The sequence below is a fragment of the Mytilus trossulus genome, chromosome 14, assembly GCF_036588685.1.
Source record: "Mytilus trossulus isolate FHL-02 chromosome 14, PNRI_Mtr1.1.1.hap1, whole genome shotgun sequence".
Lineage (NCBI taxonomy): Eukaryota > Metazoa > Mollusca > Bivalvia > Mytilida > Mytilidae > Mytilus > Mytilus trossulus.
The window spans coordinates 73,856,017-73,928,105 of NC_086386.1; the positions used below are offsets into that span (position 1 = coordinate 73,856,017).

The window sequence follows — 72,089 nt, forward strand, 5'->3', positions numbered from 1 at the left end:
AGGCTCTAAAGAGCCTGTGTCGCTCACCTTGGTCTATGTGAATCTTATACAAAGGAAGCAGATGGATTCATGACAAAATTGTGTTTTGTTGATGGTGATGAGTTTGTACATCTTACTTTACTGAACAGTCTTGCTGCTTACAATTATCAATATCTATAATGAACTTGGCCCGGTAGTTTCAGTGGTAAATGTTAGTAAAAATTTACAAATTTTATGAAAATTGTTTTAAATTGACTATAAAGGGACCCAATTGACCATTTTGGTCAGGTTGACTTATTTGTAAATCTTACTTTGCTGGACATTATTGCTGTTTACAGTTTATCTCTATCTATAATAATATTCAAGATAATAACCAAAAACAGCAAAATTTCCCTAAAATTACCAATTCAGGGGCAGCAACCCAACAACGAGTTGTCCGATTCATCTGAAAATTTCAGGGCAGATATATCTTGACCTGATAAACAATTTCAACCCATGTCAGATTTGCTCTAAATGCTTTGGTTTTTGAGTTATAAGCCAAAAACTGCATTTTACCCCTATGTTCTATTTTTGGCCATGGTGGCCATCTTGTTTGGTTTTGCGGGTCACGCCACACATTTTTTAAACTAGATATCCCAATAATTATTGTGGCCAAGTTTGGTTTAATTTGGCCCAGTGGTTTCAGAGGAGAAGATTTTTGTAAAAGTTAACGACGACGGACGACAACGACGACGGACGACGGACGACGGATGCCAAGTGATGAGAAAAGCTCACTTGGCCCTTCGGCCCAGATGAGCTAAAAAGGTATAGTTCATCTTGTGCATGTCAAGTTATATGACATTTTTTTTCTTTACTTTAGATGATATATGTACACTTTTAGAAAATTAGTTAATTTGGTATACAAAAACACTTAATGACTGTGTTGTTCAGTTTAATAAAACAACTAATGACTGGTTGTGCGGGTAATCGCTTTGCCTCGTGCAATAGTTGGTATCTCAGGGACAACAAACTTGCTATTACCCTCACACCCAGTCAATAGGTGTATACAGTTTGTCAGCCTAAAATCTATTATTGACAAATATGTAACATAAGTTGTTGGTATGCCCTTTAGTGTAAAGACTGTTTAGAGGCAGAACACGAGAGTTAAAAAAAGGTCAAAGACATAACATGAAATGCGAAAATTTATAATAAGCATATGTCATACTATAACAATACTTACATGATTTGGCCTCTGTAAAAGGTTATAAGAGATAATAAATGATTTTATAATTTAACGAATTAACTTCATACTAAGAAAGAAGACAGATTAATCTATGATTTTAATATAAAAAACATTATCAGAAATTAACACTCGGTTTCAAATAATTTTTGGTTTTCTTTGTATTTTAATACAACTTTACATAATTGTAGTAACACACAATCACATTTAATGTTATTTTTCCATAAGAATTAATTGACCGTACACTTTTGTTTACCGAAACAACTTTCTGAATTTTTAACTGCTAGTTGATAGTTATATTATATTTCTGATACATTACAAAATGAAAATATGTAAATATTATCTGATATTCCGCTGTCTATAAACAATAACCTTTAATCTGAAGCAGTCTTAGTTCCTATCACAACGGACATATTATATAAAAGTGAAACCCAGATTGACATGATGTGTTGTTACTGTTTTCAGACGAGCAGATACCCTACGTCACTATTCAGTTTATATAAATATACCAGTAATCCAGAACCAAAAGTAAGAATTAGAAATAGTAAAATGGACAGAAATATTGAACATGAAGATTTCGTTGAGTATTCTATTTTTTACCTGGCAAATCATGATAAAACTTAATAATAATATTAGGACTGCAAAACTCATTAAAGATACCAGACATACTTCGTCAATTTGTTACGCATGCACAGTGGAACTCAAATAACAAGTAAAATGACTTATTTTAACACAAAGTTGAAAAGCATAAACAGAAAAAAAGAAGAACCATTTAGTTATATGACCACAAGGCTGTCCTCGAACTGTACTTATTGTAGAATTGTAATAAAATCACCTTTCTTGTTATATATAGATAAAGCAACTCGTGGTGATTCAAACAATACCAACCACAATATGCAAAATGTATCAACTCAAATGAGATCACTCAAAAGCATTTATTTGTGACAAATAATTTTGATGAATCAAATAATGACATTGTCTTTTGTTCCTTTGTACGTTGAAACTTGTACCTGAGTGTGATAAAGATTTAGACATATAGAAACCTATCTTTAATAGTCGCACATCATCCAACATATTTAAGTGAAAGGTACTTATTAATGTATAACAAACACCACCTTAGCAACAATTTTTTTTTTTTTTATTTCAAGCAGGGGGTTAAAATCACATCATGTATACAACATATACTCGTACATTTTAATGGTAGGCTGTAACACTTATAAGCCAAAGAACACCCTTGGTTCCGCTCTTTTGAATCGTGTTATAATTAGTTATTACTCAACTAGGTATCCCGTGGATTGTTGTCCAATTGTCAATCATACCGCATTGTTTGATCTTTATATCAAGTACTCTCGTCGTCTGTTTTTTTTTTCTTTTTTTCTTTGTTAATCGAAATTTGATGCAGTTAAGCTTCATGTGTTATGCCTTTCTTAAATTTGGTAGTTCTATGCTTCTGTAATTGTCCAGGTTTTCATCTTGACCTAATTTGTCGTGTATGGCCCAATAAGATGATTACATGATCGGGTTGTTTATCTTTTATATTTGTTCACAAAAATGTTAACAAATCACTGGACCAATCAATGATATTGATGGAATGATTAGAACTTTCTATTTGACTTGTTTATTGATTCAAAATGATCATAATCTACGGTGCGAAATTTAAATTTCTACGGTGTTCTAGAAGTTTCAGTAGTAATCATATATACAGACACAAAAGTTACTCAGACATTGATATATTGTTGTTCTTAGAAGTTCTTTAGGGTTGTTGGATTGACACTTTTAATTTATGAACAACATCATTCTACTTTGTGACCTAATCTTAAATAATATTCGGTTTGGATTTCAAAACAGTTAGGAGAAAAATCAGAACAAAGAATAGACTAGAATAGGATTATCAGACATTTGACTGTAATAGATAATCTAATAGATAATCTAGATGGCATTTCAATTTGAATAATATTTCTAATAAAATTGTACAATAAATCTGGTTACTAAATTTATTGTTATGATATAAACCTAATGCAGAAGTCATTGTTTTTATCCTAAAAAAATGTGACTGCATAGGTAATCGGAGGATAAATAAAAAACGGAATTATAAGGCAAAGCAATGGAATCACACACAGTCAAAATACAGCCAATAGCGCGGAAGACATAACTATCAACATGATAAAATAAACTGGTCCTTACATGTTAACCCTTTCCTCCATAATGACGCCTTTTGACGCCACCCCTTTACTCCATAATGACGCCTTTTGACGCCTGTGTAGTACCTCAGTTGAAACATTTCGACTACAAAGTGTCTGCAGTTGACTTAATAAAGTTTGTATCCAATATGAAAAGGAATATCATAGGAATATCTGACTTAAATTTATTTGATGAAATAGTTGTTTTTCACAATGCTTTAGTACTTCAAATCATAAGTTCAGCATTTTATCAAAAAAATCCTATGCGAATCAAGTATGCAAAAAAAAAATTCAATGGAGGAAAGGATTAAAACCAGGTGAATTGATTGATATTTCTTTAATAGATTAAGAGCTTTATTTTGTATTCCTGCCATGTAACTCATTAAAATACAGATGACAAAAAGTAACAAAAACAAAACATTGATGTGTTAGAATGTGATGTATGGCCTTATTTAACGTTATATGTTAAAAGTCTTAAAAGCTTAAACAAAAATACAATATGTCCTCTCAGATTTTCATAAACTGACAACTATAGTCATACTCGTATAGAAAGAAATTAAGAAAAATAAACAAATACAATCACTACGCTCATACATTAGTAGAATAGAAACAAGTCTTAGAGTTGAATCCTTTTCTATGATAATAAAATTATAAATTCTAAAATTTGTACTAGAGGATGTCAGTTAGACAAACACACACAGATTATTGTAGAATTATATATATGCACATCCTAGCGCTTCTGTTTCGCTGGCATTCTCTGAACCAAAAATAAAATCAAACAATGTCATTGTTTAAATAATATACTGGTATTAAATTTTTTCATATTTTTCTATTTTTGCTCCATTTATATATTATACACTGTATATATATATATATATATACATCTAAATAGGAGATTAAGGGCATAGGTAGGGATGATTTCTCGTTCAATGACAGAAGTGTTTTTTCTTGTCAGGGAATGAGGAATCACAAAATACCAGTATGTCTTTGGCAATTTATTTGGAAAAAAATGATGCAACTTACCATTATGGAAAAGGAAAAACTACAATCAATCCTTTCTTACGGATTCTTTATTTGCTACACCAATCGAGACGTCCTTACATTGGTAGCAGATAATAGCACATGTCTTCCCAGTGGGCACTCAACGTTGAGACAACGTTGAAATTTGGTTGAAATATGGTCGTGACGTTGATCGACCTAAATTCAACGTTGATCTAACGTCATGGTATTCAACGTTGACTTCACAACGTTGTTTCAACGTTGAATTTACGTCGGTAAAATCAACGTTTAAACAACAACGTTAATTCAACGTTGGGTTAACGTCAGTTAATCGCGACAGAAAAATATTATTGTCAGAATTGAAGGGTACAGATATTTTGGATGAGCAGATCGAACAAGGAGCAATGCTGCAGTATTATAAACGATTGAATAATAAGTGTCTAATCTAGAATTTATAATACTTATAAGGGGGTCCACTGACTGCCATAAGCGTGAGGGGGTTTCCTCCTGTCATGCTTCCATGATCTATATATAATCAATCATTTTTTCCCACAAAAAAGGGGGTAGGCCGAATTGTTTATGCATGAAAAGGAGTTTTGGACAAGAACATGTGGTCAGGAGACATCACTAATAACAAAAAAATGATTGTTTATACATGGAAAGGAGTTTTGGTATAGAACAAGTGTTCAGGAGACATCACTAATAACAAATCGGCTTTTTCAAATAAATTTGGTTTTGTGTTTATTTTAAAAAAAATCAATTCTATCCAATTTTTAAGAAGATCTAATTTTGGTTTGATAATTCTCTATATTTTGGGAGATCTCAAAACCTGTTCACGCTATTTTATGTATATCTGTATAAATATGATATATTCCTAGTTTATATTTTTAAAATCAAATCGATTTTTTTAATTGCTTATATTCAATTAAATAAATAGGTGAAATTATTTGGTATATTTATTTAAATATTTTTACCGACTGATATTAAATATATAAACTTAAAATATCATCGATGTACAATGTAATCATAATAATAGAGAAGTTTTTGAATTTTCGCGGTTTTCAACTGGAGTTCCAAATATTTACATTTGGATGCGCACGCAAGCACGCGCACCTCCTTTTAACATCCGTTTAGAAAAATTTGAAAGTCATCCTCGAGAAATTATCGCACCAGACTGATAAACAAATATTGAACAACTGCGTCTAAGGAATATAAAGAAGATAGAAGACTTTTCTGTATAAACCTCGATATTAGCGTAAGTCTATTTTACAGTTTAATTAACGAAGAATCATAATATAAACAAACACATTCAAATTATTTATCAGATTATCTGCATGTTTACCTTCACAGAAATTATGACAAGGTCTTATCTTACTGTATCTGATTCAGTTTCATGTCAAAACAGTTTAATGATTTGATTGCATATATCCTCTAATTAGCAAACTAACATAAAACATATCTAGCCATGCACGGAGTCAGTAATATCAGAAAAAGGGGGAGGGGTGCCAGCAACTCGATATGGTGTGTCTGACACACATAGAAATGGTCTGCTCTTAAACACTGATTTTTCGTAAAATATCTCTCATCTTTGATAGTTTTATCTCTATATGAACATTATGGTTATTGCAAAACACAGATCTGGTTTATAGGATTCATGCTTTGTCTTGTTATTGATGCAAGCTGGTACAATTGTTTCAAATGAACATGTTGTTTTCTATGATATAAAATAATTGTTTTATAATTGGTGGAATTTGATAACATTTCAGGCTTGTAAAAGTACACAACTTTATTTATGTAATTCAAATTTATGTTATTTCTTTTCCATGCTTTCAGATGCTGTTCTAGTCTGCCACAAAGAGACACCAGAATCCAAAATATACGAGCAGTGATCAGGACATTTGAAGTGTGCCACACAGAAAGCAGAAGGAGTTTCTAGGCCAAAAGAATAAATCATTAAAACAAAATAAATTTTTCATTTTAAAAACTTCTTTTTTTTTAAAATTTCTACAGTTAATTTAGTGCCAGTAAAAAAGGCAGGGAAATTTAGAAATACGTTATTTGGTGCATCTTTTTTTTCCGGTTTACTCAATTGTATCGGGTGTATAGATAATGATTGAATGAGTAAACAGCTGGGTGATGGTATGGTTTGCCTTCAAGATAAATTTAAAAAAACATACGGTATACCCTCAAAAAGTCAAATTTCAGATCAACAAGTAGCAATAAAAAAGAAAAAAAGACAATAAAAAAGAAGTAAATACATGAAATTTCGGATTACAAAAACTTAAAATGAGAACATTTTATTTTGATGGTCCTGCTATGTATTCACATAAAACAAAGGAGGCTTTTGTGTCACTGTGTCAAATTTGCTGCATTTACATGATTTTGTATAAGTTGGAAAACTTGATCAACCAGAATCAAACCAGTGTGCTGTAGTAAGTTTTTCTTTTTTCCATTGCTTTGAGAAATTGATGCTAGAAAAGTAAGCTTTGTTAATATTGATATATTTGGTTTCGAATAAAATTTTGATATTGTAACGGTCTCTTGTCTTCGTTTCTGATTGTTATTGTCTACTATTCTCTTTTGGAGTCTCTTGTTGAGAAAGGAACTGTTGATGGACACTAACTTGAAAGTGGCTTTTTCATTTCATAATTCAGGTATCTTGTTATTGTATTTGAACACGTGTCAATAAGGATTAATGTACACCCAAAAACCATCACTTCAACTAACCTACAAATGACCAAACTACAACCTAGCTCGACCTGATTTCAACCTAAACCAGACCTGATTTCAACCTAACTCGACCTGATTTCAATCTAAACCCGACCTGATTTCAACGTCACTGGACCCGATTTCAACATGTTATCAACGTCAATACAACGTTGAAACTGAAACGTTGATTCAACGTCAGAATTTCAACGTCATTACAACTTTCAAAACTAACCCAAGTTTCAACGTTGTAACAACGTTAAAGACTGACTTTGGATCAACGTTGATACAACGTTTTGTGCCTGCTGGGTTGTTACCGGTTTCTAAATATACTTTTTTTTATAAACATGTATATAAGTATATCACAGACGACACAAAGGTGAACAACCATATAAATTTTCTGAACAATTTTATGACACCTATCAATTAATAATGTACATTTCATTAGGGATTATCAATTGCTTTTGTTTTTTTTTTCCATTTTCATAGTACATGTACAGATGGGTGCACTCCTAACCTGTACAGCAAGTTAACTTGATAACCAGTCATTTGGACTGGTCAAAGTTAACCTGTGACCAAATATAGGACTGTTCTGACCAGTCCTAGGACCAAAATCTAGTTAACTTGAAAAGCGGACTTGGTCCTAGGACTGTTTTTATGTCTGCCAAAAAGTTAACTTGGAAACAGGTCCGCTATTTTTATAAGTTAACTTCGAACCAGTCCTGTCATAAGTTAACATAAGTTAACTTCGGAACCAGTCCTGTCATAAAGTTAACATAAGTTAACTTGGAAACCGGTTCTGCCACAAAGTTAACTTCTGCTTGGACAAATCCGATTAAAACCAGACCTGTTCCCAAGTTAACTTTTGACTGGTCTGCACAACACTAAGTTAACTTGTAACCAGGACCGCTCTTCGTTCATTTAAAAAAAAATAATATCTTTGTTTCGTAGTATAAACTTCGAAAATAAAGTAATTTGAAAATTAATACTTCCGTTTTATGACCAGGATTAAATACAAATATTTGAAAATAAGTACGCACAGAACGTAACACAAATTTATCTGTGATCTGACAATCTATCTATTATAAAAACGATCTTGGTTACAATGATAACAGGCACTGAATATATATATATATTCCGAGATCAAATTCAATCATATTATGTATATTTTTGAAAAGAATTATATTTGATGTTAAGTGTATACGTCCTTGTTAGTTATACATCCTTGAACTATGCAGCCACAATCAGCAATAGTTTAATTCATTTAAATAATGACTACAATTTTTTGTTCGCCTATTAAAAGTAAGGGTGCCAGCATGTCCTCTTTTTACTCAAAAATACTAATACGTAACAAAATTTCAGTAGTTTTGATGCCTCCAGTTTACTTGTACAACAAAATATTTGACCGAATCCACCAAAACTGACCATATATGCACTTTAATTTGTAAATCTATATACCCGCAAAGTAAATCAGCCATATTTTTTATGTCAGGATTCAATGTATAATATAGTCATGACAATGGACAGCAAAATTGCAATATAATAACAAAAAATTTTGGTTCGCATAAATTTAGGATACCAGCATGTCCTCATTTAATTCAAAATATTGATACGTAACAAAATTTCAGTAGTTTTGATACCTCCAGTTGACTTGTATAACAAAATTATTTGCCCGCATTACCAAAACTGACCATATGTGAACTTTAAATTGTAAATATATATACCAGCATAGTAAATCAGCCTTATTTTTAATGTCAGGATTCAATGTATAATACCATCATCACAATGGACAGCAATATTGCAATATAATAACAACAAATTTTTGTTCGCCTAAATTAAGCGTGCCAGCATGTCCTCTTTTTACTTAAAATACTGATACGTAACAAAATTTCAGTAGTTTTGATACCTCCAGTTGACTTGTACAACAAAATTATTTGACCGCATCCACCAAAACTGACCATATATGCACTTTAATTTGTAAATCTATATACCCACAAAGTAAATCAGCCATATTTTTTATGTCAGGATTCAATGTATAATACAATCATGACAATGGACAGCAAAATTGCAATATAATAACAAAAAAATTTGGTTCGCATAAATTTAGGATACCAGCATGTCCTCATATAATTCAAAATATTGATACGTAACAAAATTTCAGTAGTTTTGATACCTCTAGTTGACTTGTACAACAAAATTATTTGACCGCATTACCAAAACTGACCATATGTGAAATTTAAATTGTAAATCTATATACCAGCATAGTAAATCAGCCTTGTTTTTAATGTCAGGATTCAATGTATAATACCATCATGACAATGGACAGCAATATTGCAATATTATAACAACAAATTTTTGTTCGCCTATATTAAGGGTGCCAGCATGTCCTCTTTTTACTTAAAATACTGATACGTAACAAAGTTTCAGTAGTTTTGATGCCTCCAGTTGACTTGTACAACAAAATTATTTGACCGCATCCACCAAAACTGACCATTTATGCACTTTAATTTGTAAATCTATATACCCGCATAGTAAATCAGCCATATTTTTTATGTCAGGATTCAATGTATAATACAATCATGACAATGGACAGCAATATTGCAATATAATAACAACACATTTTTGTTTGCCTAAAGTAAGGGTGCCAGCATGTCCTCTTTTTACTCAAAAATACTAATACGTAACAAAATTTCAGTGGTTTTGATACCTCCAGTTGACTTGTATAACAAAATTATTTGCCTGCATTACCAAAACTGACCATATGTGAACTTTAAATTGTAAATATATATACCAGCATAGTAAATCAGCCTTATTTTTAATGTCAGGATTCAATGTATAATACAATCATGACAATGGACAGCAATATTGCAATATAATAACAACAAATTTTTGTTCGCCTAAATTAAGCGTGCCAGCATGTCCTCTTTTTACTTAAAATACTGATACGTAACAAAATTTCAGTAGTTTTGATACCTCCAGTTGACTTGTACAACAAAATTATTTGACCGCATCCACCAAAACTGACCATATATGCACTTTAATTTGTAAATCTATATACCCGCAAAGTAAATCAGCCATATTTTTTATGTCAGGATTCAATGTATAATATAGTCATGACAATGGACAGCAAAATTGCAATATAATAACAAAAAATTTTGGTTCGCATAAATTTAGGATACCAGCATGTCCTCATTTAATTCAAAATATTGATACGTAACAAAATTTCAGTAGTTTTGATACCTCCAGTTGACTTGTATAACAAAATTATTTGCCCGCATTACCAAAACTGACCATATGTGAACTTTAAATTGTAAATATATATACCAGCATAGTAAATCAGCCTTATTTTTAATGTCAGGATTCAATGTATAATACCATCATCACAATGGACAGCAATATTGCAATATAATAACAACAAATTTTTGTTCGCCTAAATTAAGCGTGCCAGCATGTCCTCTTTTTACTTAAAATACTGATACGTAACAAAATTTCAGTAGTTTTGATACCTCCAGTTGACTTGTACAACAAAATTATTTGACCGCATCCACCAAAACTGACCATATATGCACTTTAATTTGTAAATCTATATACCCACAAAGTAAATCAGCCATATTTTTTATGTCAGGATTCAATGTATAATACAATCATGACAATGGACAGCAAAATTGCAATATAATAACAAAAAAATTTGGTTCGCATAAATTTAGGATACCAGCATGTCCTCATATAATTCAAAATATTGATACGTAACAAAATTTCAGTAGTTTTGATACCTCTAGTTGACTTGTACAACAAAATTATTTGACCGCATTACCAAAACTGACCATATGTGAAATTTAAATTGTAAATCTATATACCAGCATAGTAAATCAGCCTTGTTTTTAATGTCAGGATTCAATGTATAATACCATCATGACAATGGACAGCAATATTGCAATATTATAACAACAAATTTTTGTTCGCCTATATTAAGGGTGCCAGCATGTCCTCTTTTTACTTAAAATACTGATACGTAACAAAGTTTCAGTAGTTTTGATGCCTCCAGTTGACTTGTACAACAAAATTATTTGACCGCATCCACCAAAACTGACCATTTATGCACTTTAATTTGTAAATCTATATACCCGCATAGTAAATCAGCCATATTTTTTATGTCAGGATTCAATGTATAATACAATCATGACAATGGACAGCAATATTGCAATATAATAACAACACATTTTTGTTTGCCTAAAGTAAGGGTGCCAGCATGTCCTCTTTTTACTCAAAAATACTAATACGTAACAAAATTTCAGTGGTTTTGATACCTCCAGTTGACTTGTATAACAAAATTATTTGCCCGCATTACCAAAACTGACCATATGTGAACTTTAAATTGTAAATATATATACCAGCATAGTAAATCAGCCTTATTTTTAATGTCAGGATTCAATGTATAATACAATCATGACAATGGACAGCAATATTGCAATATAATAACAACAAATTTTTGTTCGCCTAAATTAAGCGTGCCAGCATGTCCTCTTTTTACTTAAAATACTGATACGTAACAAAATTTCAGTAGTTTTGATACCTCCAGTTGACTTGTACAACAAAATTATTTGACCGCATCCACCAAAACTGACCATATATGCACTTTAATTTGTAAATCTATATACCCACAAAGTAAATCAGCCATATTTTTTATGACAGGATTCAATGTATAATACAATCATGACAATGGACAGCAAAATTGCAATATAATAACAAAAAAATTTGGTTCGCATAAATTTAGGATACCAGCATGTCATCATATAATTCAAAATATTGATACGTAACAAAATTTCAGTAGTTTTGATACCTCTAGTTGACTTGTACAACAAAATTATTTGACCGCATTACCAAAACTGACCATATGTGAACTTTAAATTGTAAATCTATATACATGTACCAGCATAGTAAATCAGCCTTGTTTTTAATGTCAGGATTCAATGTATAATACAATCATGACAATGGACAGCAATATTGCAATATTATAACAACAAATTTTTGTTCGCCTAAATTAAGGGTGCCAGCATGTCCTCTTTTTACTTAAAATACTGATACGTAACAAAGTTTCAGTAGTTTTGATGCCTCCAGTTGACTTGTACAACAAAATTATTTGACCGCATCCACCAAAACTGACCATTTATGCACTTTAATTTGTAAATCTATATACCCGCATAGTAAATCAGCCATATTTTTTATGTCAGGATTCAATGTATAATACAATCATGACAATGGACAGCAATATTGCAATATAATAACAACACATTTTTGTTTGCCTAAAGTAAGGGTGCCAGCATGTCCTCTTTTACTTAAAATACTGATACGTAACAAAACTTCAGTAGTTTTGATGCTTCCAGTTGACTTGTACAACAAAATTATTTGACCGCATCCACCAAAACTGACCATATATGCACTTTAATTTGTAAATCTATATACCCGCATAGTAAATCAGCCATATTTTTATGTCAGGATTCAATGTATAATACAATCATGACAATGGACAGCAATATTGCAATATAATAACAACGAATTGTTGTTCGCATAAATTTAGGATACCAGCATGTCCTCATTTTATTCAAAATATTGATACGTAACAAAATTTCAGTAGTTTTGATACCTCCAGTTCTTGAACAACAAAATTATTTGACCACATCCACCAAAACTGACCATACATGCACTTTAATTTGTAAATCTATATACACCATGACGTACCCGCATAGTATTAATCAGCCATATTTTTTATGTCAAGAATCAATGTATAATATAATCATGACAATGGATAGCAATATTGCAATATAATAACAAAAAAATTTGGTTCGCATAAATTTAGGATACCAGCATGTCCTCATATAATTCAAAATATTGATACGTAACAAAATTTCAGTAGTTTTGATACCTCTAGTTGACTTGTACAACAAAATTATTTGACCGCATTACCAAAACTGACCATATGTGAACTTTAAATTGTAAATCTATATACATGTACCAGCATAGTAAATCAGCCTTGTTTTTAATGTCAGGATTCAATGTATAATACAATCATGACAATGGACAGCAATATTGCAATATTATAACAACAAATTTTTGTTCGCCTAAATTAAGGGTGCCAGCATGTCCTCTTTTTACTTAAAATACTGATACGTAACAAAGTTTCAGTAGTTTTGATGCCTCCAGTTGACTTGTACAACAAAATTATTTGACCGCATCCACCAAAACTGACCATTTATGCACTTTAATTTGTAAATCTATATACCCGCATAGTAAATCAGCCATATTTTTTATGTCAGGATTCAATGTATAATACAATCATGACAATGGACAGCAATATTGCAATATAATAACAACACATTTTTGTTTGCCTAAAGTAAGGGTGCCAGCATGTCCTCTTTTACTTAAAATACTGATACGTAACAAAACTTCAGTAGTTTTGATGCTTCCAGTTGACTTGTACAACAAAATTATTTGACCGCATCCACCAAAACTGACCATATATGCACTTTAATTTGTAAATCTATATACCCGCATAGTAAATCAGCCATATTTTTATGTCAGGATTCAATGTATAATACAATCATGACAATGGACAGCAATATTGCAATATAATAACAACGAATTGTTGTTCGCATAAATTTAGGATACCAGCATGTCCTCATTTTATTCAAAATATTGATACGTAACAAAATTTCAGTAGTTTTGATACCTCCAGTTCTTGAACAACAAAATTATTTGACCACATCCACCAAAACTGACCATATGTGCACTTTAATTTGTAAATCTATATACACCATGACGTACCCGCATAGTATTAATCAGCCATATTTTTTATGTCAAGAATCAATGTATAATATAATCATGACAATGGATAGCAATATTGCAATTTAATAACAACAAATTTTTGTTCGCATAAATTTAGGGTACCAGCGTTTCCTCCTTTTATTCAAAATATTGATACGTAACAAAATTTCAGTAGTTTAAATACCTCACGCTGACTTGGAAAACAAAACTATTTGACCAAAACTGATCATATGAGCACTTTTATTTGCAAATCTATATACCCGCATAGTAAATCAGCCATCTTTTTTATGTCAGCAATGACAAATCTGACGAATTTGACGAGATTGTTGATAGTTTTACCACACCGTATGCTTACGGACACTGTACAATTTCTGTTAGAATATTCTGCGGTAAATAGAATAGTAAATCCAATGCAAACAAGTTGAATATCAATGAAATATCCATGCAAGTATAAATTTATGCATAAAGTAAAATTTAGGAAGGGACAGGTAAACAACGGGAACGAAGTAACGTAGACAATGTTGCCGATATCCCGTGATATAAGAATATTGTTCCGATGCGTTGGATAACCTTTCTATCCGCCTTCTAATAAAAAAACTCTGTGTGATCGTATAGCCATTTTTTATTTATATAAGAATACATGTACATCAAATAAAAGAGAGCATTTGTATAATATCTAGTAGAGTCTAACGAGTAAATAATAAATGATATCTGTGCAAAAAACAATGCGAATGTTGTTTACATGAAAGCTCAAGTCTGATATGAAAACTCTTATAACGATAATCTGTCATAAGCAGACCTGTCCTCATGTCTGGTTAGGAGCAGACCTGTCCACAGGTCTGGTCTGAGGCAGACCTGTCCTCAGGCCTCGCCAAAAGCAGACTTGTCCACAGGTCTGGTCTGGGGCAGACCTGTCCTCAGGACTGGTCAAAAGCAGACTTGTCCACAGGTCTGGTCTGGAGCAGACTTGTCGATAGGTCTGCAGCAGTCCTAAAAAAGCAGACCGTAGGTCTTGTCCACCAACGACGAAGTTAACTTGCTTGACTGCTTAAAAATTCTCAAGTTAACTTAGAAAGCAGTCAACAAGTTAACTCTAAGTTAACTTTTGTCAAGGTTAGGACCGCACCCATCTGTACCTTCTGATATGTTTTTTTTTTTTTTTTTTTTTTTTTTTTATTTTGTCTCTCAACATATATATATTTTCTAGTAATTCAGCAACCATGTTGATCAAAGTTTCATAAGATTACTCGCCAAAACGTAATACTAAAAATAAATTAAAGACTGAAAGTATAATTATATACATAATATCTTAAATTATGTTATATGAATTTAAAAGGTACAATCACAAAAATACTGAACTCAGAGGAAAATCAATTTGTAAAGTCCATAATCACATGGCAATATCAAAAAACAAAACGCATCAAAAACGAATGGACAAGAACTGTCATATTCCTGACTTGGTACAGGCATTTTCAAATGTTGAAAATGGTAGATTAAACCTGGTTCTATAGCGCTAACCCTCTCACATTAATAACAGTCTCATCAAATTCCGCTATATTTGCATGATGCGTTAAATAAGCAGTCACAATTAATAAAATAGTCAAAATATGGGTACATCAGTCATCATCGTATAACAATTAAACAGGACACAAAATCATCTACTATCTACGAACACATGGATTGATTTGAGTGTCTGACGTCAGAAAAATTATATACGTCACATACATTTGTCGTTCAATGTGCATACAATAGTTACAGGATTATAAACAATTTTAAAATTTACATAGGCAATGTACGCATACAGGGTTAAAAATCAAAATTATGTAAGAATAAATTACAGAAATAGACCGAGATTCAAACTAGTCCAAAAGTTATACATAGGATTTATGAGAATCCAAAACTTTTAAAAGGAACAATTTAACAGGACACAAAAATATCTACTGTCTAAGAACACATGGATTGATTTGAGTGTCTGACGTCAGAAAAATTATATACGTCACATAAATTTGTCGTTCAATGTGCATACAAACAGTTTTAAAATTTTCATAGGCAATGTACGCATACAGGGTTAAAAAATTAAAAGTATGTAAGAATAAATTACAGAAATAGACGAGATTCAAACTAGTCCAAAAGTTATACATAGAATTTATGAGAATCCAAAAATTGTTAATTCCACTACGCAATTGATTGATTTTGAAGTTTGTGGTTCAACGTATATAGTAATTCATAATAGAAATATATCATAATGACATATTATAGACAAATATCATACTGACGGGATCTTTTAAAGTACAGAGTCACGTTATAAGCACGAAAGAAATACAAAGAGTCACATATACAAAATAAATCACCAAAAAATGAAAGCCAATACAAACACATTGACGAGATGTATAAGTACCGAGCCACGTCAAACGGATATCACATTAAACGATTCAACAGTAAAAGTAATCTTAATAAAAGAACAAAAACAAATCAGAGAACAATAAAACATGTTGTTAAGATGATACACAACATCAAGGCGCAATTACTACATAAGTAATTTAGCCGCCTTCCAAAACCAATAACATCAACTGATGGCCTCGTTTTTAAAAATGATTGCAAGCTAAATATGGGCAGGACTTTTAAAAATAGTTTTAATAACTGTTATTATAGCGAATCTATTAAAGATCAAATCATAGCTATGATTTCGGCAAAACTCAGAGGAGTGGAACCTAATGTATACATGATTTGTAACTCATCACAATAGACTCACAAACTAAAACTCAACTAAAAATATTAAAATGTGTTTAGGAACCAAACGTATATACATGTTATTTTCACGATATTTTCAAAGTTTAGCGCTTAATTTCTGCCAAAATCAGCAGAGCGGAACCAAACGTTAATCAGTCTGTAGCTTACCATATTAGATTCACAACGAACAAGGGTTAAACTACATGTAGCCTTTTCAATAGTCGTCTGGTGCGAAAAGGACGATAACTCAATTTTAAAATTCAATATTTTAGGAGACGGTCAATTTCCGGAATTGCATGCTTTATCATGACGATTTTTTCTTTGGCCATCGACGACAGAACTATTGCTGAATTATTTGACAATAAGGTATATTTAACAAGGCAGTATTATCAATGTATTATATTGGTATCAATATATGTTAGTAATATTGGCAAGGACAATTCAACGCTTCCCCTAAAACCATGATTTTGTAAAATATCCCTTATCGGCATCTCCGAGCGTCAAACCAGATCAATATCCTGATGATCTTCAATACATAATTCTGCTTGTTATTAATTGCTACATATTACCGGTTTTTTTAATCAATGCTTGTTTACATTATCAACAAATGTGAGTTACATTCTGGGGCGAGTTGTCGTTCGTAGTGTATAGTTTGTTCCTAACCGTTGTTTGTTTCCGGTACAGGTTGGCAGTTGTTTATCAACAATAAAGTTGTTGCAACTCAAACACATGTTATCTGCAGTGTGTTTGTGGTTTTTTTTTCTTTATTTCTAATAAGTAATTGTTTTTAAAAGTAAAATGTTTTTAAATAGATTTGGAAGACAGGATTGTCATGTAATTGTAATTTCCCTTGTTTAAAAATAGAAATTGCCTACGTTCTGCCAAATTCAGCGGAGCGGAACCGAACGTGAACTCAATTTGTATCTCATAATATTAGGTTCATATACTAAAGACCAACCATCTGTAAATGCGTTTAGAAAAAATCCGTACATAGTTCGTTGTGAAATGATGGAATGATGGAATGACGAACAAGGATAAAACTACATGATCCTAATGTTCTCAGTAGTACATGCATCGATTCATTTGTGATTATAACATGAACAGTATTATAGATGAAAACTGTATTCCTTTCGGAATCTAAAAAATATGGTCCAAAACATCATGTGAAAATAATGCTTTTTCAGACATAGTTACAAGTAGATGAACTCAGATATAATTATGCAACGAAAATGTAAATAAAAATGTATACTTACTCAAACATGTCAAAAAGTCTACAATAAATAGAAAACGTTGATACTTAATCTATAGAACAGTTACCATGATCGGTATAAAATGTATAAGATTATGCTAATACAACAAAATGAAATGATATGGAAAAATGTAATGTAAGTTGGAAAAAAAAGATATAGGGATAAGAACGTCAAATAATCTTTGAAATACTAAATGAAACAAAATTTCCTAGCACGCTTCAAGGAAAAACGTTTATTAATGATAATCATTAAATATTTTAAAGAAAAAAATGTCTGTAATAAATCAGTGACTAGATAATGTTTAATATCTTGAATACAGATATATAACTGGTTGACCTTTTACAATTGTTGTGATTAAATGAGTGTAGTACTTTGGACCTGTTATACAAATCTAGTTACTCCCATCAATATTGAGGTTTGAATCATTTCCTTATAAACCTGTGAACCTTTAACAGGTTGAAATTCGATATTTTCGATACAACTCACAATTGGATGTTGTTAAACATACGATTCAACTTACAAATAAACAAATGTATTATTCAATAATGACGTGAAATGTGAAATTCTGATATTAACGACAACAGATGACGAAAACAAAAAGAAGTGACAATACAAATAGATGAAAAAGATATGATACCACAGCTTAACGAATATCCTCAGTCTTACTGAACCGTATTCCAAACATAAGTTCAAAAAGTAAAAGTAAAAGTCATTACATTAATTGCTTGATAAACGAATTAGGTATAGAAAATTCACTTGGAAACCCAACATATACCCTCACGACACTTACCAAAGAGGAAATCCTGGATAATCATAGGTCTGTTCTTTGTTCCTTTGGTATTTCAACCAAAGATGAAGAACTGGATCTTCCATCACTGTATTGGATACCTAAACTACATAAGTGTCCTTACAAACAACGGTATATTGCTGGTTCTTCCAAGTCCTCTACGAAACCCCATTCTAAATTATTAACATCCATTTTATTAGCAATCAAAGACGGGCTTCAAAGTTATTGTGAAACTGCCTATTCTAGAGGTGGCGTGAATCAAAGATCTTTTAGAGTAAATACAATCTAACTCTCTTTCATATTGTAACAGTATTAAAACATTTGACTTTTCTACTCTTTACACAAGTATTCCACATTCCAAACTAAAAGACAAATTAAAAGAGTTGGTATTACTTTGCTTCATAAAAAAGAATGGCCAACGTAGATACAAGTATCTTGTCTTAGGGAAGGATAAATCATACTTTGTAAAGAATCATTCTGATTCAAACAAAAAATTATCTGAAACCGATATTATCAAGATGCTTGATTTCTTGATTGACAACATATTTGTTACGTTCGGAGGACCATGTGGAGCAGGATCTGCTTACCCTTCCGGAGCACCTGAGATCACCCCTAGTTTTTGGTGGGGTTCGTGTTGTTTATTCCTTAGTTTTCTATGTTGTGTCATGTGTACTATTGTTTTTCTGTTTGTCTTTTTCATTTTTAGCCATGGCGTTGTCAGTTTGTTTTAGATTTACGAGTTTGACTGTCCCTTTGGTATCTTTCGTCCCTTTTTTCAACTCTAGTCAATCAAATCATATGGCTAAATCAAGGGTACGTTATTCCTATGAGTTGCACCACATGACTTTGGCCCTTTTAATTTAATTACTTCCTTGAGTTTAAGATTGAAATTATAAATTATATCAAATTTGCGGATAATATAGTCCTTTTCCGCCATGGATCTAAAACTAATGTGTTTTTGAAAACTTTCTTTGGCGGATATTTACAAAAATGTTGTGTATTTCTAAGGTAAAATGCTGAAAATTTGACTTTTTATAAATTATGAAGGTTGAAATCATCATGTTTTTAAAAGAATTTCGCCGAAAACTTATGCAGGTAGGTTAAAAGTTATCTAACTTTAAAATCCAACCTACAAGGTATTTCCCTATATGCAGACAAATCATGAACAATATCTTCTTGTATCTTGATCTCTGTTCTAAACCTTGTGTTTCTACGATTTGTAGCTATTTTAATTAGCAATTATAAATTGATTACGCTTCCGATTTTCAAACTAAAAGAGCCATAAGTTTTCAAAGTAGTATATGTTCTTTTGAACACGAACAGAACCCTAAAAACCTGTACAATTCACCAGTATGCGGACAACTTGTTGATACAGCATATAAATTGACATATTGGCAATTTTAATTAAGAGTCATATATAATCCTATTGTAATGGCTGCCTTCATGATAAGACAAAATGGCCGCTATGCAAATTAACAAAATACCCTAAATTTTATAATATCTTCCGCCTTCTAAAGTTAGTAGTTTAGTTGGTTATAACAGAGGATGCATTGTATAATATGAAAATCTGAGGACTCATTTATTTTGTTTATCATCCAATCAATGTGTGGTTTAAGATATGTAGGACCAACGGGGTTTTGTTAAGCAAACGTTTTAAGTTGACGAAAAGATAAGAAGCCACAAACACAACATTCAATTTAGAAATTCCATCCAATCAAACCGTTCAAAAAGTAAACAACAATTAATGAAATTAATGAATAAAAAAAAATCCGCTTTGAAACTGCGAACAGCACGCAACTAGTTTCCTCAGTCTACACGAAGAAATATAAGGGATATTCGAATGTCACGTTTTGAAAATAATTGAGAAATTAATAAAGATTCTTTTTTCTATATCTTTTTCTTCTTAATCGATTGACAGGCATTATACATATTCATTTATGGTTGCACACAATAAAGCTAGCCAGAGAAATAATCACAAGCAAGCAAATGAGAGAAAAAAAACAATACGATTTGACATTACAGAATAAATTATATAAGTAGTACATGTTCACGGAGTACAGATAATTGTGATAACAGTACATGCATATCGATACATCAATACGTAATATCATTAAATGACTTTAACATAAGACACACATTAATTTTTTTGGGGCAAATATGCTATATAAGGTCAAATTGTCTTTTATTGAAAATTAAATCCCTCTATATGAGGCTTTTTATCTTGCGTCTTTGATATGTTCTTTGCCAGTAAAATGACTATCATAGATTATAGTTTTCATACTGGACAAAAGTAACAATATCCATATTCATTGGAATATCAATATGTGATGCTTCATAAATTCAAACCGTCAAATGGAACCAGATAGATTTCTACTAAAATATGACAAATCACCCACAGTAGGTGTTCTATAATTTCCGGTTCTTCCTTGCACTGTAAAGGTTCATTCTTAAAAGTCAATATTAGTAGATAAAACCCAGTCAATCATACGGTATTGAAATTAACAGAGTTTTCTTTGTTTTTGAAATTTTAATAACACAACTGTGTATTGTTTTTGCAATTTCAAACATTTTATCTTAAGATTGTGATCATCTGCAATTTCAACTGAAGTTTACCTTGGTTTAAAAATGTATTATACATGACTTTTGAACCTTTGTTTGTTAAATTTCTTTTCGTTGGGACTTGCTGTTTTTCCCCTGTGATACTATTTATAAGTTCAAAGTTGGTTAGTGAGAGTAGTTGTATAACAAGTTCTTGTTTTGGTTATACATATAGATGGGTAAAATATGCTCGTGAAATACTTTGGCGGTTTAAAAGGTGGAGTCCCGTTATATTATATAAAGAAAATTTACGGGTGTCATTTATCGAAAGTGCTCGCCGCTCACAGTAACTACGACAGTTTTTGCAGTTTATGGTGTCATAAGAATGTGTACATATATATGATTATGAATTTTTCAGTCCATTTAAATGTATTGGACAAATGTGTTTGTATTTATAATATGTTAGTTTACAATGTTATTAAACATTGCTTACTAGAAAAGAAAAACGAAGTTACTGCGAGCAACTAAACCTTTATCTAGAGTTTTGTTTTATTTATTATACCAAGGATTTAGTAAAGAAATGTTTTAAATTCGGACGAGCATGGCGAGGAAGAATTTAAACTTGTAAAACATGGCTATTGTTATCTTCTTATCTTCTGTGTTTGTTGCATTTTAGTGTTTCTGTTGTGTCGTTGTTCTCCTCTTATATATAAAAAAAAGGAGATCTGGTATGATTGTCAATGAGACAACTCTCCACAACAGAACAAAATAACTATACAATAATAATTAATGTCAAAGTGTGGTAGTATCTAGATAAACAATTTGATATCTAGCTATGTCGTTATTTCTCTTAATCAAACTGTAAACCAAATATATCGTATAAATTTAGTTGAACCAAATGAACTGGATGATTAATTATCTATACCATAACACACGAAAACAGAAAAAAAAATAAGATTTACAACTACAAACAATAAAACACTAGACAAAATCCGAGGAGAATAATAAATGTTACATCAAAACTCAATGCATGAATTTCGGATAGAAAAGTACCGTGACACGTCTTATAGCAATGCGAATTCACACTCAGCAAATCAGTCACAATCGGGTATAAGTCACGTTCGGTAATTAAAAAATGAAGAAAATATGAATATGAAAAAGAAAAACTGCTAGTATTTTTCCTCTTTCAGTGCTGATTCCTTTAGATTGTAAACTTTTTAGTGATATTTCAATCCCAAAAAAATAGAATATTTCACATTTACCAAATATTACGATTCCCATCATTGTCTTAGTCATGCTGCCTACCGTCTTTGCTTTCATTTATGTATTCATCCAAAATATGTGACAAGGAGTTAATTTACCACCAAGATAACTATATAAATTCTACAGTACCGTATACAGATTATCTTGCATGGTCATTGGGTTGTTATTATGTGGGAACTTTTCATGAAACACCTTTGTTACGTGTCCTCTTTAAGATTGCGTACTAGAGGAAAGGACAAATGTTTCTAGTAAAACCTTTTATAAGTTGTACATGTTGTATAACAATTGTTTCTTTTATACAGGTGCACCACAGTTCGTTAACACCAGGGAAGAGTTCCCCATTATACATTAAGCAGGTCAAGGTTTCAGACTGTGTCAAGTATCATTGAACACTCATGAACTCAATGTTAAATCATTGACCATTTGTGTTGTGTCAGGTTATTAAGTACTTTTAATGATATGATGCTGATACTTACATAGGTTTTTCTCTGAAAAAAATCAATATAATTATAAGATAAAAAAGCACAATATTGTGAAATTGTAAAACATAAAGAACACCAATAAATAAATATGCTACAGTTTTTGCCACTAATATATATCAAATAGGAATAAAATTGATTGTAATACTACAGTATACGGTACAGTAAATGATAAATTATGTCTTGGATCTATGATCGATCCTTTGTGTGTGCACTTTCTATTTACAAAATAATAAGATATGCCGCTGAAAAATTTAACCTTTTAAAGCTCGATAATAATTGAATAGGTCGGTAAATTTATCAGAAATATATGATAAGGTCAATAAAGTCAATATCTTTAAAATATATTTATTGGTGTTCCTGGCTGTGTTTTCTCAACTATAAGATATGATGAATACATTTGTGTTTGCCACTCAAATATTTCAGTATGTACTGCTGTTAATAATCTTTCGTGTACAAGTGAAAATGTTAATGCAAGATTTTCTTTGCGTTCATCAGATAATAATTGTCATACCACGTCAGAGAACAATTATGAAAAAAATATTTCAGTACAGTTTTTTGGAACAGTATTCCTGTAGAAATCAAATTGATAGAAACGAAAGAACAGTTCAAACAAAGTTGATATAATTTCTTGTTTCTAAACTAAAAAAAGTCATCATCAGATAAAAATTATCTTCTTTTATATATTTGTCTTGTTTATCTGACATTCACAAAATATGTTCATTTAACGATTCTGTATGTTTTTAGCCATTTGTTTTTTGCATAAAAAGGTGTATGTGTGTAAACGTAGATATAATATTATTGTTTAATTTTGAGTAACAGAGGGTATCAGGGGAGATTATTAATGTTCTTACTGATTTTACCCTCTTCAGATAAAGTATTTATTATTCTTATATTATATCACACTTCTGTATCCATTTAATATGACTTTTGCAGTATATTTTTCGTTAATAAATTTGAATAGGAGTACTTACTCAGAAGTTATTTCTGTCCTAAAATGTACACAATTTAGAGATAAAATTCTATTTGTAAATCAAAACACATATCAAAGAACCTAAGACAAAAATATAAATAATAGACACACATATGTTTGTTTTGTAAAAGTATAGTTTATTGTTATTTATACACACCGATGTGATCATACCATTTATAGTTTCCTTAACGAGTTCCAGGTAAAAGAATTTAAAGATACAAAGCATTCGGATAATACAACCTTCTCCCTAATTAATAAACATAATAAGATGAGATAACTAAAATAACAATTTGAATTAAAACAACTACTAGTAGCTTATGTGGAAAGCAACAAATAAAACTTTGCAGTAATGGTTTATTATGAAAAATGGATCAACAACCAGTCTTTAGTGTCATTTAAGTCTACCAAAAAGATGTTTGTTATGCACACATTCCTAAATTGAATGTGCAATAACAAAACTTGTTTAAAATCATTGTATTGAGACTAGAAAATTTAGATAAGTAAACGTTAACCATCAGATAGAAAGAAAAGGATGTGTTTTATATGTATTTTGGAAAGTTGTACAGAATCGAACATATAAAAATGTTGTTTGTTTATAGTTGACAGGTGTTTGGTTGATTATAGTAATGTCGGTTCAATTGGGATATTGAGTTCATGCACGAGTGACCTCACATGGTTTAAAGTCTTTTGAGCCATTGAAGTGAAAGTGCACAGTAGCATTTTGCCAAATAAGAATATTATTAATTATATTTTTTTATTTCAGGTTTGTAGGCCACTAGTATGAGAAAATCAATACAAGCTGTTTAATACCTGTGTATTTTTACGAACTTTCCACAATATTATACTCATATTTATAATAGAATGTGCGCTTGTCTCTGCAAGTGGCGTTTCCTATGTTAGAGTTTGTGTTGATTTGATAAATAAGTGATGTTCGTCTGAGTTGACGAATTAGAATTTAACAGTAAATACATAAGCGAAGAATACATATTCCCGAATATATCATATCACTTAAAATAGGTAAAGGTCAGAGTCTGACGATAAATAACTAATTAAGTATGAGAAGTCGAAATGAGTTTTATCATAAATACTCAAAGATATAATATTTGGACCTATGACTGATAAAGGGTCTGAAATAAAATATGCCATGTTATCATCTGTATATACCATACGCGCGTTTTGATAATATCATTCAGGAAAGTTGAATCAATGTGTATGGTATTGACAATAAAGGTTATATATTGATTGACACAGATCTGTTTCATTAATTGTATTATAATATCTTAAACATAAAATGAAATGTTATTAGAAGGGAAAAACTTGCTTCGTGCTTTACATATCTGTCTTTCAAATTTGCATATATGATTTCATAATGAACTTTGCACTTATACTTGGTCTTTTGTACTCTTCCAAAAGAAAACTACATAACATAACACTTACTTGCATCCTAAGCATCTGTATCTGTATTGTTTAGCTGTTGGTGTTAAACTATAAAACATATCATATTTATATATTTTCAAGGGAGATGTCTCACTTTCATAGCATTTGATCTTGTATAAATATGTTAACGTAACTTCTATTTTGATTACTCACCTTTAATTTTGCTCTTTTATTTTACTCTCATAGATAAATAATAGGGATGTTCTGGTATCTAACAGAAAACCCTGGCCGTTTGGCACATTTTTTTTGAACTTTTGGTCCTCGATGCTGTTCAACTTTTTACTTGTTTTGGCTTTCAAAGTTTTGTATCTGGGCGTCACTAGTAAGTCTTGTGCGGACAAAATGCACTTCTGGGGTATTTAAATTTTAAACTTGTTTCCTTTTGTAAGCTATTATTCGTGTGTTTCTTTGTCAATTGTGGCCTCCTGTGTATTTATATTGTAGTCCTGTAATCCTGTGTTGTCATTTTAATGTTATATTTCACATGGCCATAAAAGAGGGAGGTTTTGGCATGCCACAAAACCAGGTTCAACCTACCATTTTTTTCTTTAAAAATGTCCTTTACCAAGTCAGAAATATGGCCATTCTTATATTATAGTTCGTTTCTGTGTGTGTTACCTTTTAACGTTGTGTTTCCGTTGTGTCGTTTGTTTTCTCTTATTTTTGAGTGTGAATTCACATTACTATAAGACGTGTGATGGGACTTATCTATCCCAAATTCATGTATTTAGTTTTGATGTTATTGTTATTCTCATATGATTCTGTCTAATGCTTAGTCCGTTTTTGTGTGTGTTATATTTTAATGTTGTGTCGTTGTTCTCCTCTTATATTTAATGCGTTTCCCTCAGTTTTAGTTTGTTATCCTTATTCTGTTTTTTGTCTATGGATTTGTGAGTTTTGAACAGCGGTATACTACTGTTATCTTTATTTATTCATATCCATATTCTGCGCCACAGTTAGGCAATCTTTCAAAAGTGTTGATCTCTTTTCTTGACAAATCTGTATCATGAATACTTTACAATGTTAAGGTATAATATTTTGGAAAGCTAAACTGAACGAATTACACATATTCACATTTCTAATGTATGTCGTGCATTCTATTAGTCTTATTAATCAAAAGTAAACCATATGTATATTCTGAAAACAACCTCGCTAAAATTAATTGAGTATGTGCAAAAAGAGAATCAATTTTATTTGGCCTTTTGATTTATTTTTATTCGAGCCATTTTTAGACGAAACGCGCGTCTGGCGTAAATATAAAATTTTAATCCTGGTATCTATGATGGGTTTATTTAAAGCAATTTACGGTTCTGCTAAAAAACTGAATAGTTCTTAGGTTTGTTATATAATAATATCATGTCTGCCAGAGAAAGAACCAGTAAATTATACGTGAGTATTGTTAAGGTGGTACCTTGACTAAAATTTATTTGTCTCGTTTTATTTTCATAAAATTTTGACAAAATATTTACCCTGACCCTCTGACAAAAATATAAAAATTAAAAAAAAACTTGAACCAATCATTCTCAGAAAAAAACTGGTTGGATATTAACAGTTTAAAAAACACTAATTTTGATCACTGAGAAGCTAAATATTTTCTTAACCATACAACGTAATTTAAACGTTTAGCTGATTTTACAGAGTTGTCTCCCTGTAGTGTTAGGTACCACCCTAATATCATACTTATCGATTCAAGTGGAATCAAAACCAATTGAACAAAAGATAATTATAGAGATGAAGAACACTACAATGTAATTTCAAACCTTTGTATTTTGGTTTTATTATTGCAGCAAAAGCCAATCAACAGAAGAACATTAAAAACGGAAACAAAAGAAACAACTTTGTTAAATGTCTATTATAAATACAAACCTGACGTTCTTCTGAGGTTTCGGGTTTTCTTCTTTTTTGACAGTTTCTCTGAGAAAAAACAATGATCTTATTTACAATTTCATTCTCATCTTATATGTGCGTCAAAATTGTAAATTATTATAAAATCAAATAAACAGTGTTTTTCTAAATATGAACACACAGAATTATTTATTAAGATAACTCAAAAATAACGCAAACTAGTTCCCAAATTGCATTAAAAGTACTTTTTTTCTTAAGATTGACTTGATAAGATTTTGATGATAATTGTTATATAAAGTTTGTACTGACACTTTGTAATTGAAAACTGTAGGTTTATTTATGTCCCTTATTGAAAACCGTTTAGTTTTCTTTGATTGATGACCTCTTGGTGTGAGTTGTAAAGTCTTGAGATAAAACTTCAGCTAGAAAGGCAAATTATTCAATGAAACTTAAACACATAATAGTTCGGTTCCGCAATCGCACGGAATAGGATAATTCCGTACTCGTTTTGTACTTTACAATCCGTTACATACTTCCGGGGAGTTCGATACAACAACAACAACTACAACTGAACAAAGAAGGTCATCGATTATATTTTATAGCCACAGGTAATTTGTGTTCAATATATTATCTTGTATCTAACAATTAGTATGCACTTGGAACTGGTATACCAAACAGTTTGAACGGCGCAAAGATAAATTTATACGGAATGTCTGTTTTTGGCGGTCTTTTTAAAATCTATAAATGATAAATCATGACAAAACTACAGGCACTTACGTTGATACTGGGTCTTCCAATGGATAGAAACAAGTGCCTGTGAACAAAACATATAATTTTTGCGTTGCAGAGAGAATTTTCTTGGGACTTTTTAAGTTCTTTCTGAAACATGAGACTTTTGGATTAACAATTTTTTTTTTTAAATTTCCATTTGCCCAGTGTAGTATTACATATTCAAAACAGCAAATTACGTAAAGGCCTTAGCCATTCAATTAATTCATGCCATTATCATGATGTACTTGCAAGGCTATTTTTTCATATGACACCAACCTCAACTAAAGATTAAAAAAATATCCTTGCAAGATGCATTTATTGTTTTTATTTTTAATATATTAATTTATATACTATTGTACATGTTGTATTAAAAATTATTATAGTATAAGGGCTAGTGAGTACCCCCTAGGCTATATAATTATGTTTACCAGAATGAGTGTGCCACAAAAAGGGTAATTTTAATGTCCTGTTGGTAAGAATAGGGTTTTTCTTTCAACATATTAACTGTCCAAAAACAGGAGCATGTCTAGAACAGGGTACATGTATGTGTTTCAAAATGTTTGTGTTCAGCATGTTCAGAACAGGGTATATTTTGGCAAGTGCTATTTACACAATTATACTCAAAATGATTGCCAATAATATAATCCCCTTGGAGAGCAACATATAGACATTGACATGATTGATATATATATATTTAAAAAAAAAAATGTCCCTTAATGATTTTTAATTGTTGTTTCCTGAGAATAAAAATTTAGCAGGCATTTTACATTTAAAATACCAAACACTTATTTTTTAAGTAATACTGTACAAATGTAGATTAATTTTAAATCACAGTACTGAGTCTGTAACCAAATTGTACATACATGAGTTTTAAAAAATAGTAGCGGAAATATAACATGTTATTATTTCTTTAATAGTTATCCCATGAGGACGCAGTGTGTCAGTGTCAGTTCACCCAGATCGCGGGAGGCCAGAAGGTGATCTGACACTGACACACCAAAGTACGAGTGGGATATAAAAAAGAAGATGTGGTGTGATTGCCAATGAGACAACTATCCACAAAAGACCAAAATGACACAATCATCAACAACTATAGGTCACCATACGGCCTTCAACAATGAGCAAAGCCCATACCACATAGTCAGCTATAAATATTATAACTATTTTACATCCCAGCTGTTTTAGATTAGATGAAAAATCCCTTACAATTCTTAAAATGTACTAAGTTTAGAACGCCACACAACCATTATAATATATTTTATATATTACTATATAATGTATACCCTTTTTGACCCCTGAACGGATGAGTCGATATCACACAATGTCAATTCGCCCCACTGCCCAATCAGCCCACACTAGATTGTCCCACTCTTGTTCGCCCCATTTTGAAAAAGTGTAAAATAAAACTGCACAATCAGTCCCACAACTTACTTACTATCAAAAAGGGTTTTAACCCCACTGAATAAATTAAAGGTATACAAACTCTCCCCACTTATAAAAAAATCTTGCTTCCTCTAAGTACAAAAAAAAATGTATGTTAAATATATGGTATAGCTGGTATTCAGTCGTCCTGGTGTAGTAGGGGGTTGATATGCTAAAGGTCTTGAGTTTGAATCCCAGCATAGACACTGGATTTTTTCGAAGTAAATTTTGATGGATAGTCTTTTCTGTATTAATTATAAGTTATAAAGTGGATTTGACGTTTTGACAAAATGTTACCAGGTTATAGAACAAAGGAAAGCATGCAATACAAAGGAAAGCATGCAAAACAAAGAAACTCAAACTGGGGTGATCTGAGCCAGATCACCCCTGTTATAACAAAGGAGCTGCGATGTAACTCTTATTATAAGTAACAGGATACATGCATATATGAGTATACATGTATGTTACATATATGTGTAACTACATATATTTGGTATTTGCAATCAATGTACATTTTGCAAGGTCCTCATGCTTGTCAGACAGTTTTTAATAGATATAGGAAGATGTGGTGTGAGTGCCAATGAGACAACTCTCCATCCAAATTACAATTTGAAAAGTAAACCATTATAGGTTAAAGTACGGCCTTCAACACGGAGCCTTGGCTCATACCGAACAACAAGCTATAAAGGGCCCCAAAATAACTAGTGTAAAACCATTCAAACGGGAAAACCAACGGTCTAATCTATATAAACAAAACGAGAAACGAGAAACACGTATATATTACATAAACAAACGACAACTACTGTACATCAGATTCCTGACTTAGGACAGGTGCAAACATTTGCAGCGGGATTAAACGTTTTAATGGATCCAAACCTTCTCCCTTTTTCTGAAACAGTAGCATAACATCACAGCATAGAAAAACATACGATAAAATATCAATTGGCAGACTTAACTCAATCAAAAAACGTATGATTAAACAATGAACGAATAAATTTGATCTGCGATATATATCTGAATGCAAATGCACAGTTAATTTGATATTAGAAAACCTCATTTTCTATTTTTAATAGTGAATACATTTTTTTGTAGTATATATGCTATATCTAATAAACTACACACATATAATTTATTATCAATAAAAAAAATTCTTGTTTGAACTGATACATTTTTGTACATACATATATAGATATAGGAAGATGTGGTGTGAGTGCCAATGAGACAACTCTTTTAATAAATAAGTAAACCATTATAGGTCAATGTACAGACTTCAACACAGAGCCTTGGCTCACACCGAACAACAAGCTATAAAGGGCCCCAAATTTACTAGTGTAAATTAAACCATTCAAACCGGAAAACCAATATATATTTTATAAGGAAAAGGTGAACTTTATTCGGTTTATATAATGAACAACGCTTTGTACGGCTTATCAGTCATTTGCCAATTCCATATGATCTTGACCTTATTATCAATTATTATGGTTCATTGTCCCGCAGTAATCTGATGTTTGTTTTAGGGGTTCATAAGTGTTTCATATATGTCAAATTTAACGGGTTTAAACAGTGCATTTAATTTAGATTCTTATTTTTTTGGTCCTGTTGTCAAATAGGTCTTCATCAAGGTCCAACATGTCCAAAATTTTAATTGGTTTGATTTTAACAAAAAAAGAATTCTTGTAATTCTTTGATATGCTGGACATTTACTTGGATTTTTGATTATGAGTAAAGTTTTCAAATTGGTCTAAATCAGGGTGATTGGTCCACATTAAATTTTGTTTGATTTCAACAAAAATTGAATGCATGAGGTTCTTTGCTATGCTGAATCTAAACATAAATTTAGATTTTTGACATTTTGACCCCATTATCCAATTGGCCTACATTGAGGTCTTAAGGGTAAAAAATTGAACTTAATTTGATTTCACCAAACATTGAATTCTTAGGGTTCTTTGATATGCTGAATCTCACCAAGTATTTAAATTTTGGATAATAGACCATAGAAGGTACATGTTTATATCAAATTCAAAATTTTGAAATTCTTAGACCACATTCATTCTGTGTCAGAAACAGGGCTTGACCTCTGCAATCGTATTCAGCTGTGGTCTGCAGAGCATTTTATTATAGAGATAAGACTATTGGTTTCACACGAGTAATTTTTTAAGCCCTTTATAACTTGCTGTTAGGTGCGAGTGTAGGCTCCGTGTTGAAGACTACCTTGATTTATCATGGCCTTGGTTTACTTATATAAATTGTGACTTGGATTGAGAGTTGTCTCATTGGCACTCATACCACATCTTCCTACCTGTATATCTATGACTAATTAATAAATATCCATCCTTTTTTTTCTTGCAGTATGGGGAAGAAGTATTGCTGTGTCCCACTGTGTCACAATACATCAGACACTGTTACAGAAAATGGCTCAAAGGTGATTCTCCACAGATTTCCAATGTCAGAAAAGAAATCTCACATAAAGAGGCAATAGATAACCAGAGTTAATAATGTTAGGGCTAATTTCGTGGTGAATGATAGTTCTCGAATTTGCAGTGAACATTTTGAGGGTCCATTCACAGACCAATCACTACCAATAAGGTTTCCATCAAAGCCTCAAAAGGAAGTTAAGACAAGAAGACCTCTTTTAAAATATGAAGTAAATGTTGACAGCAATAATAACATTCCTCCATGTGATACACAAATGAGCCATATTAATGATACCAGCATTTTAAAAGGTTTGAATGAGAATGAACATGCTATGCATAACTTTGAAAAACTGGTGATTGCTACACAAACTATGGACACAGGTATGAATGCAACACCTGAATATGTTGATGTGGAAACACAAGTGGGCCACACAAAAGAGGTGAAGGATATAGGAATACAGTGTGACTTACCTAGGATGATATTCGAGGATATTAAAGATGATGACAGCAAAGTCAAGTTTTATACTGGCTTCCCAACTTTTAAAGTGTTTTGGCTGTTCTTCTTGACACTAACTAAACATGGTGCAGAGAAACTAAACTATTGGGAAGGAGAAAAAAGATCAATGGGGGATAAACTGTACCACCAGGAAAGTTATGACAAGCCAGGAAAAAAAAGGTTTTTACGACCAATAGATGAATTTCTCTTAACATGTATGAAATTGAGACTTGGATTGAATCAAGAACATTTAGCCGACATATTCAGAATTTCAAAAACAACAGTTTCACGAACATTCAATACTTGGGTTAACTTTATATATGACCATAGCAAAGGTTTAATTGCTTGGCCTACAAGAGAACAAATACTTGCGAATCTACCTCAGCATTTTAATGATCATGTTAATACAAGAATTGTACTTGATTGCACAAAATTTTTTACTGAAAGACCTTCTTCTCTTGTGTCACAGTGGCTGACATGGTCTGAATATAAGCATCACAATACATTTAAAATCTTAATAGGAGTAACACCTAATGGAATGGTAACATTTGTGTCAAGATTATGGGGAGGAAATGTTTCTGACAGACATATAGTTGAACATGATGGGTTGATACCTAAATTGTCTCCTGGAGATGTTATAATGGCAGATAAGGGGTTTACTATTGAAGACTTACTCTCCCCAGACATTGGTTTAAATGTTCCACCTCGTGTATCAACAAAACATCAGATGTCATCCTCAGAATTTTTCAAAACAGCTAACATTGCCTCAGCTAGAATTGTTGTCGAGATGAAAATGGAGCAAGTGAAAAATTTTCAGATTTTGAATTCTATTTTACCACTTTCAGAAGCACATCTGGCTGAACAAATAGCTATAATTTGTATATCTTGGACAAACTTATTGCCTCCTCTTTTGCAATAACTTAAACATTAAGGGCAATTCCAACAGTATATTTCTGACAGTGATAATTTCTTTATTTTTACATAAGTTATGTTAATATTGTTTTCAGCACATACTGTTATCATAGAACAAATTTAAGCTAAAAAAAATAGTGTACAAAATAATGTAGGTCAAAATTAAACCAAAGAAATGTGTGTCAAACTTGCAATGTCATATATATATTGTCAAAAATAAACAAGTGACATGTCCCACAAAACCTCATTTTGACATTTGAATATGTAACAAAATTTTCAGGAAAATATATATATTTATTTTCAATCATTTACTGACTCTTATTACCTTTCTTCACTTGCATGACTTGAAACTATTGGACATGCTCTTAAATTATACAAACAGCTGTTGTCATGACATGCAATTTTGTTTTCATTTTTCATGCCATACAAGTATACATGTACATGATGTACATGAATATTAAAGATAACAAAATTTTATTGTATTAATTTCTTATCTCAATTATCATATGATTACATGTATATGGTTCACTTAACTTTAAAATATGACTGTGTAAAACAGTACATTCACTGGATAAAAATTTTGGCCAAGGTTTTCTTTAATGAAGATGAAGTCACAACAAACTAGAGACTCGGTAAAATTTTATTTATGACTAGGTCTTTCTAAATTGTATGTTGAATTAAAGTTTTGACCCAGATTTATGGTTCACTGAACATAGTAAATAATACATACTTTATGTATGTGTCTGTCCCAAGTCGAGAGCCTGTAAATCTGACAGTGGTTATATGATATATCATTTGTTTATTTGTAATTACATATTTGTTTTTCATTCATTTTTTTTAATATAAATAAGGCACTTTGTTTTCTCCATTGAATTGTTTTACATTGTCATTTCGGGTCTTTAGCTGACTGTGCGGTATGGGCTTTGCTCATTGTTGAAGGCTGTACGATTTCCTATAATTGTTAATTTCCAAGTTATTTTGGTCTCTTGTGGAAAGTTGTCATTGGAAATCATACTACATCTTCTATTGATATTTAGTTCAAATAGGGCATTTGTGTATTGGTGGAAACATTTTCTTGTTGAATAGTACATATAAACATTCATTCAAGACAAATGATGTTGAAAGGGTACTGATAAATCAGTAAGGCATGCAAAATATTTTAAAGTGTGTGCACTTTCCTCTTTTATATGTATGCATTGTTTAGTTTTCAAGCATCTGATTCACTGAGCTTCTAAAAGAGAATTCATTCATTTAAAATCTTTAACAATGAGTAAAATCCATACAATAATTAAAGAACGTTCATAACATATCTTTCATACATGTAGGTACCATAGATGATTCCTTGAAAACAAAATTAGAACAGTCACAACATCCTGAATTGACCAGGAAGAAAATGTCTTGATATGAATTTGAGCCTCTAGTGTTTACTAGAAGCCAGTCTGGTCTGTAATTTTAATGTCTGATAATCATATTCATTTGATTTGCTTTTTGGTACTTTCATACTTTCAAAGGAGGAGATTTAGAAAAAAAGAAGTTTACCACAAACAGACTACAGATGGATGCCAAGTGATTGCAAAAACTATAATAATAACACATCCTTTTTGGACATATGAGCCTAAAAGGAATATTTGGTACTAACACACAGAATTGATAGTAAATAAATGGTCAATTAAAATGTTCAAATGGGGAATGTGTCAGAGACAACAACCCGACCATAGAAAAAAAACAACAGCAGAAGGTCACCAACATAGCGAGAAATTCCCGTTACCATTTTTTAATCGTCAATACAGAACACTTTAAATCAGTTTATGAATCTTTAATAATTTTTCATTTAGGAAAATGTGTTTTTCCTCGTTTCACTCTGCATGAAAAGAATTCAGGTATAATTGAATTCAAATAAAAAGAATTAAGTTTGAAAAGCATATAATTCCATAAAGCTTCATCAAATGATATTCTTTCAACAGAAATTCCCTTTGTTGTCCATACAACAAAGTCTACCCATGATACTTCATACAATGCCATTTGTCCTTGAACTTGGAACATATATTTATGATTTCCTTTTAATTTCAACTTCCCATTCTCTAATTCACAGCAGAATTTTAAATCAACTGCACATTGCTGAGGCTGTCTCTTTCTCCAAGGTGTTTCATCCTTGTCTGAACCATAAGGACACTTAATTTAAACTATGCCACAACCACAAACTTGACAAGATACAAAAGAATCAATACTGGCTCCAAGATATGGATAATTAGGATTCACAAGTAGACCTTTATTTTCCACTGTAACATTTTGACAAGTTTTCAGGTGATTAATTTGATATTCTTTAACTGCTACCCTCTCTTTTAAACGACCCCATTCCAAACTCTTAACTTTCAAATTTTGCTGTGACACATCATAATTTAGAATACGGCGAAGTAAACAGTCTGGTTTGTCAGTTATCCTTTTGCAAACATCTCCAAATACAGAGGCAGTTAATAATTTTGATCTGGCTTTCATCCAGTTAATATTGATGTGTTGACCTCTTGTTGACAATTCTAACTGTTTTGATGTATCCATGGTGATAAACATATCATTTAAAAATGTTGAGAAAACATTTTTACAGGTTTCAGACTTTAAGTCAACTGTATCACGGTACACAAATTGAGGATTGTATGTATCTAAAAATTTATCAATTGAGCATTCTGTCCTTAAGGTTTTATATAAAACACAGGTGGGATAAATATCCTTAAGTCCATCTAATATTTCACTTAAGAACTCGTTTTCATCATTGTCACAAGAACTTGGTTTATATGCTCCTGGATATGGTTTTACTTTATCAGTTTTATCTTTATCGGTGTTTGCAAATTTTATATCTTTTACTCTTTTTGGACTTGGTTTTCTTGCTATAGGTATGGGACGATCCCACTGACAAGCATCACTGGTACATGAATTTTTTGTTTTCTCTAATGTATATAAAAGAGCACCAACATGTGCACAAAAACCAGCATCACCTGCCTTGCAATTGCAATGTCCAGATAAAATATACCCTGTCTTTTTTGAAAGACACACATGAAATGAGTAAAAGGTAGACATTTGGCCCGAATTTCCAATCTGAACCTTGAGTCTCATTGAGGGCAGGCAATTGGCCTTAAAATAACAATGATCACTGTCCACATCTATTTTATTATAAAATATATCATAAATGAAATTTTCATTGCAAAATCTTTTTGCTTTAATCATGTGTTTATCAAAACTTATTCTAGTCCCAGTTGTAGGATTCTTTTGATAGTGAAAGTAGTTATCTACATCCTTTACTTGTAGAGGTGGAATATCACATGTGTCTATTTTTTTCCAATCATCTTTGAGTAATTCAAAATCCTGAATATTACATGTGACTGCATCTATACCATCATCTTCACCAGATTCTTGACCAGATGTCAATGCTCTATGTACCCTGTTTACAAGAGTCTCCTTGGTTCCACTAATTTTCAAATTTTTTGCTCGAAGCCATTCTCTCAGATCAGTTACCTTCCAATTTTTAAGTTCTTGCACAGACAGGAAGCACTCTGCATCTTCTGAATCTGTATCACTTGCATTTGACATCTGAAAGGGATGAAGCAAATAGTAACACCAGGAACATATCATGTAGAGTGGGTCTCATTGAGATTCCAACATAACCCGGTATCAAATAAATGTTATTAAGCAAGAAAATGGGATATGAAGTTCAGATAGTAAACAAAGCATTATCAGTGGAATAAAACATTTATTTCCCTTGGCCTCGGGAGATATGAAGATGTGTTCACCCTTAAAAAATAATATTTCCCTCCGGCAGAGCCCTCATGAAATATTAAATTATATTCTTGGGTCAACATATCTTCACATCTGCCTCAGGCACAGGAAATAAATGTACAGTATCACCCTTATTGAAAGTCAATTTTTGTGTAATGTTATAGGTTCAAGATTTTTGTGTTTAAAAATAACTGTAGTCTCTATATACATGTAAATACAATATGAGTTATTAGGTATGGGAACTTTTATGTAAGGGGGGCCTGCTCAATTCATGCTTCAGTGATTCCCTTTTAGTCAACCATTTTTTTCACACAAAAAGGGTGGGGGGCTTGGATCTGCCTATGTTTAATATTTGACATCTTTGGTTGAAGCAAACAAATCTTGTTTGTTTTTATAGAAGTGTAGCTAGTGCAGTGTTCCCGCCTGCCCTAAATAGAAGGGCGCCCCGCCCTTGGTGCCCTTACTAAGTGGGATGATCATTTCCTAATCACAATGCATGGCTAACAATAGTTGAAAACTGAGCATATGCCAGTGGCAGATCAAGAAATTTTCATAGGGGTGGGTGGGGTGGTGGTGTTTCAACAGCCAAGAGGAAAAAGTATTGAAATTTTATACAGATTAGACCTTTGCTTTTCCCTCTTGAACAGTTTTGGGGCCCTTTAATCCTTTAATTTATAGCTTGCTGTTAGGTCTGAGTGATAGCTCCATGTTGAAGGCCATATATATCTTGACTGACTTATAACAGTATACTGGTTTTCTTTTATAAAGTGTTACTTGGATCCGAGACATATAAATTATAATACAATACTATATGTCTCTGCTTGGATGGATAGTTGTCTCATTGGCCCTTATACCACATCTTCCTACATGTATACAAATTTTGTATCCTCGAATTCAACAGTACATGTACGTCTACATCACATATTTGTACTATTGCCGAATCAAAATAATGTTTTCTTATCTTATCATATATATTTTTCCACTCCAATATCTTGTTTGCTTTGATTTGTATGTCTGTAACAGGTGTGACTATAAATCACACTTGGTTAGATTCTATTTCATTGGCATTGTTACCAAGAACAACAACAAGAAACGAACGGCAAACCGCAAGATTTGTGCATATGTTTGGCGTCTTTTTTACCAAAATCTGTTTAGTCACCTTTTCATTTAACATTTTATAGAGTAACAACGAGTAATGGTACACCAAGAAATATATTTTTCATACTTACTATCTTAAGAAATCAATCAGGACACTAGAAGCTCAGACTAGAAGTTCTCCATTTGACATTTATCATTGTCATTGTTTACATGAAACTCCCCGGAAGTTGAATTCGGATGAAAACTAATGGCCGTAACAAGGTCGGAAAAACACCCGGAAAAACTATTGCGGAACCGGACTATTAAGCGTTTACGGAGTGAAATATTGAATAGATCTTCGTCAAAAATCAAAGAAAATCAGTTGAGATGTTTATGTTACGGTACAATAGGATTAGGAAGGATCCTGAAACATCATTTGATAAATCGGATTTACAGTTTCCTTTAAATTTATTTCACTTCAAAGCTTTTGTCTTAAAATTATTCAATCTTTTTTAAATTCGCGATATCATTAGTTTATAAGAGGTCCTTTAAGGTGTTTAACATTCTTTAACAATTCAACCTTATATTTTTATCGTAAGATTAATTTTACGCGTAAGATTTTTTGTAAAAAGGGCTACTGGATTTTTATTATTTAAAGTGTAAATCGGTATTCTAATTGCTATAAGTAGATATTGGTTGATCCTACTGAATTCCAATTGAAACTGTCAACATATATTTAGGATTCTATAAAGTCAACATATAAATTTGCTTGTTTTGTAACTCATGAAATGCTAGTTATATTAATCAATGATCAAAGAACACTGACTATTTTTTAATAACAGTGTATATATAGGCATTGCATTATCATGATTATCGCATATTCTATTAAATCTGGAGAACTTTGATAACTAGTATCTTAGATACAAATACATTATATAATTGAAACACGAAGCGGAAGATGCCATATTTATTCAACCTCATGCAGTCGAAAAAAAACGCTTATAGAAGAAAGTTTTCATATAAAAAAGAGGAAAAGACAATAAAAATTGTCAACTCAATTCATAGAATCAATAACAAAGAACAAACTTACCCAAATGTTAGTTCCCCGAACAGTTTCTCTATTTCTCCCTCTGCTACTGTCTTTATGTCATATTTGACTGATGGCATAATGGGAATCTGTATTTCTTGTATTTGATCGATTTGCGATTTTATTTGTTTTAGCTTTTGTAACAATTTCGTCGTATCTTTTATACCATGCGTGTCTTGATAAAACTTCTGTTGCTCCTTTGCCTTATCCAAAGCTGTTTTTAACTCATTGCCAACAGACTGTAAGGTTTGAACATTCCCTGTGTCCTTCTCCTTCAGCGTATGCATAAGACCTTCGATTTTCGTATCAATCATCTCTTTCAAGTGTCTGCCTTCTTCTTTTATAGCCTGGATAACTTTCTGTACATCAAGTTGATATTTAGTTGACCCTTGGTCTATATTTTTTATCTTTGACTGCAGGTTTCTCATCTTCATATCGATCAGCATTTTGACCTCAGCTTTGATTCCTTCAGTTGATTCCTTGATTTCAGCAAAATCATGAGATTTGTGTTTTTTAATAGCACACATCTTACAGACTGGCGTACTACATTCCAGGCAATAATATATAAAGTTTTCATCATGTTCTTTACAATAAAGTTTAACTTCCGGGTTTATATTTGGACCACTCAGAAATGTGTGATTTTTTGTCATCTTTGTCCGTAAATGCGATATTTTACATCCATCACAAAACAGCTGGTCACACTGTTCACAGTAGTTATGTCCAGGACTAGACACACATATCTCACACGTTTTGGACGCAGCCTGTGCCATTTCAGTTTGCTTGCGTTAATTTATCTATTGCATAAAATGAAAATTCATTTAAAAATATCATAAAAGTCCAAATTCAAGTAATGTATATATCGTTTGTTAAAATAGTACTTCGATTTTGTTGTTGGATTTCCCAATGGAGTTCAATGCAAATGACACATTCCTGTCACGACATTCCAGCAACAAATGTCAAATTTTGTTATTACACTTGTGGCTAATCTTATGTGTCAAAAGAAACATATATTTACATACTATGAATTGCTTAATCAGTGTCTGAATTTTCTATTTTATTTAATTTATTTTATTTATTTGGGGAGCGGATTACATAGAAATATCTGTATCAAAATGCAAGTTTCATGTTTTGCAGTTCTCAAAGAGTTGTATAATTCGCATTAATAAGTTGTAAAAGAAGAAAAGAGGGACGAAAGATACCAAAGGGACAGTCAAACTAATAAATCTAAAACAAACTGACAACGCCATGGCTAAAAATGAAAAAGACAAACAGAAAAACAATAGTACACATGACACAACATAGTTGTAAGATTCTTCTTTATTGAATTGCTAATATACACTCCGCCAAAGGTAATTAGCACCACCTATATATAACTGGCAATATTTATGCGTTTAAAATATTTATATGTTGGTGTTATGATTTACCAATATATAACATACCCTAAGGAAATCCATTTAGACTACCAAACACTCCGATAAACCCGCCAATCAACCGTTTTAAAGGTCTTCTGCACTTTTTAAAATACACTGTTTCAATGCATTCTACTATACCGTGTACAAGTGAAATTTGACCTTCACCAAGTCACTGTGAAATATGGCAAGGCGTTAGTTATCTGTGACGAAACGTTGACAAGCAATTGACATGTCAAATGCAGGTAGGAGCACTAGGAACATAGGTAACCATTTCAATGTTAATCACACCTTCATTGTCAGATTTTCACAACGGCATGTTGCCACAGTAAATGCAATAATACATAAAGGCCTGGAAGATCCCGTTCAACTCCTCGACCCTTGAACATGTACGACAACGCTAGACCACACAGGGCAAGGATTGTAACTGAGTACAAAGAGCAAGAAGCCATTGACACTTTCTTTTGGCCCACCATGTCTCCAGATATGAAAGCTATTGAACATGTCTGGGATGCCATTGGCACAAATCTCAATTGCAGAGATCCACTTTTGCAAAATCTTGTCGATTAAAGAGGTGCAATTGATGATGAATGGAATAATTTTGATGAACGAAAATTCAGAACGCTTGTACAGAGTATTAGACGTCGTGATATGGAACTGTACCGGATAAAAGGTGGTTGCACATCCTATTGACATTAAATTTGCCGAACATACCAAAGATTATTTTTAGACTTTTAATGATATTTGGTGATTAATTGTTGTAGAAAAAAAAATCACAATTAAACTTAAATTTCGTTTCTGATTTGTGTAATTTTCACTATTTCTTTGAACGCAAAATTCAAATGCACAGAACCTGCATACGTGACCAAACTTAAGTTGATGGTTTGTTTATGGTATATGTTAGCAAAATTGCCAAATGAATATTTTCTATTATTCGAGGATTTACTAATTTTTTAATAAAGTGGTGCTTAACTTTTTGGCGGACTCAATATATGTGACGTTAAGAAATTATGATGTTTGAATTGATTGATTATCAGCATTTCGTGGTCTTTTTTAACTGATTATGCCGTATGGTATATGCTTATTGTTGAAGGCAGGATGTGACCTATAATCCTATAGTTGTTAACGTCTATGTCATTCGATCTCTGCTGGAGAGATGTTCTATTGGCACTACTACATCATTCCCTTTTTGTTTTATATCGTTTGTGTGTGATGCTCCAATACAAGTCTTATTTTTTTTTAATAATACGAATTAAAAATTGTCCGCCCTTTGTTTAAGCTAGTGCATTTAGATATGTAGTTATAAATACTTTGACATGATACTGATGAGGCATCGATATTAGACGAATCTGTTTTGCAAGCATTTAATTTTAATCGAAAGATATTTAACAAAAAGTTATAACAGCTTCGAATAACCAAGTATGAAAACATACTCATTTTTTCCTTGTGCAACTTATTAATTGATCGTCGAAAATACACAGAAAAAAACTTATTAATTATACATATAACATATGCGAAGATTGTGTTATTAAACATGTCTGAGACCCAACAATTTGGAAAATTGAAAATATTAGTACTCGATCGATGTAATAGCATTTTTTTCTGAAATATTCAAGCACTAAGTAATCAGTTTCTAGAGCAACAACTCTCTGTACCTAGGAATATTTTCTTTCTAATATGAATGTGATGCATGTAAACAAAATTCTGCAATTGAAGGTATCACTGTTAAAAGTGCTTTAGATAAGGTCATTCAAGTCTGGCGTATTAAATTATAATCTTGGTACCTTTTGATAATTATTTACCTCACTAGGTCGATGCAACTGTGGGTGGACGTGTCGTCCCCGAGGGTATCACTAGCCCAGTTGTCAGTGCTTCGGTGTTGATATGAATATCAATTATATGGTCATTTTTATAAATTTCCTGTTAACAAACTTTGATTTTTTCGATAAACTAAGGATTTTCTTATCCCAGGAATAAATTACCTTTGCCGAATTTGGCACCACTTTTTGAAATTTTGTGTCCTAAATGCTTTTCTTTGTACCCGTTTGGCTTTATAACTATTTTGATTTGAGCGTAACTGATGAGTCTCATTTAGACGAAACGCGCGTCTGGCGTAAACAATAATAATACTGGTCCCTAAGATAACTATTTAACCTGGAAATAACATAAACATGATAAAGACGAGAAATGTTTTCAAAGTATGGATTGTTATGAATTATATTATAAAAAAGGTAAAATTAGGTTGACTGTGTACTTGTTTCTAAAACAATAGCATTTTGAATTTGCTGTCATTCATACAATGGCTGGTTTATGTCGAATAATTAAATAACACATGAAAAAAAATTTAAATCGAGATCACAAATAAATTCTACCTCATATTTGTTTCGTAAAAAGGATAAAATATTGTCACGGTATCAAAATAAGTCCATGTAAAGATATGTTAAAGAAATGTAATAAGAATGATTGGTCACTGAACTGATTTTCAAAAAACAAGCTGTGGTAAATGACACAATGTGTATAGCCTATACAAAGCAAACAAATAGTATGTGAATTGAAGCACACCTTAATGATATGACGTAAAAAATTAAATATGAGAGGATAGAAATGCTTAAAACAAACAAATAAACGGGGTCACCGTACGTTTATCCAGGCGTAACGTGAAACATGACATTTCATGCAGTTTTCTTTAAATTATACAAGAATATATTTCCCTCAATACGCTAAATGAATAATGATTGAATCAAGTAAATCTATTTTGTCTATTTAAAAATGTTAGTAACTACACATGTATGAGGAAAAATCGTATAAATAAGCATCTCTAAATGAGTTTTGAATGGTTTTACACTAGTTATTTTGGAGCCCTTTATAGCTTATTGTTCGATGTGAGCGAAGGCTCCGGGTTGACGGCCGTACATTGACTTATAATGGTTTACATTTATAAATTGTTATTTGGATGGAGAGTTGTCTCATTGGCACTTACACCACATCTTCCTATGTCCATTTTCTATTATTTAATTACTACCTGTATCGAAATTTGTTGAATTCGATCATCGCAAACCTAAAACTTTAATGTTCTGCTATTTTACATCAAAATATCGAAAGACTCACCTAAAATTTAACTATTTTGTCAAATTCAAGAATCAAAGTCGATCATTAGCAAAGTGCTACAACATGTATCAACATATGACAGTCAATTTAGAGGGTTTAGAATACATATTATCTCTATACTAAAATAAGTTATCTTACACCGTATTTACATTACAACTGATAGAAGATATATCCAAATTTATGACATTAGTATGTTTGATGTGTCTAATAATGAAGGCAGGATAATTGTTGACATTGCACATCGGTACACTACTATTATTTGACAAAGAAACTAAAATAACTAAGACGTATTTGTTCCTTGTTTCTTGTATCATCGAACTGTGGTAACCTAGATGTGTACCATCGTGTTATTCGTTGATGGTATACGGATTCAAATAAAATAAAATCTAAATTACTTGTCACCATTTTGACTAACATTAAGAATCCAAACGTGGTATGTGTCAAATTGACAACAAATGAATGTATTGAACCTACGTTATCGTCTGTTCTAATTTTACTGGTAAATATATAGGAAGTAAATGTGTTTGTTTCCATTAGGATTTATTATTGGGTTGTGTTAGATACTTTAACTGTGAAGTTTAAAACAAATGTATTCAATGGGTTTATTAAAGCAATGTATCTTAATATCTTCATATATTAAGGATGTACTAATCTGACGTTTCAGTCTAATTTAAATCTCGTTCTTGGATATGTGATGCAATGTGAAAATACCAATGCAGTAAACACATATTTTAAACAAATTTAACTCTGTGAATAAAATGTATATTTACAATACATGAAATAGGTAGTTTATGAGTAGTCAAATTTCAAATTTTAATACCAATCAAGTCAGACTCATTAGCCATTTCTTTTTGAGAAAATGAATATGGGGTGCAAGAAATGATTTTCAGGTTTGAAGTTAAATTCATTTAGATTGGTTAAATTGTGAAACTGTGATTTTTTTCCATTCTGATAGCCCACAAAACGGGTAAAAATAGACGAATCATGGAAAAATCATCAGACTAGGGTACTTTCAAATGGTCGTAGCAAAAAAAAGAAATGCACCACGATATATTTTGTTTCACCTATTATTTCTTTTATAGTCATATCAACCCATAAATCCGTTTAAGAAAAAAGTTTAATTCTGAAATGTTTAGCTCCTCCGAGGTGTACATCATTTATGAACCGGACCAAACCTATACTTTCAAAGAAAAATATCAGTAAATGTTACTGAACAATATAAACCTAAATTACGATGTTTCGAAATATCCGATAGCAGAAATGTTTAAGCTCAATCACATTAGTCGATCAATTCATAACGAAAAAAGATAAGAGTTACTGTAAGTTCAGGTAGGAGTAATGTGGAGAGGTTTGTCATTATTATAATGTAATTTTGACTGTTTATTTACTTCATACACTTTTTGATTTTTTTATGAAACTATAAGAATCGTTGCAATTGAGGAAAAAATTTCCTTGAATGTTTGTCGTTGTAGTGTCAAATTACATTAAGATTTGACAATTTTAAACATTTATCCTTATTGCATTCACACTTTTTCTATAATGGACACGCTAAAAAAAAATCAGGAAACTCTTGTTTCGTGCAATGTTCATTCTTAAGCAATTTTATGTAACATTCTTTTCATAGTAACTTAGATATGAATTGATAATCGATTAACTCGATTTTTTAAGAAAACAAAATAAAACCAACCTAAATAAAACGCTGTTTAAAGGTATATTTATCCAATTTAATAGCAACCAGTTTGTAAGTTCTGATTTTTATTACGCCACTTCTAGCTATGACGTCTCTGCGCCAAAATCATTCGTGAAGTTACACATATCTGAATTTGAAATTGATCTAAACGCAACGTATCAATAGTGGAAATGCATTAGAAACGGAATAACAGTACTGTAGTCGAATAAAATGCCGCTGTCATTTTTTTATTTGCATTTGCGATCATTTACACAAATTGACGATGATCAAAACGCTTTAATTCCTAAAAAAAACAATAAGGTTTGTACTTCAACGTAAATGATATTGCTTCCTGTTGACTGCCTTGAGAATGTTATTCATTTATTAGCTATATTATGACAGTAATAGAATACCTTGTAAAATTTAGATTAGCCTTCAACATGGAATATATGATAGTACGTAACTGTAGAGACATACTTTTAAAGATAAAAATCACGTTATCTAACATCGTCCTGTTTATTATCATCTTAAGGAAATTCTCCTGGCTGAATTTCATCAAATTATGAAAGTTTTTAATAGTTTAACAGACAAATAGAGAAGAGTATTTTAATTTTGAAATCAAGATATTTTTAAGGTGATGTGCCAAAACATTTAGTTTTATTCTGAAAAGACTCAGAAAAGTCTTAAATTGTAAATAAAATCATAAATATGCTGTATGCTTTTTATCATTAATGGCTACTAGTAATGTGTACTTTATATACAAGTTTTCTTCAGTTATTATAATTGCTCATCAACTATTCCGATTGACTTCTGTATATTTTTTTCATCTTTTATGATCGTGTTAAATAGTATGATGCTAAACAATGCGTAAGGTTTGAAGAAAATAAGATATTGCATTGATTTGCATTGCATTGGTATTTGCATGATTAAAATGGAATAAATAAACAAATGTATCTGTTTCCATTTCATACAACTTTATAATTCTACCTCATCCGACAAAATTCTCCCTTTTGCTTATTTCGTTCACAGACGGTTTATATAGTTGGCCTTCAAATGTATACATGAAGAATACTTGCTGGAAATTTTAACCATAAATCATCATTCATTGCTGTGTTCAGGGTGAATGTGATTTATGTATTGTTGAAGAATCGTTATGATATACTTGTAAAAAAGACGGCAAACATATTTCGCGAAAATAATAGTTAACCGAACAAATAACAGACAGTAAAACAAACAACTTTTCGCTGAATTTCTTCGTTTGCCATACTATGTGGCTAAATTTTACTCGATTTCATTGAATGATAGTCTTCTTCAAAGAATTAATTGTTACAAACCAATCTAGTTTCCAGTAGTGTCACGATATGTATTATCGTTTTTGATAGTTTCAGTTATTTAAAGAAGATTTAAGGAACCTTCAGAAAATGTACTTACCTGAATAGACAGTCAATGCAATGTGTGCATTATCTCTACTTCTAATAAAACTATCTTGTTCAGTATTTATTTTATAACTTTAAGCTGATATAAGTTGTGTCCCAACTTTTGACATTAGTATTATGCATCTAATGATGAATACTGTTGTCACAATTAATAACAGTGAATAATAACCTACAACACTTAAATATGTTGTTTGTTTTCTTGATACCTGTTTTATGGGTTTTGAGATTTTTTGTTCTATGCTGTCTTATTTAAGGAATTGAGAATGGCAACGGACAATATGTACAAGATACAACAACCAGACTAAAGTGTAATTGGTTACCTTACATTTCTTTTAGTACATAATAATAGTTATCAAAGGTACAAGGATTATAATTTAGTACGCCAGACGCGCGTTTCGTTTACAAAAGACTCATCAGTGACGCTCATATCAAAATATTCATAAAGCCAAACACGTACAAATTTGAGGAGCACTGTGGATCCAAAATTCCCCAAAAAGTGGTGCCAAATACGGTAAAGGTAATCTATGCCTTGAATAAGAAAATCCTTAGTTTTTCGAAAAATTCAAAGTTTTGTTAACAGGAAATTTATAAAAATGACCACATTATTGATATTCATGTCAACACCGAAATGTTGACTACTGGGCTGGTGATACCCTCGGAGACGAAACGTTCACCAGCAGTGGTATCGACCCAGTGGTTTAAATAGTTATCAAAGGTACCAGGATTATGATATAGTACGCCATAACGAATAATGTAAAAACATGAGTATGAAATTAAACTAATAAGTGATTCACTTCTAATTTTTAGTTTTATATTTTATCTTTTTTACGTCATGCCGGTTAACAAATTATCTCATTATTTTAGTCGTATATTTCTGTAGATGTTATGACATTATTTATGTTGGTTCATATATTCTAACCAGTTTATCTGTTAATATACATTTACACAGTTATCCGGTGTTGCCACGCTTGACTGACTTTGTTTAAAACTGAACGATTGGCATAGCGACATAATCAATCTAAAGTATATTGCATAATTATGAAACATTCGAATAATTATGAATTTTCTATCCAATAAATTGATTATAATTCTTTAGCTATATTTTGACAAACAGTTCAAGAATTTTGTGTACTCAATGTTCTTTAACTTCGAATTTATTCGCAATGAGAATTTTTTTATTCAAACAACATTGGTGAGTCCTTTGTAAATGTTGTGGACTCAACGCACGTTTGCTGACAACTTTGTAATTCTAGTTACTATGATAAGATACTTCAGAACATCATATTGAAATTTGCAAGAATGTTATCTAAAATTTGTTATTACTGGTTATTCCATTAATGAAAAAAATTAATAACTCCAGACGCAGAAAGACTGTTCGTTTACCGATAGTGACATCGACAAAGTACTAGAAGATGAATTGCCCTTTTTTGAATTAACTCCTATCCGGAACGAATAATGTAAAAAAAAGTCATGTATCCGTACTTTTCTTTAGGGAATTCAAACCTCAGTTTATTTATAATTTATAGTATCGAAGCAACAAATACTGAGCTGATGATACTCTTTGGAACTAGTAAATGAGCAGCGGTATCGTACTTGAAAATGAAAATAACACTCATTTCTTTGTATGCACCCTATCCGCTATTCTTGATTTACGTTATCAGGAGTGCTCAAAGCTAATTAAATGAACTTTAAAGATGTATGCGTACGTATGTGGCGACGTTTTTAGCAAAAAGTAAATATTTTTTAAATCTATAAGTCTTTCTCTGATTTTATGTATCAAATTTGTTTTACGAGATGAGCAATGAATGATAAAAATGAAACATAGCAATAGGTGTTTCATAATCCATGTAATACTAATACATTGTCGTTTCAGTAAAGGTAATTCCATTCAGCATTAAAAGAGTGACGAAAGATACCAGAGGGACAGTCAAAGTCATAAATCAAAATAAACTGACAACGCCATGGCTAACAATGAATACGACAAACAGACAAACAATAGTACACATGACACATTACATTCGATGGTTAGACATGGGTCTATTTAAACTATGAATTTTATATATACTAGCCCACAATCAAGCAATGTAACGTTAAAAAGCTGTCAACAATTTACAAACCTGCATTGTTTAGTACTTACATAATTAATGTACACAACATTCTTACAAGAATACTTTTAGTATTTTTTCAAAAAGTGGTACTCATCTGAGAAAAACAAATTTTAGATAGCTTCTAAGCACATGTTTCAAATTTCTAGCGCTTATGTCTGTATTCTGAATAAGATTTAAAACAATTTTGTAATCTACTGACGAGAAATACGTTTTTCTGCATCAGTGAACACATGAAAAAAAATTTCTTTATTTAGGTATATATGATGTTTAACGTTTCACAGACATTATCTTCATATAGAAAAAAAAACATATCGAACTTCAATTTATATATATACTAGTATCTTGAAGTTCGATATGTTTTTTTTTCTATATGAAGATAATGTCTGTGAAACGTTAAACATCATATATCTCAAAATAAAGAAATTTTTTTTCATGAGTTCACTGATGCAGAAAAACGTATTTCTCGTCAGTAGATTACAAAATTGTTTTAAATCTTATTCAGAATACAGACATAAGCGCTAGAAATTTGAAACATGTGCTTAGAAGCTATCCAAAATTTGTTATTCTCAGATGAGTACCACTTAAAAACACAACAAGATATCAATCTGATGCGTCTGAAACCCCTTTCCTGGATTTACCTTCATCAAGAACGCTCATAACCATAGATAACACGTGCAGGAATTTTGATGAAGTCTTATATCGTAAATAAAATCATAATTATGCTGTATGCGTTTTATCATTAATGGCTTATTTATACGTTATATACATATCTTTGTCAGTTGTAAGCATTGCTCATCAGTCTGTCCCGATTGACGTATGTATATTTATTTTTTTCATCTTGTTTGATTGAGTTATGCTTCACTTGAGAAGTAGATAAGATATTGCATTGATTTGTATCGCATTGGTATTGACATAAATACAATAGAATAAAGTATCTGAAAATTTCCATTTCATACAATTTCGTTATTCTTCGTCATCTGACAAAGTTCTCCCTTTTACCTGTTTCGTTTCAGACGGTTTATATGGTTGGTCTTCAAATGTATGTCTGAAAAAATGCTTGCTGGAAATTTTAAACATAAACTATAAATAATCGATGTGTTCAGAGTAAATGTGATTTATTTTTTGTTGAAGAGTCGTTCTGATATATATGTAAAAAGGACGATACAATGGGTGAAAGGGGGAGGGGGAAATACGCGTACGACACAAATGTTTTGTTCAAATTATAGTAAATCTAAGTCGAGCAAATGGCAACGAAACAAAAGCTAATTAAATGAACTTTTACCAGACGGCAAAAAAAACAACTTTCCGTTGAATTTCTTCGTTGGTCATACTTGGTGGCTAAATTTTACTCGATTTAATTAAACGTTAGTCTTCTTCGTGCAATTAATTGTTACTAACCAATCTAGTTTCCAGTAGTTTTGTCACGATATGTATTGTTGTTTTTAATAGTTTCAGTTATTTGAAAAAAATATTAAGAAACCTTTAGAAAATATACTTACCTGAATTGTCAGTCAATGAAATATGTGTATTATCTCTACTCGTAATAAATTTATCTTGTTTAGTATTTATTTTATTACTTTTAGCTGATATAAGTTGTGTCCCAACTTTTGACATCAGTATTATGCATCTAATGATAAATGTTATTGATAAATGGTGAATGATAACCTACAAAACTTAAATATGTTGTTTGTTTATTTAATACTTGTTTAATGAGTTTTGGGTTGTGTTTTTTTTTCTATTTTATTTAAAGAATTGAGAATGGAAACGGACACTATGTACAAGTACAACAACCAGACTTAAGTGTAAATGTTTACCTCACATTTCCTTTAGTACATAATAAACCAGTGTGAAATTTACTAATAAATGATTCACTTCTAGTTCTTAGTTTAATGTTTCATCGTGTTTACGTCATGCCGGCTAACAAATTGGATCTCTTTATGTTAGTCGTATAATTCTTCAGATGTTATGCCATTATTTATTTTGCTTCATATATTTTGACTAGTTAATCTGTTCATATATATTTACACAGTTATTCAGTGTTGCCACGCTTGGCTGACTTTGTTTAAAACTAAACGATTGGCAAAGCGACAGAATCATTCTTAAGTATATTGAATAATTTTGAAGCTTTCGAATAAGTATATACTCAACATGCAGACTTCTTATACGTTCAGGTACCTCACATCCAATTTTTTATTGAAATATTCTTTATAAAGCACAAAAATGTCCGTATTCACCTCAGAAACTAACAAAACCTTTAAATAGACTTATCAAGAAGGGATATAGTTACGATACTGTTGTCAAGTCATTAAAGATTGCATATTTTGACGTTTATATTGATTCACTTGTAGGGTCTTTGCATCGGAACTAAACACATTTATTCAAAAAACAGTTGTTGGCATGACACAGGTTATGTTCTTCTCATATATGTTATGATAGTATGATACTAAACCCCTAACGGGAAGGATTGTGTCTGATATTCATATGATGAAATCATAATCTTTCAATCAGTTTAATTGAAGTCTGGAGCTGGCATGTCAGTAAACTCCTAGTAGTCTGTTGTTATTTATGTATTATTGTCGTTTTGTTTATTTTCTTTGGTTACATATTCTGACATCAGACTCGGACTTCTCTTGAATTGAATTTTAAATGTGCGTATTGTTATGCGTTTACTTTTCAACATTGGCTAGAGGTATAGGGGGAGGTTTGAGATCTCATAAACATGTTTAAACCCGCCGCATTTTCGCGCCTGTCTTTAGTTTCTTGTGTACAATTTGGAGTTTAGTATGGCGTTCATTATCACTGAACTAGTATATATTTGTTTAGGGGCCAGCTGAAGGACGTTTCCGGGTGCGGGAATTTTTCGTTACATTGAAGACCTGTTGGTGGCCTTCTGCTGTTGTTTTTTCTATGGTCGGGTTGTTGTCTCTTTGACACATTCCCCATTTCCATTCTCAATTTTATACTAGCCGACAATCAAGCAATGTAACGTTAAAAAGCTGTCAACAGGTTTACAAACCTGAATTTGTTTGTACTAATATAATTTATGTACACAACCTTCTTACAAGAATACTTTTAGAAATTATTCAAAAAGTTGTACTCATTTGAGAATTACAAATTTCAGATTGGTTCTAAGCACATGGTTCAAATTTCTTGCGCGGATATCGTTATTCGGTATAAGATGTAAAACAGTTATTCAATCTACTGACGAGATATACATTTTGGCTTCATCAGTGAACAAATGAAAATCAGTTTCTTTATGTTGATATATATGATGTTTAACGTTCCACATACATTATCTTCTTATAGAAAAAAAAATCTAACTGCAAGATCTGTAAGAAAACAACAAGATATCAATATGATGCGTCTGAAACCCCTTTCCTTGATTCACCTTCATTAAGAACGCTCATAACCAAAGATAACATGTGCAGGAGGTTTGATAAAGTCGATGTCCCTAATGTTGTCATACACAATCAAAACATGAATTGTATGAGCAACATATCATTTTTGGGGGAAAATTTATGCATTTGTTGTTTGAATTTTGATGATTGGAAAACAATTTACGAATGTTTTTGTGCTTTCTTTACATCTTTTTTTTTTAATTATACTTAAATATTTCAATTATACACATACATTTCTTATATATATATATAATGTATGTGTATAATTAACTCTCGATTTTAAATAATTAAGTAAGATATCAACGCAATTTGTGTGAAAAATTATATCAACCTGTGCAAAGTTTTAAAATCCTATTTTATTTTTATTGTGGTCAATTCTGTAAATTGACGAACATTGTTCTAGTAGTAAGTAAAGTAATGTTAAGTAATATTTTTTTTACATTTCAATTGTTTTAGTTTTGTTATTGGTGATTAGAATAAAGAAGTACCTGATCTTACATTACAGGAGTAACAATAATATACCAATACATATAATAATCGACAGGACAACAAGGGTGGCGTTGATTCCACCAGAAGGCAAACAAACAAAACAGCTTTTATAAAAACAAACACACACACACATCAGAAAGGAAAACAAAATACTTTTTCTTGTGTTGTTTCTCTTTTTACCGGACCAGGTTTGGTGGGGTAATATTTTACAAGTCTATTCAAATTATCTTTAGAATGAATTCCGCCGAAGTTGGTGCTAGGGACGTCCTAAAATTGTAGTGAGGTTGGAGTGTTTGATCCGGGTTTTGTGTACAAATATTGAAAAAGACACACAATACTTAAAAGTTTTAACTTCCAAACATTTTATGGACACGAGATCAATATTACGCTATTCATACAACAGACTGTATTGGAAATCGGAATTTTGGATACACAAAACAAAGTAATTCATATCTGAAAAAATAAACGGGCAATATCTGTCCACGATTTTACAAACAATTCATACGTTTTTTTTATTTTTCAAAACTATATTCAATATTTGTTCTAAAATGACCAACAGTTCTTCACCTTTCATCTGATACCTTAAATACTAAATAAATTCTACGTAGTTTTATATTTACACCTATGCGTAGGAACTTTTTTGTTGTACATATTTACTACTGTCCAATATTTTCTTTTTTACCAGGTCCGATTTGATGGTATAACAGTCAAGTTTATGTTTTGATTGTTACAGTAAAATCAAATAAAATGTTTGTTGTATGTTTTATTTCAACTTTAATAAACGATAATTTTTAAAAACCTAATCATACAATAGTTATCAAAGGTACCAGGATTATAATTTAGTACGCCAGACGCGCGTTTCGTCTACATAAGACTCATCAGTGACGCTCATATCAAAATATTTATAAAGCCAAACAAGTACGAAGTTGAAGAGCATTGAGGATTCAAAATTCCAAAAAGTTGTGCCAAATACGGCTAAGGTAATCTATTCCTGGGATAAGAAAATCCTTAGTATTTCGGAAATTCAAAGTTTTGTATTCAGGAAATTTATAAAAATGACCACATAATTGATATTCATGTCAACACCGAAGTGCTGACTTCTGGGCTGGTGATACCCTCGGGGACGAAACGTCCACTGGCAGTGGCATCGACCCAGTGGTGTAAATAGTTATCAAAGGTACACTATGCCTGGAATAAGAAAATCCTTTAGCAAAGGATTATTATTTAGTACGCCTAGGTAAAGTCAGTGTCATATCGTTACAAATATGTTTTAATCCTAATATCTATGATGAGTTTATCTATCCTTTTGGTGTCGTTAAATTGCATTTATATATTTGCTGAATTATTCATGATCGCGTATGGAAACTTTTATTATTTTCCTTAACATAGAAAATGAATGATTGTGATAGTCGGTTATAATAAGACAACAATTATTTTAGGAGAAACCATGAACTTAGTCACGTATAGGTCTGACTTTGTTGTTACAAAAGACGATGACCGACCCGGTATTCTTTTAGAACTTTCATCGAAAATACTCATCTTAGCAGATTATAGGTCCGAGGATAAAATGAAAATTATGCTGAGTATTTGGTAGTTAAGGGCATTTCCAACAGTTTATTTCTGACGGTGAGATTTTTTTCCCTTTAAGATATTTCATTCTTCAATTGATAGAGAGTTATGCCCAAAAAAAAAGTTGTTGTCGAATCGTTTTTGCAAAAAAATACTGCTGAAAATAGAACATTTCTGCAATTTTGGAGTAAAAAACTTTTTTTATTTGAAAAATTTAAATATGATTTCTTAATCAACATATACATGATATACTTATATAATGGGCTCAAATTGAAGCAAAACAATTCAATATGGGTAGAAAAATTTAACTTTACCACTTGAAGCATTAATTCTTACTTAAATATTTCCAACGGTGTCGATTTGGCCAAAGTAAGATATATTATTATTTAAGAAAAATGGAAAGTCATGACGTGTTGAAAAATATGTGTCACCATACTCTTTTTTGAAAAAAATCGAGTATTATAATATTGTTTACTCAATCCCTTCCGTAACCCTCATAAATTGTGCCAAAGTTAAGACGTTTCGGGAAATAACGTTATATTTCTGCACTTATTTTTCAAGGGCAGTGCGACGGTGTGGCACAGGCAAACAAATGTACATATATACTCTGTCATTTGATTGGATAGTTGTCTCGATAGAACACATATCATATCTTCTTATTTATAATGAACTTGAAGCAGAACGAGATAACAATTCAGTTAGTTTTACTATTGTGTTCGTCAAAATTGTGAATCCCGGGTATGAAACATGCAAACCGTCGAATTACAAACTTGTGTGTCGGTCTTTAGTACAAAGCAGGGTTACATTTTATATTATAGTTCCATTTGATGTTTTTTCCTTAATATTCATTGAATATGCCACTTGACGTCCGTCATCCATAATCATTATTTATTTTCCGTTACTTTACGATGAAGTGTTTTTCTTATACTGATTTATATCGCACCTTCTAATATTTTCATCTGTCGAAATTAATAAAGAGCACGTGAAATTGTGCAACCAAACACTTTTCTGAAAAATCATGGACTCCGCATTATGTATTTATGTTGCGGTTTTGGGCTTTATTCTTCATAGGCTTCTGACTATAACAAAAATATTGATGTTAAATCTTAATGTTTTGATTTATATGTGTCGTTTGGTTGCTGTCATATTAATGTATACCTTTAAAATCTTTTTTCAAAACAAAGGATTGATTGAATATAAAAAAATATCTGAACTTCTCCCGCTCGACAGTATACATTAGTATTTTTGCTAAAATTGGGTTCGGCCGTTTAGCTGCTCAGTTGTTTACACATGCACCCTCATTTAGTCGAAATAAAAAGTGATATATATCATATGCACAGTGTAGTGAAAGGTTTTATAAGGACAATTGTAGATGAAAAAAAAACTTAATTAATAAAACAGATCAGTAAGGCAATTGTTTTAGAATAAACGAAACGGCCAAAATAAGTTCAATGTAATTATAAATTGTGGTTAATTTGTTTCAAGTGTTTTTGCTTTTATGACATATTTACCATGTAAGTATATGAAATTGACACAGTAATTTTTCCACCAAACACGAGCCTGACTGCCAACGTTTACGTTTCAATATATGGGTTATTGCATGTACAAAAAGACTGTTTTCTGTTCAACTGTACTCCTCCTAGTTTGGCTGCATACAATGTAACCACTGATGTAGACTCTCTTTATTATTCATTATACAAACAAATAAGTTCAAAGAGAAAGATGCAGAAAAAAACTGTAATATTTTTGTTTAAATATTAAACATAAATAAAAATAAAATACCCGAAAACTGGAACACTGTTTTAGACAATAATCAGTTGAGAACTAATGATTATGCATCACTAAAGGAAACTGATAAATTGATTGCTCCCGTGCTCCAGTGTCAAATATATAACGCCTATTCACGACGAGGAGAACGTGGATCGGCCTTTTTTTTTACGGTGTCATCTTTTGTTTTACATTGTTTATCAGTTAAAGGTCGTATTTATTCAAAGATTAACCGGTATATTAGCACTTCAACGCTGGATGCTAGATGCATGATAAATGTTAGTTTACACCGTATTTTATTTTTCTCAAAAAACCTAACTTCTTTTTATCTTTTCCAAGTAAAACCAAACTTAAATTTGAGTTTTCTGTCCTGAGTGACAACAAGTTTGGTAAAGAATTAACTACAATTTGTGTTGCATTCTAGGCCTAATGCAATAATAAATCATTAGGCAAGAAACTGCCCTTCACAGACGGCCATGGCAATTCCAATGGTGATTCCGTTATGACGTCGTTGAAACAACGTTAAATTACGGGAAACAAAAGACGACGTTTACATTTGTTATTACCTTCCCTGAAACTGTTGGATATGCCCTTAAAAGAGACTATAAATATATCATGTATATAATGAACCAATTAGATTCTCTACATGAATGATAAGCATAGGGAACCCACGGGTCATATTAACTATAAAGGCTCTATATTTCATCTTCCATCATGTTTCTTTAATTTATTTGGGATTTGTGTTTCGATCCTATCTAGCTAGTTAATCCTTTACCAACTAGTTTTTACAGTATAATCTCATATCCCGCTAATGCACCTCTGAACAAAGTCAATAACATTTTCATGCGCTTGTATCAAAGAATGGGCCTGTAATTTAGTGTACTTCTAGATACAGATGTTACAACTTTATGTTATTACCTTGCTTTAAATGAAAAAAAATTTCAGCTTTCCACTTGAGATCTTTTTATTTTCATGCAGTATCATTCTTACAGCGACTGCATATGGAGTAGGAATAGAACCCCAGTTAGGGCAACCAGACCGGTACCCAAGAATGTAGTTCTTAAAAAAAATCTGTAACTTTTGTTATAAATTGTGTAGTGTTAATATTTCACTAGTTCTGTTACTGAATGTAGATTTTTTGAAAGGGTAGGCTTTCTAGTTTGAATTTCTGTAAAAATGTTGATTGATTCAAATGTAATCTGGCGTCAGTACATAGAGTAAATTGCCTAAATTCTAGCCTTTATTCTTTCCCGGAAGTAGACAGTCTGACCATGTTGTCAATAAAATCTATTTTTTTCAACGGAATGCCGGTCATGAGGCACTGAGATTGAACTTAGACACTTCAAAATGAATGCCTAACATGAACCAAAAGTCCCTAGGTGGCTATCAAAATTATTTATTGAACAGTAGCCTATGTATTTACTATGATTTTCAATGCGTTTCAATGGGGCAAATAATTGGGTCACCGTTCCAGTATATAACTCCCAGTTGATACGATACTCCATAGCGTGTACTTGATATCATTGATATAGGGTTGCTGCTCACAAGGAAGCTTTTAAACCAAGAACTCCAAGTGGTGAAGTTGCAATCATCCCTTCGTAAATTTTTAGGACGCCATCACGAAATCTTTTACCTTTACGGAATATCCGTTTGATAGATGATAGCAGATATATTTCTTATGTCGTAACTACACTCCCGTTCACTTTTCCAGAATGTGACCTACCAAATTCGACCTATTACGGGTTAATACTAAAGTTAGCAACACGACGGTGTCACATGTGGAGCAGGATCTTCTTACACATGAGATAACCCCCAGGTTTTGATCGTATACCTGTTGCTCAGTCTTAAGTTTTCTATGTTGTGTTTTAAAAATACCCTGTACTAAGTCAGGGAAATGGCCATTGTTATATTATAATTCGTTTCTATGTGAGTTACATTTTAATGTTGTGTTTCTCTTGTGTCGTAGTTCTCAGCTTATATTTGATATGTTTCCCTCAGTTTTAGTTTGTAACTCGGAGTTTTTTTCTATCGATTTATGAATTTCGAACAGGGGTATACTACTGTTGCCTTTTTTCAGTATAATTGTTTGGCTGTTTGGTTTTGTTTTTTTTCTTTTTTAGCCATGGTGTTGTCAGTTTATTTTCGAAAAGGCTAGCCTGTTTTTTTATAGTAATGTGTATCAATTATCTACGTATATGGGAAATCAATTTACAATACAAAATTACAATAATATTGTCATATGTTTTATATAGTGTTTTGGCTGTCTTTAACACAGAATTGCAGATGCATCTTTTTGCAAAAAAACAAGCAGGAGAGGAAAAAATGAAGGAAACAAATACCAAAACAAACATCAAAATCAAAATAACAAACAAGCAATTGTGGTTGCACATTTAAGAGCTTGTTTTGAACAAAAAATAAAAAAAATCTAACATTTAAAAACAAGTTTAAGCATACAGAAAAGTTGATATCATATAAGTTATCATTTGAACCAATATATATATTATTATCTAAACTAGTTTGACTATAAATTTATTTCTTTTCAATGTGAATATTTAAATCAACTTAGAATAAACACGAGTTACATGTATTTGTTTATTATCAATGTGTTACTGTCAAATCATGTTAAGGGAATACTCCATATAATTTCTAAAAATGTATATGTATATCATGCTGTATTTTTCTGTCTTTTTCTATATGAAATAAAAATAGGTACCAAGTGACAAATAGAATATTTGAAAATTTTATGTTATCTATTAGGTTGTATGCAAGGTAAACACAAATGACTTAGAATCTGACTTATACGTACATTAACGAAATCGTTTACATGTTTTGGGAATCGACACACGAGATTAAAATAGAATATTTAAGTAAATTTCCTCTTTTTCTTATTAAAACAATGTATATTATAACAAACAAAAATTAATTTAGTCAATAATGCCATTTTCGAATAATTTTGTATGTAACATACCAAATGTATGACACTATCAAATATTTGTTCTAATCGATAATAAGGAATGTAGTGTACGTCAAGCAGACAACCAAAAAAAAAAACAGCGAAATACATCTTGAGGGTAACGCTCATAGTGAAATTCACGTTTAAAAGTTATTGCCTTATGATAAAGACACTATACTTTGATGTTGAATATTATATTTGAAGAACATGTTGGAAGTATAAAATGTTGTATAATATATATCTATATATCTATATAGTTTCATACAAAATAAAGTAATAACATTAACTTTACTAATTGTACTACATCTGACTCTCATTTCGACATTTATTTCTCTTTTTAGGCCTCAGTACTCAAAAATACAAAATGTCATACAAACATTGGAGACCAGGTGATAAGACAATCTATAGATAACTGCAAAGTAATCTATAGTCAAACATTTATAGATGTCATTCTGTATTACAGTTCACCAATCATATTATGCCACTGAACGCCCCTAAAATTATAAAAGTACACAGAAATATAAAAAGAAATATGTTGTATGGATGTCAATGAAATAACTCTCCATCCAGTTCACAAAGTATAATAAGTCAAATAACAAAAATACGTAACTAGAGGAAAATTCAAACTGAAAGTTCGTAATCAAATGACCGAATCAAAAGGTCTTACATATTAAACAAAGTGATAACAACTGCCATTTCCTGACTTGGTACAGTATTTTCTAATACTTCCACTTGTATGACAGTCGCGTTAAAATCCGTTATAAAGACAATGATGTGTGAACAAAACAAGAATACATGCAAATGAGCATACCGTTGGTGGTCTTCGACTATTGCCTTCTCTTTGGTTGGGTTGTCGTCTCTTTAATATATTCCCCATCTACATTTTCAATTTCATACACAATAGGAAAAAATGTCAAAAAGTGTGGTACAACAGTCAACATTGTGGCATATAGAAAAAGCAAATAAGCAAAGATTAAAGTCAAGAATACAAAAATATTACCATAGCTAAAAAAGCACATTGACGGGATATATAGTACAGAGCCACATCAAAAGCCTAACAATTATAGGTCAAATTACGGCTTTTAACACGGAGCATTGGCTCACATCAAAAGCAAACTAGACTAGTGTAAACAATTCAACAAGAAAAACACCGGTGTACTTAATACAAAAAATAAGAAACGGGAAACCCATATAAATACCAACAACTGACGACTGAACAACTTCGTACTTAGAAAATCTCAGTGTGTTTAACGTTTTAACAGGCACTAACCTTTCCCTAACTTTAAACAGTAGTGTAACAAAACAACATAAAAAGATACTAGGTTTAACTCACTATTGTATGCTTACGAAAATGTCTGTACAAAGTCAGGATTATGACTGTTGTTATCCATTTGTTTGATATGTATGAGCTTTATATTTTGTTTTTTCGTTACGGACTTCTTGAAATAGATGTAACGGAATTAAATGGTTGGTTCTGAAATCACTCTTAGTGGGAATTTGTTTGTTTTGATTATTTTTTGTTTTCGACGACTCATTGGCACATGTGGAACAGAATCTGATAAACTGTTCAAAGCACCATAGACTATCGGAAGGGGCTCATGTAGTTCAGTCTTTTTACTTCGATGTTATGTAAAATGTTGTGCGTATTATTTATCATTTTCATTTCTCTTCTTATTGCTAATGCGTAGTCAATTACATATGTATAGGTTTGAATACCCTTCGGTACTTTCGGTTTTCTTTCAAACCAGTTTGAAGTAAGATATGCGATAGTTTTGAAACCAAAATAAAAATCTCTCAGGTTAAGGTAAACCATTGATGGTTCAGCTATACATGATTATACTTTTAATGCCCATACATTATATATGTTTTCTACCAGATTATATACTAAGTTCTCCAAATTTTTCGTTGCGAACGTACATTATATACGTTTAACTAAAGTTATATACTTATATTTTACAAATAATTTGTTAACCTTTTTTTGGTTGATATTAGTTGCAAAACACCAAGAAATCTTCGTTAAATGAATAACAAAAAATATCCTTAAGTATGGCTTTCATTTCTTACAAGGGACAGTGCTGTTGTTCCAATTGATAAAATTTGGTTTCTATTTTCTATTATTATTTGTCTGTTCATATTGCAATTGGTTTTTATTATCATGTTTATATTTGTCATTAACTTTGAATCCCTTTAAATCTGTTACGATTTCTGTACAATACCAGACCAGTTTTTATGTTTGTCATATGCAAGAAGTAATTTTGTAGAAAGATCATTTGTTTTCCTTTGCTTCAGCACATTTATTCCTTTTCAATGTTTATTCCGTTAAAAAAGCAGCCTTTATGTTAATAGAATGTCAGGTGAAAAATATTTTAAAAGATTGATGTATCACGACTATAACTAGCTGTAAAACCAGGTATAGCCCACCATTTCTTTTAAAAAATACCTGCACCAAGTCAAGATTATTGTATTGTTTTTCACTTGTTCAGTTGATTGATGGTTTGATTTTGATGGTTTATATGGACTTCCCCTCTTTTTGAATTTGTCTAGGAGTAGAGTATGTTGTTAATCTTTTTTTTAACTCACATAATTTACTTATACTATTCGTGAAAGTGTATGACAAATTTCAAGATCATTTGACATACATCTTCAAAAAACAAATAAGAAGCAAAATAAAAATAAACTTACCCACATTTTTAACAGTCACTGAAAATGAAAAATGATTAACATCAACTAATATACCAATACTGCACTGATACTAATATACATGTACAATGTTTGTTGTGTCTTTTAAAAGCAAAAGATATTGCAAGATACAAATATGTATATATATAACGGTTTGATGAAAGACACCAAAGGAAGAAAACATCAGCAGTTAAAAACAATATTTTGTGTTTCTTGAATCTAGTATGATATTTTTTTTATTCACTGATTAAGTTATATACTTTGTTTGCTATTTTCATTTGGTGCTTTAATGATCTAAGAAATTTTAAGATTGATGAACCAATTTGCTATTATCCAAAAGGCCAACATGCTTGATATTGTACAAAAGAAGTAAATAAAACAGTTTTTTTATAACAAATAAGTATAATTGTTTGTTTCAGTACTTCAAAATAGTTCTAATAGTTTGTCAGCCTGAAATCTATTATAATAATAATAATAGAAAGAACACGAGTGTTAGAAAAATCCAAAACATAACATGAAATGCAAATACTTCTAATAAATATATGCCATAACATAACAATACTTACAAGCTTCGACCTCTGTAAAAGATTTTAAGAGAAAATAAATAATTTAACGAATTAACTCAATATTAAGAAAGAAGTCTATCAATCTTTGATCTTAATATAATAAAATAGCAGAAATTAAAACTCGACTTATGGTTTTCTATCTTTTTATTTGAATTACACTTTGAAATACATTGCAATCACATTCATGTTATTTTTTCCATCAAAATTCATTCACCTTAAACTTTTACTTAATAAAAACTTTCTGATTTGTAACTTCTAATTGATAGTTTTATGAAAATGAAAGTATGTAAATATTATCTGATATTTCGCTGTCTATAAACCATCAACTTTAATCTAAAGTAATCTTAGTTCCTATCACAACGGAGATTTTATCATTTTTTATCATTTGTATTAACAGCATTAATGGTACGAAATATTTTGCACCATTTCAACATTTCGACATTTCATAACGCTTCAGTAATGCAGAATTATTTTAAAAGCATTTACAAAGATTTCGTAAAACGTTGAAGTGCTGATGAAACCAACAAGAACAAGATGTAAAAGTGAAACCCAGATTGACATGGTTTGTTATTACTGTTGTCTGACAAACAAATATCCTACGTCACTGTTTATTGATAGAAATATACCAGTAATTCAGAATTAAAAAGTAAGACTAAGAAATAGTAAAACCGACAGAACTATTGAAAATGAAGATTTGTTGAGTATTCAAATGTTTACCTGGTAAATCATGATAAAACTTCATAATAATATCAGGACTGCAAAACATATCAAAGATACCAGACATAATGCATGCTACGTCAATTTGTTACGCATGCCCATTTGAGCTCAAATAACAATTTGCATGACTTATTTTAACACGAAGTTGAAAAGCATAAACAGAAAATAGATGAATCATTAAGTTATATGGCCACAAGGCCGTCATGTGACTGTATTTAATGTAGAAATGTAATAAAAATACAGAGATAAAACAACGCGTGGTGATTCAAACAATACCAACCACTATGCATAGAATGGATCAAGTTAAATGATACCATACAAAATCATTAATTAGTGACAAATAATCTTGATGTACACATGCATAAAAAAATGCGTTTTTGTTTCTTTGTTGATCTTTGAACCTGATTCTGATAAAGATTTAGACATATAGAAACCTATCTTTAATAGTCGCACATCATCCAACATATTTGAGTGAAAGCGACTTATTAATGTATAACAAACACCACCTTAGCAACAATTAATGTTTTTTTTTTTTTTCAAGCAGGAGGTTAAAATCACATCATGTATACAACATATACTCGTAAATTTTAATGGTAGGCTGTAACACTTATAAGCCAAAGAACACCCTTGGTTCCGCTCTGTTGAATCGTGTTATAATTAGTTATTACTCAACTAGGTATCCGGTGGATTGTTGTCCAATTGTCAATCATACCGCATTGTTTGATCTTTATATCAAGTACTCTCGTCGTCTGTTCTTTTTTTTCTTTTTTTCTTTGTTAATCGAAATTTGATGCAGTTAAGCTTCATGTGTTATGCCTTTCTTAAATTTGGTAGTTCTATGCTTCTGTAATTGTCCAGGTTTTCATCTTGACCTTATAAGATGATTACATGATCGGGTTGTTTATCTTTTATATTTGTTCACAAAAATGTTAACAAATCACTGGACCAATCAATGATATAGATGGAATGATTAGAACTTTCTATTTGACTTGTTTATTGATTCAAAATGATCATAATCTACGGTGCGAAATTTAAATTTCTACGGTGTACTAGAAGTTTCAGTAGTAACCAGTAATTCAGACATTGATATATTGTTGTTCTTAGAAGTTCTTTGGAGTTGTTGGATTGACATTTTGAATTTATGAACAACATCATTCTACTTTGTGAACTAATCTTAAATAATATTCGGTTTGGATTTAGGAGAAAAATCCGGACAAAGAAAAAACTAGAATAGGACCATCAGATATTATAAAGTCTATAGGTGGCATTTCAACTTGTGTAATATTTCTGCTAAAATTGTACAATAAATCTGGTTAAATTTATCATTGAATTGGTTCTGGACTTTTGTTGGCTATAATCTAAAAGTAATTCCTGTCAATACAATAATTTGTTTAAACAACTATTGTTATGATGGAAACCTGATGCAAAGGTCATTGTTGTTATCCAAAATAAAATGTGACTGCATTGGTAATCTTAGGATAAATAAAAAAGACAATTATAAGGCAAAGCAATGGAATCAAACATTGTCAAAATACAGCCAATAGCGCGCAAGACATAACTATCAACATGATAAAAAAAAAATGGTCCTTACATGTTTACACTGCGTGGATTGATAATACTTTCTTAAAAATGTTTTCAGCTCTATTTTGTATTCCTGTCGTGTAACTCATTAAATTACAGATGACCAAAAGTAACAAAAACAATACATTGATGTGTCAGAATGACATGTATGGCCTCGTTTTCAAAAACGGTTGCAAGCTCAATATGGGAAGGACTTTAGAAAATAGTCTTAATAACTGTTATAATATAACTAATTTGTTTGAGCTCAACTCATAGCTATGATTTCGGCAAAATTCAGAGTATTGAAACCTAATTTAAACATGATATGTTACTCATCACTAACTAAAAATCAACTCAAAAAAACGTTTCGGAAACAAACGTATATACATGTTATTTTCACTTTAGCGCTTAATTTCTGCCAAAATCAGCGGAGCGGAACGAAACGTTAATAAATCTGTATCATATAAGATTCACATAAGACCAACAGTATGTAAATGCGTTGAGGAAACATTCCGTATATAGTTCGTTTTCGAATGATAAAACGATGGAATGACAAACAAGGGTTAAACTACATGGTCCCCATGTTTCTCCGTAGTACATGTATCGATTTATTTATGATTATGTCATGAACAGTATTATTGAGGAACACTGTAATCCCTTCGGGGTCTCAAAATGATGGTCCAATACATGATGTGAAATTAGAACATACTCACCCCTTCTCGTCCAATGAAAAGTCAGTTTTTTTCCCTCTAATTTTCATAGTACATGGTTTTCCATGCACTATGAAATGCTATACATGAATGACTTTTCATTGTCAGTTAATTATGAAAGTGAACTAATAATAACTGCACTAATGAAGTGTCCAACCACCTGAGGCATTTTCCCTTGGAAAACAGCCTAACTGATTAAAGATGAAAGAGCAAACATTAAAACAAATTATTTTGAATTTTGCAAATTTTTATAAATTTTCTAATGGTAAACATAATATAGAATAAACAAAATTAATGGGAATAAGGATGTAGGTAAAATAATATTTATTTGTTATAAACCGGGCATTTGAGGGATTTTTTTTCCCTCTAGAAAACAATTTCAGACTGCTGATATGTAAAGCAAAGGATTTTTTTATGGAGAAACACAATACATATTAAGTTATCAATAAAAAAGTAAGCATTAAACGTTGAATGGTCTGAATTTAAATGCTTATACAGAGTTTTATATTTATAAAAAAAATCAAATTTTAAAAAGGGGATTTATATAACATTGTGTTGCTTTAAAAAAAAAAAATCTCAAACTTTATTAGTATTAAATTTTACCTGAAGCAGAAAAAAAACCAATTTATCCATTCGGTCCTCACAAACTATGTCAGTGCTATTTCATTCCATCCATTGAAATAATTACCTATGCTAAATTTACATTTGGTTTATTATAAAATGTGAACTCTTTTCAAGGTTTGAATATTACAATGGGAAAGGCTTATTTTGTAAGTTCACTCGAAAGTGTGAATATGTTCTAAATTGGTCAGACAATACTTGGTCATGTTTTATGAAGATTTAAGCCCTCGGCTTCGCCTTGGGCTTAAATCTTCATAAAACATGACCAAGTATTGTCTAACCTATAATTAAACCATTGTGGTGACGTCAGCCCATTCATTTACCGTGGATTCTTTTTGTAGAATCAACGCTTCGTCGCTGAAATGGACTCACCTTTTGACATTCTTTTGTTTCCTTTGTGTGCCTAATTACATTAAGGTTGAATTGGCCAATTTTACTGATTTCTGTTCAGTAATGGAATTATTTTAAAAACTTACCTTTAATTTTTGTAATTTATATATGCCTGCACTAGGAGTCGAACCCGTCCATGAATTCTCTTCATTGTCACTTACATCAACACATCGACGAAACCTCTCGGCTACCAATTGGTTACGATTCAATTGTCTAATTCATATATATATAAATTGAATATTTGATATACATCGGTACAACGGACACACGTAGATTGTACCTTTATATACACTCTAAGACATAAGCCCGGATTTGCTAATATATTTCTACAAATTTATCTCAGCATGCTATCAGTGATCAGTTAGATATAAATTAGGTGGACACACTTTATTAGAGGTTCACTAATTATAACCACATGTTGACCATGAAATGATAAGCTATGAATTTGTATTTCTCTGTGTCTTTTCTACAGGCTTCATTGTATTTCTGAACAATAAATATGAAAAAGAAAAAAAAAAAATTATCTTAAAATAATTAAATATTTAATCATTATATACCGGTATATTAATTGTATGCATATTTCATTTATTTAATATTATGGACAATTAACTTTCTCTGCATTTATATGAAATCAAATTGTGTTCGTCAGCTTCCATTTTATATATTCTTTGTATTTCTAAACTTACAAAAAAAATACATTAAAAAAAATGAATAATTTAAACGGTGCATTTATTTTTAATGAACTTTTTATTAGTGTTTTAATAACTTAATTAACTTCTTACAATTTATTGAATTATATCAAACTGATGTGATTTCAAGGAAAACAAAAAAAAAACCACCATAAACGATTAAACCTAACCTTTACAAATGATCTGGTGTATGCCATTGATATTGGTTAAAAAGACAACTTTAATTTGTAAGCCCTCCCCCTTTTATTTAGATGTGGTATTTTTTTTTTTTTTTTTTTATCAATTTCAATTAATTTCAAGTTTTTTTTTTTCTATACTATATGACTAAAAATATGCTCGAATTGAATTGTATTTGCTGCTTACTTTCAATTCCAAGATAACTATATATTCACATTGAAAAATTGATAGAAAAAAAAAACAGATTTTGAAAAAAAGGGGGAGGGCTTCAAAAACTTCTTTTCTATGATCTATGCATGATGATGCCATATTCCAAAATAAGCAATGATTTCCAAAATTCAAGTGTTACAAGAGGGCAAACAAGATTTTCTCCTGAGATCAAATACATAACAGCCAAGCAAGTATGGACACAACATTCAAGCTCCTAATTTAGATTGTGATTGAATATTTGCAACACCATATTTTGTGAAACACAAAAGAACTAATTTTTATAAAAAAAATCTATTTGATAACCAGAAAACGAAAAATATGAATTACACCTACAAATGGCTATCCCCCTTTTTTTCTTTAAAACAATACAATGGGGTTAATCATTGAGTTCTCTAATTTTTCATCATACCCATTAATGTTTGACAACATCAGAATGATGTCTTCCTTTTTTCAAAAGTGTGTGATAGTTGTTACTGTGCAAAACAATAAACATATTACATACTATAAATTACTGGGGATCTAAACATAATTCAACATGAAAATCTCCGAAAGGTGATTTCTCGTGGTCCTAAGTTTAGAGAGCCCCAACACATCAATTGGAACCATAACTTCAAAATAATTATGGATTCCATTGAGAACTACGCCAGAGCATGGGCTAAGCGAGAAGAAGTTCAACTGGACACTTTGTCAGAATGGGTCAAAACAATCAGGTCTCTGATAAAACGTCGCATTCATAAGTTGAAAAACTGTGTGAATGATCGACCTAAGTCCATTTTCAGTGACAAAGAGGCTGTGAAATGTCTATCATCTCTTCAAGATAAGTATGTTGTTGTTCCTGCGGACAAAGCTTCAAATAATATTGTCTTTGTATGTAAATCATATTACTACGAGTGTCTTATAAAAGAATTAGGAATAAATGAATACTCAGGTAATCCCACATACAAAAACATATCATTTGACAAGGATGAGATTTTGGCGAATCATAAGTCCTTCATGGCTTCTATGAACATTACATTGAACGACAAATCGGAGGACTTACCTTGTTTGTATTGGATACCTAAACTTCACAAAATTCCGTACAAACAACGGTACATTGCCGGCTCATCTGCTTGTTCTACTAAAGAATTGTCCATTAGACTGACTAAAATTCTGTCCGCAGTTAAAGAGGGTCTTCAGATATACTGTGAAACTGTTTACTCTCGTAGTGGTATTAACCATATGTGGATTCTGAAAAACTCTAAAGAACTTCTTGATAATTTTAAATCTCGGTCTTTTTCTGAAATAAGTTCTATTAAAACTTTTGATTTTTCAACCTTGTATACAACCATTCCCCATGTGAAATTGAAAAACCGTCTAAAAGAAATAATCCACAATGCTTTTCATCATAAAAATGGTAGCATACGCTATAAATTTATCACTTTGGGATACCATAAGGCATATTTTGTTAATAAGGAACAAAAGGGTAAAACATACTACAGAGAGGACCAAGTGATCAGTATGCTGGAGTTTCTTATTGACAACATATTTGTTGAATTTGGAGGTAGACTTTTTCAACAAATTGTCGGCATTCCTATGGGAACAAACTGTGCGCCTCTCCTTGCTGACCTCTTCTTATTTTCATATGAATCGGAGTTCCTTCAGACACTTGTCAAAAACAAGAAGATCAAAGAAGCCAGGTTATTTAATTTCACTTTCAGATATATTGATGATGTTCTTTCCATAAACAATCCGAACTTTTCTGATTGGATTCCATTAATATACCCACCAGAACTAGAAATTAAAGAGACCACAGACACGGCTTCCTCCGCCTCATTTTTAGACTTATACCTCGAATTTGACATACACAGTCATCTCAGTACCAGAATCTATGACAAACGAGACGATTTTAATTTTGAAATTATCAATTTCCCCCACCTTAGTAGTAATATACCAACTTCACCTGCATATGGAATATACATTTCCCAACTTATTAGGTATTCAAGAGCTTGCAGCTCCTATTCAGACTTTGTAAAACGTCACCAGTGTCTGAGCAGAAAGTTGATGAACCAGGGGTATGACAAAGAACGTCTCGTCCTTTTTCTAAAAAAGTTCATCGGAAGATACCAAGAACTTGTTGATAAATATTCCGTATCAACTTCACAAATAATACAAGATGGTCTTGAAGGATAGATTTTGCGTACTGACGTTTGTTATCATCTTAATTACGTATTATAGAATTCTTTTATTAAGTCTTTTTTAGATAATCATTTGAAGTGACTCAGTGGTTATGTAAAACCACATACTTTGAACGGCAAAATTATTTCATTGATTGATATTACTTTTACTTAAGGATCTTGAATACTATGAATGACAAAACTATTTTATTCAATAACACTACTTTTTCTGTTTAGTCTGTTTTTCATGATATACATTTGACGTGAAACTGTACTTATGTATCCCGTCATACTTTGAACCACACCATTATTTTATTTATTATTATTACTTTTACTGTTAAGTCTGGTTTTTGGTATATCTACTTTACGTGAGTCTGTATTTATGTATGCCGACATACGACAAAATTATTTTTATGTCTACCTGTGCGAATTTCAAACGCGCTATTTTACACCAGTAATGAAAACCTTCTATCATTTATGGGTAGACTTTACATAGATAAATTCAGCCGTATTTGACGTGAAACTGTTCTTATATATCCCGTCATACTTTGAACCACACCATTATTTTATTTATTATTATTACTTTTACTGTTAAGTCTGTTTTTGTTATATCAACTTTACGTAAGTCTTCATTTATGTATGCCGTCATACGACAAAAATATTTTTATGTCTACCTGTGCGAATTTCAAACGCGCATTTTTAAACCAGTAATGAAACCTTCTATCATTATGGGTAGACTTTACATAGATAAATTCAGCCGTATAAGAAAAGCAAAATGAGAATGTTAAATTAATGTATGCCTTTTTGTGCTTCTTTGTTACATTTGTTGTTTATGTAGAGATATTAAGATGATAACACAATATTGACTGTTGTACCCCTATTTTTGACATTTTTACTCTTTGAGTATGTTTGTTTTGTTCATGCATCGTTGACAATTTAATGGAATTTGATGCGACTGTCATATAAGTGAGAGGTTTAGCTAGCTATAAAACCAGGTTCAATCCACCATTTTCTACATTAGAAAATGCCTGTACCAAGTCAGGAATATGACAGTTGTTACCCATTCGTTTGATGTGTTTGGACTTTTGATTTTGCCTTTTGATTTTTGATTTTCCTTTTTGAATTTTCCTCGGAGTTCGGTATTTTTGTGTTTTTACTTTTTACAATAACAAATTAATCCCTTTAAAAGATGAACAGAAATTATGATATAATTACTGTAATAGGTTTTCTTATTTTCAAATTCTGATGTCCAACTTTCACATGATCAAACTTTATTGTTCTATTTTTATATCAATATTCACTAAAATCATGTAACACATTTATAACTGTACTTTAAAATAAATGCTGAAAATAATATATATTAAGTAATGTAATATGTATGTGACCAGTAATTTAGAGGATTAAGATAAACAAACCCAGCATGGTACTGGTCTTGGAGTAATTGGTATCAGCATGATGTCTGATAAGACCACTGCTACAAAGTAGCTGGAAATTCGGGCTTATGTCTTAGAGTGTATATACAATAATAGGCAATCATATAGTATGAGTTGGTAGCCGCGAGGTTTCATGGAAATGCTCAATGAGTTAGAACTTGTCGGCTTAGGTTCGAATCCTGTTTTTGTTTTTGTCCCTGTTATCGACCTTTCCTGGTTTGTTCCTTGTTTATTAAGTGATTTTGGATATTTTGTTTAATAAAAGAGAGTTTGGTCGTTTATTGTTGGATGATTGTTATCTACTCTACATGTTTAAAACGGAAATGTTAACATTATAGGTGTCTATTTTTGTTTTATAAATCAATATAGTATGATTACATTTGTTTATTCACAAATTCCAATGCTAGAAAATCGTGATGTAGGTAATGAGACTTCTTGTTAGAAATTACGGACACATGCTTTATATATATGCCATATATATGTTTTTTGTCAAGTTGTTGTCCCAGGATTTGACACATTCCCCAATTTTATTAGAAATAAGATCAAATAAATTATTTTGTCAAAACATATAATGTTCAGATGCCTGATAAATGAAAATCTTTAAGGGCAGACGTTATGTGTACAACATGTATTTGTATTGTTTTAACCATAATGATTTAAATGTAATATATGATATATTGTAATGCATCGTTTGTCACGATAACATGGTTATTTAAACTCACTAACAATACCTTCTAATTAAGAATAGGCTTTAATTTTGAAAAGACATTATCACAATAGTTTAAGTTATAGATACAATGGATAAGCGTTGATTCATGAAAAATAAACCATTCGCCCTGCGGGCTCATGGTTTCTTTTTCAAGAATCAACGCTTATCCATTGTATCTATATCACATAATGTTTTTTTTAGACCTAGTTACAATCAGATAACAGACTAACTAAGATATAATTATATAACCAATATCTTACGAAAGGCAAATAAAAATGTATACTTACAAAGAACCTCTACAATAAATAGAAAACAATTGATCGTTATAAAATGTATAAGATAATGCTAATACAGTAAAATCAAATGATATGGACAAATGTAATTCTATTTGAAAAAAAAATATAGAATGTCAAAT

General features: G+C 31.2%; 2 protein-coding genes across 2 annotated transcripts; one reads left to right on the plus strand and one right to left on the minus strand.

Moving 5' to 3' along the window:
- Nucleotides 1-22,945: 22,945 nt before the first annotated feature.
- On the minus strand, nucleotides 22,946-50,418 carry LOC134698052 (E3 ubiquitin-protein ligase TRIM71-like). Its single transcript, XM_063560341.1, has 4 exons — nucleotides 50,384-50,418; nucleotides 39,158-39,948; nucleotides 27,229-27,276; nucleotides 22,946-22,961 (listed from the first exon to the last, which is right to left on the minus strand). Exons 2-4 carry the CDS (start codon nucleotides 39,922-39,924, stop codon nucleotides 22,946-22,948), a joined length of 831 nt encoding a protein of 276 aa, XP_063416411.1. The 5' UTR covers nucleotides 39,925-39,948; nucleotides 50,384-50,418.
- On the plus strand, nucleotides 27,673-33,779 carry LOC134696695 (uncharacterized). The gene is made up of 2 exons (XM_063558617.1): nucleotides 27,673-27,815; nucleotides 31,750-33,779. Exon 2 carries the CDS (start codon nucleotides 32,090-32,092, stop codon nucleotides 33,227-33,229), a length of 1,140 nt encoding a protein of 379 aa, XP_063414687.1. The 5' UTR covers nucleotides 27,673-27,815; nucleotides 31,750-32,089; the 3' UTR covers nucleotides 33,230-33,779.
- Nucleotides 50,419-72,089: the final 21,671 nt, after the last annotated feature.

Bases quoted from the DNA above. Each gene is read 5' to 3' on its own strand.
- LOC134696695 (XM_063558617.1), top strand. From the start codon at position 32,090: ATGAGCCATATTAATGATACCAGCATTTTAAAAGGTTTGAATGAGAAT.
- LOC134698052 (XM_063560341.1), bottom strand. From the start codon at position 39,924: ATGGCACAGGCTGCGTCCAAAACGTGTGAGATATGTGTGTCTAGTCCT. The intron at 27,277-39,157 runs GTAAGTTTGTTC...GTTTTTTCTCAG, and splicing joins TTCGGGGAACTAACATTTGG to AGAAACTGTCAAAAAAGAAG.